The sequence below is a fragment of the Ptychodera flava genome (assembly GCF_041260155.1).
Source record: "Ptychodera flava strain L36383 chromosome 3 unlocalized genomic scaffold, AS_Pfla_20210202 Scaffold_27__1_contigs__length_13241970_pilon, whole genome shotgun sequence".
In the NCBI taxonomy this organism is placed as follows: Eukaryota; Metazoa; Hemichordata; class Enteropneusta; family Ptychoderidae; genus Ptychodera; species Ptychodera flava.
In genome coordinates this window covers 7,661,323-7,733,411 of record NW_027248281.1, presented here as the reverse complement: position 1 = coordinate 7,733,411, position 72,089 = coordinate 7,661,323, and the positions used below count along the sequence as shown (strand labels likewise).

The 72,089-nt window shown below is 37.6% G+C and overlaps 2 protein-coding genes and 1 long non-coding RNA gene across 3 annotated transcripts; 1 reads left to right on the top strand and 2 right to left on the bottom strand.

The window, feature by feature from the left end:
- Positions 1 to 36,801: 36,801 nt before the first annotated feature.
- LOC139126219 (uncharacterized) lies at positions 36,802 to 37,167 on the bottom strand. Its single transcript, XM_070692267.1, has one exon. The coding sequence runs from the start codon at positions 37,165 to 37,167 to the stop codon at positions 36,802 to 36,804; it is 366 nt and encodes a 121-aa protein (XP_070548368.1).
- A 70-nt stretch (positions 37,168 to 37,237) lies between these two features.
- Positions 37,238 to 37,768, bottom strand: LOC139126218 (uncharacterized). Its single transcript, XM_070692266.1, has one exon. It carries the CDS (start codon positions 37,766 to 37,768, stop codon positions 37,238 to 37,240), a length of 531 nt encoding a protein of 176 aa, XP_070548367.1.
- A 12,568-nt stretch (positions 37,769 to 50,336) lies between these two features.
- Positions 50,337 to 59,080, top strand: LOC139126496 (uncharacterized). The gene is made up of 3 exons (XR_011550598.1): positions 50,337 to 50,740; positions 55,248 to 55,350; positions 56,901 to 59,080. It is a non-coding gene; the product is annotated as an uncharacterized lncRNA (long non-coding RNA).
- Positions 59,081 to 72,089: the final 13,009 nt, after the last annotated feature.

Genomic DNA, 72,089 nt, shown 5'->3' with positions numbered 1-72,089 from the left:
CTTGATGGGTAAGATCAGCGAGAACTATGTTTTCTCCCTCTGCATCTGCGAGAAGTTGTGAATATTTTGTGAAATGCTTACACAGAAGAATACAATTTCTCGCAGATGCAGAGCGAGAAAACAAATTTCTCGCTGAGTGATTGCGAGAATTCAGTTTCTCGCAGATGCTGATCGAGAAAACACAGTTCTCTCCAGCTGATTGCGAGAAAATTAAATTCCCGTCAATTATTGCGAGAAAGTTATGTATTCTCGCTTACTTCTCGCAAAAAGCGAGAAAGTGTCCATTTCTCGCAAATTTCTCACAAATTTCTGTACTAGTGATGCAATTTCACTTCACTTTCATTATAAAGGGATGAAATAAAGATTTCTACCTAAAATGGTTGACTTTGAGAACATGACACGTGACAGTTGTTTTACCATGAAAAGGTGGCCGGCGGATGTACATCTGGGAGACATACGGGTCGCATGGGATGGTTCTAACTTGTCGCTGATGTAAATAGAACTGGCGTCATTACCCGGCGAACTAACTCACACAACATATATCAACAAACGATTACTATACTCAGACATCAGTATTTTTAATGTCGAAGATCAGAATGCTGCAAATATTATGATAAACTCTCAATGATTAAATATCAATCACTATGTCGCTTCTGGTTGCTCGATTGACTTTCACTAAACAGCAAATTTAGAAAACTTGGAGCAGGAAGCAGTATGTAGCGTAAAATGCACAGAAACAAAAAACGCATGCACGAAATGCAAAATATACTCAGTCGTCAATTACTCAATTGCACACATTTAGAGACGAAAAAGCTCAACTTACAAACACAGACAAGTATGTGTTAAACATACATGTTACCTTAAATGCATGTTGTTATAACCACAATAGTTGCAACAACTTGTGTATAGCGTAGTTGAATAAATCCTTTCTTCGTGTTGTGATTCAGATCTCCATCATGATTGCCATCCTGAAGTTACTACATATATGCATGTACGTGAGGTATGGATGCTACCGAACCTTGCCTTTTAGGTGTGGGCCGAGTGGCGCCATCGCAAATGATGCACCTTTGTCGGTCTTACAAAGCAACCGTAAATTAATGAAAAGAGACAACGCCCTTTACTGAACACAATGTCGGTAGAGTAAGATTGGAAAATGTAATTTCAATTGAAAGCGATAGTTAAGAGTTCATCGTTGGGATTTGATTAAAATATTTTGAAGATACTCTTTTTCGTCACACTTTTGATAGCTCGCTGAAGCCGGGTTCCCAGCTTACTTTGAACCAGGACAGTACCCTTTACACAAGTCTTGACGGCCGACTGCTGTCGAACGGTGTCATAGTTTTCAGCACCAACGGAAATATACTAACGCCTTTTAATTCGTTTTCAGATGTTAAATTTATCTTCATCGACTTCAAATCTTATCCGAAGTGTAACATATATTGAAGCTTGGGTCGTGAAGTACAATGGCGCATTACAGCATTGTTGGATTCTAATGGCCCAGAAGTTACGAAGGCTCAGCAGTTACACGCAGTCGGCAAAAATATTCAACTGACAGTTCCATGGCATCCCCAACAGCTCGCTAAACTGGGGCAATTCGTAACTTTATTCTACTGCAGTCATATTGCCGTACAATGAGGTGATTAGCGCTTTTGATGGTGATCGATGTGATACAGTTATGTTAATTCTTAATACATATTCAAAGATGGAAACACGTAAATTAAGAATTCCTAATGAGTGTCAGGTCGTACTGTATGTACCTTTGAAAATGAGAAGAACATTGCATTATGGACATCCTGGAAACTATTGCAAGATCAACGTTAAATTAAATCGTACCCGGCCCTTTGTCAAATATGACCCCCTTTTCTCCAAAATGACATTATATCAGGGCTGTTAAGGGGTTCTGTTTATCAAATACGTTTGGGTCATGCTGTAACATAGTCTCCAACCTGAACAGAAAGATGCAAGGCATGGTACATTTTGTGCTCTACCTGTTATACGATTGTTTTTACATAAACGTTGTATACATGATATGTCTTTGCTAGATTACGGAGTGTCTTACTTGTTGAGTTAGAATCGGATTGAGAATCTATTGATTCAGAATTAAACATTACCAATAGGTGCATCACGATAACATAAGTTTTTTTTGCCAGTTTTCTGTTACTGCTGATAATATGTTTTGCATCACAACAAGCTATAAAGTTATTAAGTTACATTTGTCGGCAGAGAAGCATGTATAGAATCGCAAGCCCTGAATAATTCTCCCGCACAGTAGAGGTCATGCAAACTTAATCGAACAAATGCTCGCCAACATCAAGGCAAAAAGGTGAAGTTATATCTGGATTCCACCCAGCCTTTAGGTCTTCCTATCTGGATTCCACCCAGCCTTTAGGCCTTCCTTTCTATTCGGCGTCTTGGCAACTAGAAAACTGGTCATGACGAGCGGGTGGACTGAATTTGTTATTATAAATAAGTCTAGCAGATATTGTATAATATATTAACCGTCAAAGATAAACTACCTATAATATCACTTTCACTCCCCGATTTAAACATCCAAGTCAGATTTAAAATTCGGAATCACGCAGGGAAATGACTTTGGACGAAGTTTAATTTCTTTAAAATTAGAAGCATTGCACAAGAGAGATATGTTCAAAGGTTCAGCAGCCGATATTGATCTCTAAACACGATTGGAACTAATTTGGGATAATTTGATTTTCATAATTTGCAAAGTTCTCAAAAGTGTTAGGTGCCATATAGCTGAATGTTGCAATAATACAAACAACTCATAAAACAAGTGTGTAATGTAAAAAGAAAAGCAGATGAGATTACATTTGTGGATTAAATCGACATTACTGCACGATCCAATCATCCAAAATTAGTTCCAATCGTGTTCCTATATTATGTTCTACGTAAATGCTACAATTAAGTAAATGTGCAGCTTAATCTTAATATGGTAATGTCTTTTTAGTGCAGATGAATTTAAAAATTGTGTTATTAGTTAGTACACATAACTTAAAGTCAAAGGGAACCAATATTTCATAATCAGAGAATTACAATTAAGTGTCATATGAATGGACGAATAAATACTCTCCAGATCTACACATACCTGAAAAAATGAACGTTCAGCTTAATTTATGCTAAACATCTACAATTTCAATAAAATCCCTATTTAAAGACAATTAAAAGACTGAGTAAGGTACTTTGCAAAAGTTTAACGTGAGCTATATTTTTAGCATGAGCGTTCGTCGAACACAATGTTACCAGAGAAAAGTAAGCTTGATAATGGATACAGAATTATATCAACCAGTACAAATTTGTCTTTTACACTCAAACGCTGTCCTGGCATTGTTTTAACGTCGACCTAACAAGTATTTTCTCTTATCATAAAGAATAATAGTAGTGTCCTGATACGACGACACCTATGGTAGAAAATAAAAGACAAAAGCTTCACTACAGTGCAGTCATTAATTTGTCAGATTGCGCCGTTCAGATTTCAGCTGGTAATGCTACAGTCTGAATATTAGTCTGTAAGGGGATATTGTGAGTGTGTCTTTTATTTAATTAAAGTGCTCCTGTCGCCTACATTATCTTACCATAACGGCATAAAATCACTCCGTATTTTGATATAAAATGAAATTAGTGAAGAGGCCAAACTTTGTACGACCCAGGCAGTGTGGATGTGCAGAATATTGTTATTCTCTCGAGATGGTTTCCATACCAATGAAATCGTCAAAGGTGCAATTTTGTGATCTCGTATAATGAAAAAATGTGCTCTTCAGTGAACGACAAAGTCTAAATATTGTCAAAAGTGTCATCTGAGTGACCTCTGCCAAGGTTGAGTTTTACACAACTATGTAAACATGATGAACAGATTGCCTATATTCCATTAAATAAACGTACACAATATTTCATAATCGTTTAAACCAGCAAGACTCATAATGAAATATCTCAGGCGTTCGACGGAAAGCATCTCAGATGATAACATTTATTTTTTAATTGGGTCACAGCATATTTTGTTGACCTCGCTCTTTCAAACAATTAAAAATAAAAAAAATATTGGAAAAATCGTATGTTTTTCTTTCACGAGTACAACCTTTGTACGGGTAGTTACATTATTTACTCTTTTAGATTATTGTGTATTGCCATCAGTCTGAAAGATCCCCAGTGTTACATGTTGACCACACGTTTTGTATTTCTACTGATTCTCTTAAAATATATATTAAATGCATAATTGTAAAATATATTTCAAGTGGTAACATTGCGCCGTGCCTCGAGTACGCAAGGGCGTCGTTGTACCAACGAGAAAGCTGCACGGTTGTGTCCTACTCATTCAAACAGAAAGGAAACACGAATTTACACGGAAATGCAACGTTAATAACAAGTAAGACGAGTAGCGATTTTTCAGTACATGATTAAGTGAACATAAGCTGAATCTGGTCTTCGAAAGAAACAAGGGGAAGATATTTAAAAAGCAATTGCTCATAGAAAAAAAAGTAGGGGAAGTGAGAGATTTTGAATCGATAGTATAATATTCAAAACAATGGCAGCGACTCTTCAAAACAATGAATGTGCCATCGTTATAAACAAGATTATAAATTGTATTTTTATTGAAGCACAGACTTTTATATTTTTGCCTATTTCCAGACACAGTACGCAGTACATATAGAATAACCAAAATGTATGTCGAGTTGTAACGATTGTTATTGTATATTACAGGCCTCATATTCTCTCGAATCCGGACAGAGAGAAAGACAACATTCCACTCAACATACAGATAAATGACAAAGGCAACAACGTTAATAATATCAGTGCGCAAAGGAAGGGTCATGATATGCGCTTAGCATATTTACGTATATTGACGTATATGGAACACAATATTAATTGCATACTTAACGTATATCTTTGTATTGAACATTCCAATACGTTGATATGCATAGCGTATTTCTATGTAGATCAAGAATATAAGTAATGCAGATCTTTTCACACTTAGTGTACACTGTAGTTTTGCATTTTATTAGTATACGTACGTGTATACTTAACGTATTTGACACATGTACAGAATCAGTATATGTGTATATATTGTTGCATATCAAGCATTTTGCCCAGTGGGAATTTAATAATTCGTTTTGAGTTTTAAGGATAATCCAGGCAATTTGATGGAGATGCGAGAAGCTTTTATGAGCCATAATTACCGAACAATAACTTTGTTGGTCTGAAGTTAACATAATGTCAAACTCGGCATACCCAATGTTGCCTTTCGTATCACTCCAATTCATAGACTGTCGCCCATGTTCATTTATTAAAATAAGTTTTTGTGTATTTCCCAACGAAATGTATGAAATATTATGGTCGGAGAATTTTTAATCGTTAATTTACAGACTTGATCAAAGGAGGATATCGTAAAGGTTCAATTTGTTGCAAATGCAAGTTCAGTCTGAGGGTAATGTGATATTCTGTAAATGTTTTTACATTCGCCTTCTGATAAATGTTATAACCATATTCATTCAACTTTACTGTAGTATGTCGAATGCTGGAGTGCAGACTGACAATTTGACTTTCAAATTTGAGAATGAATGCGTTGAAACATGCCACACATTGCTTAATCGTGATCAAAAAGGCATCGGAGTCATTTACAAATTTTTATTAATATCGATAAGTTGAATTGTAACCTTGGTCATTGCCTACTTGTTTGAACGATTACACACATGAACGTCAAAACAATGAATGCACGGCAACAATCGATCCCATCTCAACGTCCGATTTTAGTAGAACTAATTGATCATAAGTAACACATCACTGAAATGGCAACCTTCAAAATGTCTGAATAATAATAGATATAGATTTTTTTCCTGTTATTATGTTGAGGCCATTAATTCGTTTTCTGATGAAAAGCTTTATCTAAAGCTTTATCTAAAGCCTTCGTCGTCTGTCGTGTATTATAACAATTAACATTTTTCTTCTTTGATTAAAAACACTATTTATTTTGGAATATTTCACACGTTTTATATTGACTTAAGCTTTTATTATGTAGCTGTTGCCAATCTTGTTCAGGTGAAAATCAAATATACAAGCATCAGGCGAGCAAGTGTTTTTTTTCTGTGAATACAGTAATCTCATGTATCAAATGTGACGAGCAAAATAGCTTTCGAAAGGCGTATTGCAATAATATTTGAAAATGTAGTACGAATCAAAGATTCGATAGAAAAGGTCAGGTTTTCTTCACGTCGCGCAAAAGATATAAACAGGCGCATGTTTAAGAAATTCCATCAATGATCGCTCTATTAGAAATAACATTCTTATCCTAATGATTAAAAATGTGAGAAAAGATCAAAAGAAACACCAAATGTCCGATCAGAAGTGCGACAACGATGCCAATTATTACCATTACCGCATTGTTTATTCCATTACCTGTCGAGAAATGAAATTGGTGTAAGACATACGGCTAATATGCGTCTCCTTTGCCAGAAAAGTGGACTGTTGTACGTACAATGCCATAAAGAAAGTTTAGCATGTTTTTAGTTAGGGTAAGTGGAATCTTATGTTAAAGGACCACCTGATTCAAGACGCATTGTAAATTAATGCTTCATCCTTCCAAACGGATAATCCTTATGAAGTTGTTGTTATTGAACGACAAAAGTATCGATTCCTCGCCAATTTGGAATTACAAAAAGTGTCCGGCTACTTTAAAACATTAAATTTTATGTCAACAGACGTTGCAAAACCCAATGTTTCCATTGAAAATAAGGTTGACGTAACAATATTCTTTCTAGCATATTTTCTCTGTAATGGCAAACTATGGGAAACTAAAAATTGTTTACTTTAGTTCATCTTCCAGTCGTTATAAAGGTAAATGAATACGTAAAAAAACCAGAAAATAGACCTAGTAATCTGAGGTATTTGTTTACAAAACCCTAACATTCGTAAGAACTAAGCATGACACGAAATTCCACGTACAATAACATCACATAAATATACCACAAAATCAGTACAGAACTAACAACAGCGTGATCGGATGTAGAACTTTAAGAAGTGTTATATTCATCGGGATGCTGTGACTTTTATAATTTGCCTCGTAAGTAATACTTTTTCATTTATTTGAATTTTTCATGAAGCAGAACCAGGAAAATAAATTGCAAATTAGCTCTGATGGCTATGTAATGATAGGTTTCACTATAAAACTCAAAGCCAAATACTGTTCGTTGACTTGCAGCAGAAACCCGGGAAAGCTTAAGATGACGTTATATTTCCTTGTGCTTAACTACTTTTTTCAACATATACTTTTCAGGACAGCTTGTGGTTTCAAAGTACTGTCTAATAGATTTGTTAACCTAATAAGCAGCAGGAAGTGCTAACTTTCTTTTTCTATTAATTAAACATGTTTGCTAATAACGAAGGTTACTCACATTCATCCACGCGTCGTGAGAAAAACATTCCCATGTAAATCTTACTGCCATACACATTGACGGAATCGCTACTTCCTGTATTTAATTCTGTAATGGTTTCATTATTAGTCAAAGTGACATTGACAGTGTCATCCTCCTCCATCCTTGTTGTTTTCTCGTAGAGTCTTTCATCTTTTCGGGCTGTTGAATTCCAATGGACATATAGGAGAGGCTCTGCTTCGCTAACTTCAACCTTACTTCCTGATGGATAAATTTCGTTTTCAGTAATAACATCAGATACAACCTTATTTGTTCCAAGTGGAAATGATTCATTGTTTTCACTGTCGGATGTAAGTGATTCGCTTGTAACATTATCGCTAGATGAGGTCTTTGTCGCATCTTCCCAAATTGTTATCTGCCGTGCCCTTTCAGAAGTAAAAATCTCATTTGTGACATTCTTAACTGATAATTCTTGGGTGACATTCTCCAGGTATGTTGTATACTTTACTCTACCTACGGTTGACTTAATCTGGTTAGTGACAGCGTCACTTGATACAACACTTATCAATGGTGACGTCGATAAGGATGTTGTTTGTTCATTTCGTCTACATTCAGGAGTGTCTGCGTAGTACACTTCATCAAATATAGCTGGACTAACAGACGGCATTTCAGGTTTGTAGGAGACGTCTGAAATATAAATTCCAGGCATGCTTGATCAGGATTGGAAAACCAACATATGCATGCATAATACCAAATTGTTTTTGAGGGTCAAACTGTAGTGTAGCCATAGCGATATGTTACCTTATTATTACAGTGTCATTCAATTATCAAATGCACCTTTCCAAGGCCATACACACTTGAAGATGCTCTTGCAGACATCGGTTTCGAAGGCCTGAGGTAATAGTCATTGTAATTGTGATATTTTATATATAAAGGGACAAGAGCATAACGCTTTGCAATACTAAATTTTGATCGAAAACCCCAGATCTATCATTTATGCCATTTATGGAAGACCTTTTGATCGTCAAACATGCCAGACATTATGAAGAGGATGCATGATATTTTAACTATTAGATATAGTTGTAATGTTAATAGGGGCAGTGATGTGAGGGTAAAAACTCAAAAGCATATATTGACAGCAAAAATAATACTCAGCCAAAGTCATGATAACATTACCTATGATAGCTAACATCAAGTCTGCAATTTCTACTTATACCTGTATTACACTAAAATCGCATGAGTCATGGAAATCTCAATGTAGCCTGGTCTTGCAAGGTTACAATTCTAACTAGGTATGTAAGACAACCGTAAACAGGGCATATCGGCCTTAATAGTTTGGACCAGTTGTGGCTCAAAGCTTCAAAAATAAAACGAACACATTAGTCCTACAATTTATCCTTTGTAAGTGTAAAAATAATAATGAGTGCGTGTTATCATAAGATTACCAAAAATAGGAAAGATGGAGTTCGTTAAACGTACTGTATTGGCATACAAACTTGAAGTGGTAACCACAATAGGTATCCAAGAATCCATGCGGGCTGTAGCTGAAAGATATATTAAATATTAAGAACTTCAATACATTGCAAAACAAGAATTTTCTTGATACAATATGCTTTTCGATATGTGATGGTAAGTGCGATAGTTTTACAGCTAAGTGAAAATCAAACTGCTATTAATAAATTTTGAAGACGTACACGACAGGGGGTGTTAATGATCCATTCTATGAGAATGCAATTTTAACCTAGGCAATGTTGAATCATCAGCTAGTGAGAAGATTTCGAACGTTTAAGGTTAATTATCACATGTTACTTACGTTGAAGCTCTGATGCAACGTTGATGCATAGGTGACGATGGGCTTCCAGTCAATCCTGGTAAGTATCTCAATGGTGTACCGTCATAGGTTGTCCAAACTCGTCCTGGATACAGCCCAACCCCATCAATCCATATTGTCGATAGCTTTTTCCCTTTTTGTTTGCATGACATAAGAGAGATTTGTTTTGAAAATTAGTATCCCTTTGAATTATAACTGGCTATCAGAGCATGCAACAAAACATTTTTGAAAGTTTTTGTCTTTGGAGAAAAAACATATTTGAGATACCCGAGTATCTTGTACACACGTTCTGAAACCAGTCACATCGTTTAAGTTTTAAAAGGCGCCTACAACGACGGGAGATGTTTTCAGATAACTTTCTACCTCGCCTCGCCGTTGTGGGCAGATTAATACTTACAACTTGCGTCTTTGAATGCCGGATCATGGACAGCCATTAGCCTTGATATTTCCACCATTGTTTGATAGTCAGATATTCTCAATAAAGCCCCTCCGTCATTCAAGCAGTACTCGTATGCATATTGTGAGGTTGCAAAATACAATGAAACCTTCAAGTTATCGCTAAGGTTGACCATTATATCTGTCAGACGAAACGGGAAGAAAGTGAACCTATCTATAACATCTGCATATGCCTGGCGTTACTTAACTAGATAATCTTATTATACCGGTTACTGCTGAAGTTAGGTGTACACTTAACAAATGATCAGACCTTTAATACTATCCTCATTTTATACAGCTGCAACTCTGATGATGTTCCAAGTTTTAAAAATCTGTTTTCACTTTTAACAATTTTTTTCAAGTACATTTAAATCTCCCATAAAAGGAGATATTTAGCTTAACTTTTGACTTTGCTGTAGTTTTAGTTATTTCCTTATGTGGTATAGATGGGCTTCCTACTTTGTGCTAATTCATAAGAGATGTTAAATTAAAAAAGTTAGCTAAACACCAATCACTTCAAATGTTTTACAAGCGTTTTCGAATATTGAATTTGTATCGGGTGAAACACATAGCTTGTGAGTGTATAACATAGAATCATCAGCTAGTGAGAAGATTTCGAACGTTTAAGGTTAATTATAATTTACATCGGTCTCAGTTTAGGTTACTTCCTATCATTTGTCAATTCGTTTTGTTATCTTATACGCTGTTTATATAGTACTTTGATACTTGCTTCGTCACACATAGTCTGAATGTAAATGGTTCGTGTTTGATTCCTTTAAAGTTTAGAGGATTAACTTAGATACCCATGCACCATTCATAAACTATTCCGGTGATAAGGGTCGAGAACATTGAGAACATCAGATTAATAGAACATGAAATCTGAAACTTTGTTTGGAGGGGGAATAAATATTGGCGGTGAGGGGGTACTGGAAAATAAATGAATGTTCATATCAATGTCTAAAGCTTTGCAGGAACTCTCCTTATGCAGAAGAGAATCATAATATTAAATAGGGCTCAGCCCTTGGTGTCGCACCAGAGGTTAAGATTAGAAATGTTATTTGTATTGATTCGTGGTAAGTAACAGTAAAGGATAAAAATATGATTAATTGTTACGTGCTATATACGTTTGTACGACAACTATGCCCAGTTTACCCTCTGATGAAAACAGTTCACGTACACGATGTCGGACCCTGCAGGTTTATAGATTTTCTGTAATGTGTAAAAAATGTTGGACCAAAATCGGCAATTTATACCATGATAACCACCTATTGCGTTTAACAAGGGACTGTTTGTCAGGGCTCGAAATTTACTTTTTTTCCTGTTAGTACACTTGGGCTACCATTTTCTGAAGTTTGTAGCTCAGTGACAATGGCTGGTAGCCAAAGGACATTTTAGTTCAGGGATATCGTTTTTCGTTAACCAGACAAGAAAAGGCTATTTTTCCAGATTCTGCCGATTAAGTGAATTTTGTAGTCATGAATTTGAATTTGCACACCTTTAATACTCAGAGTTGTATGCAAGTTTTGATAGTCACCATGGCAACGACAAGACCTTCTCAGCCCTGAGACATGCTGTAGCAGGGCTAAAAGTAGACCATGGACTTTCTGTAGGGAGGAGGCATAATTTCCGTGTAATTGTGGTGGATACATTATGATCAAAATGCAACGAAAATGTGTTTTCATTGGCCATTATTTCCTGTGCCAGTCATTCAAGTCCGTTAGTTCAGATATTGAAACTTTGTTGCAAAGTTCCACCGCATAGCCGGTCGTCTTCGTAATTTGCTTAACAAAGTCATAGTATAGACTTTCTCTTTCCAGCTGGGTTTTACTGCATAGATGCCATATTTTGTTTGTTCGTACCCGATTGAAAACTAGCTGTATTTTAGCTCGTCGTAAAGTGACGGACCGGACATGGATACACTTCCAGTTATTCGCATAGTATATTATGAATCTGCGCATGCGTAGTCAGTAAGCCGCTGGCGCAACTCTAGCGTTACGAAGTAACAACTGTGTTATTATCGCGATCGACATAAACAAGCAAAGTAACAAAGTCAATTTTTCTTGAATTTTGTTTGATACAACACAGTAATTATATTGTTTGACATTTTGAAAGATACTAAAGGAATGGGTGACCATGTATATATTCAACCCCAGTTGTAGGCTAGATACATGAAACCATCGCGAAAATGAATTAATGGTCATGACCATTAATTCATTTCCGCCATGGTTTCATTTAATTTGTCTAACACGGGGGTCGAATATATGCATGGTCACCTAGTCATTCAGTATCTTTCAACATGTCAAACAATATATAAAGTAGTACCTCGTATCAAACAAAATTCATGAAAAATGTCCGACTTTGTCCCTTTAACTCGTTCGGTGGCAAAATAAAAAGCCCAATACAACTGAAAAAACGGAAATCCTCGACTTAAACTTTGGATATTAAGAGTTTTTGTGTGACATAAACTTCAGCCAATGGACTGCATATTTCACAGTCTGCAGTAATCTGACATGATGAGAAAGTGGGTAAAAATAATACTTTATGTTATTAACACATGAAAATATTATAAATAATGAACACACTGCATTTACTTGGAGTTAATAAACACCTAAGACGTTATATGCTAAGAGACGCATCATGACAACGTTAATCAAATAAAATGAAGTTCTTTCAATAATTTTGAAATAATTTAAACCAACAATTAAACTGTAAATAAGTGCAAACATACGGAGTGTTGTTTTCAAAAAAAGAGAACAAATCATTAAACAAGGTACCTATCTTGCATATGATTCCAGATGTCATTAAGTGGCAATTTAGAAAAGTAGCATCACACTTGATAGTATTTACCGACTATTTCTTAAGTGATACACCCGTGGCCACTTTAGTGTTGATTAAGCCCACTTGATGCAGTCAGAAATTCTGTTTGTACAAAGGCAAAACTAGCTCTATCTGGGGTTGTAAATGAGAGTTTACGATTTGCACCCTGTGTTCAAGATTGAGATACAATGTAACATTACCATGCACTGGTCCATGTACAAGTCTTGTTTATTTCAGTTTCCCCAGACACACTGTCTGCATGGGACATACAATTTTACTTGATGCTATAGCAGTGAGCTCATAAAAGTGTGTTGCCTCAATAAACTAATTATCGCGTAGAGGCTTTAATGAATGGAAGTGGTATCTTGTGTCTCAATTTTTAACACGGGGTGCCAATCGTTAGCTCTCATTTACAACCCTTGGCAGGGTCTGTTTTGTCTTTATACAAGCAGAATTTCTGTCTGTATCAAGTAGCCTTGATCAACACTAAAGTGGCCACGGGTGTAATATATACACTCAGTTCTATATCTACTTAACGGCGTCTTTTCAGTTTCGAGAGTGCCGACACCAAAAGTTCCTGTGCACCAAGCATTATCATTGTGAAAATGCTCAATGTTTGACTAGTTAGTCATGCCCTTAATATTACTTCTACATGCATCAGTACATGTTCGTCATGTGCGTTCAGAAACAAATTTTATTCTAAATGCTAAAGTCAAATGTCATCTATAACAGTAACAATATATATGGCCACTTCAAAAACCCAGAAGATTAACATTAAACATAAGGGAGCATGCATCTCCTGGATTAAGGTGTAAATCATGTTCTTATATTTTGCTCAATATCACTTTATATTGTTCTTGCCTTTGCTTTGCACAATATTGAATCTGACACATTGGCCCCAAAATATACGCAAAACAGAACAGTAATTTCTCTGCATTGTTTCTCATTTTGAAAAGATTTTATAAAGCTTTGATATGGTGTTAACTTTTGAGACAAGGAGTAGACCCAGAAGCTGTAGTTGACAAACGAAATTGAAAAATTAACAGTAGCAGAATCGTAGAAAAAGTACAATTTATATTTTCTTGTCTTCCATATGATTTCTATCGTTTACCTTTGAAATCATCATACACAAGCACACAAAGATTTGGCAAATTCTCTGTTGATAGGCACTCAGATTATGGTTAAACGGCTTTGCTATAATAAAATGACACAGCTTTGACTTTGAAGCACTTCTTGAATAAAAATTTAAAAGTCGATTTTTAGCAATGAAACAGTTACAAACTATTAGCATTTTACCTGGTTATGGCCGGTTTTACGTACTTCGCTGTGCACATACAATGCTACAATTTAGGCAGTTTTAAAATTGCCTTGGCCCTATTATAGGTAAATTTCGAAACATCATAATGATGAGTGGGAAGCAAGCTACACAGGAAGGCTCAGGAAATATAGAATAAAAATCAGTCGCTTTTTACAAATTGGCTAGTTTCTTAAAGAGGTGTTAATGACGTTGCCTATAACCTTATATGATGTCGGATTATATTAATGGCTCTTGAGTTAACTTTGTATTCTAGCATATTTCACCATTCCTGAATTTTCTGCAGAATATTTCAATGTTCATTTTCAGTTCCAACTTTAAAACACCGACTCGGCGTATACATGATGACTTAGCCTACTTTCTGCCGGTTATGTAGCCCAAGGTTAAAGGCACAGGTCAGGCGTCAAATTATCTTGGCAGGAAATTTACTTACTAGATTACAATTTCAATGGAAAACATAAGGCTACGACACCTTCATTAGCCTCTTAAAGACTGAACAAACTCAATCCATAGGATCGATTCCCCTGCCTTTAAGGAAGAATGTCTAAGCTGTGTAAGCTGTAAATCAGAATAGCACCATTTCAAAACGATAATACTGATTAAAACTTAAGTTCAGTTGCATAGGCTTAGTAAAAGAGGAAAACAACGTGAAGAGTTACAAGTAGCAACGGTTTCTATGAAAACAACTCCAGTCCTCGAGATCTCAACACTTACAGTCTGCATACGTACATTTCACTAAAATGTCAAGTTGCCCAGAAAACGAAATTTACAAACCTTGATCAGCAGTGCTGTCGACGTACTGACACATGAACATAACTCGAGCGTTACAATTATAGTCATTCAAAAGGTACGACGAATGCCTGGTGTACATGAGAAGAAAATAAATTCAGAGGTTGTCCCAAGTAAGCGTACTTTGATCTTACCGAATATGCGTTAACGGTTTATTTATAACTTATTAATTTATCGATATGCCTCATGTCAATTAACCTCTTCTAAACAGCAGAGTTTACAATTGAAAATATGATACAGTAACCTGAATACACTTGGGATGATACCACAGAATGCACTAGCCCTGAGATTGAAAGATGTCTTACTCCAGATTAACAATACATAAATATACCATCGTTCAAACTTCAAGCATGAATGCATCTGACATATTGCCGTTAAGCACCCCCATCTTTGTAGAGCGAAGCAATGAAATGGGTCAATACATTATGCAATACCGATGGTGTCTCTAGGTACAATTCCTTGTCAAAGATTCGTAATTACAAATACATGTACTTTTACATTACCATATTATGACACAATCTTCGTCACCACTATTGTTTGGCTCCCCCAAGGTCCAAGCTAATAGACACATTTCTGTACCATCGGAATGTTTGAAATGACCTTCAGATTGTCTGTCATTTGCATCGATCCATAAGTATGCTGATATTTTAGAAAACAAGGGGGGAGCACATGAACATCCTTTAAATTATCAATGTTTGTCAAGGTAAATTGAATAAAATCGGAGCTTAATTAACATAAAGTTTATTTGTCTCTATTGATGAAAATCGTCTTTACGATTTCACAGTTTGATGCAACCACATGCAATTACCACCACATATGTCAATATTTGTCTATATACAGCAGTTGATTACTGAATAAAACATTAATGCGTGAGGAGAAGTGACTTTGCACTCTGGTTGCAGTAGTTCACTACAACCCCTAAAAAGGATACATAATCAAAGACTTTTTCAGCTGTCCTAAACATTCATTGCCGATACGATTGACAAGTAATTGTTCGATGATCTTTGAAACAATAGTCCTGAATCATAAGGACTCTGCTGATTTCAAGTCTGTGAGTACATCGCCAGTCTACTACTTGATTAGGTATATTTCTGTTTCCAGAAACATTAACAATCAAGAAAAATGTCGACTTCTTGTGCGACATTATTTTTGTTGTGTTGAGCATCCTTTATGCCATTTAGCTGGGTTCAAAGAAAAACTGATAATTGTCACTGAAAATCGTCACTGCTATGATTATAAATTTAGAAGCAGCCTTACTTGACATTTCTTCATTGCCATACAATTTAGGATGACATGACCTTTGCAATCAGCTTTTTAATGCAGTGGCCAAAAAACGCACTTGCACACTTAAATAATGGAAGTAAACGCAAATGTAGTAATTCGTCGACATATTGTGCCAATGTTTTGTGCGTAACATTTCTATGATATTCGCACATTTCTTTCACGTTTTAATCATTTGCTTTTCAATGTTTCATTTTATCATGTTTTGCAGTGATTATCTTTCTTTATGTTATGTTGATGATAATAAAAAATTACATTAATGGCTGATTGTTAATTCTCGATCGGATTCGAGCATTCACCTTACAGCACCCATAGTCTCATGTCCAGGATATCTCGATCAAAATCAAATCCTTGGGTTTTATGTTAAATTAAGATTTCAACAGGATTACTGAGTGACTAAATATATGTTGATGAGTTTACCTCGGTCATACTGCGTAAGTGCAAGTGAAGCAAACATCATGAAAGTCTCTGGGTCATGAAATCTTGGTAAGTGACCATTATCGTTTTCACATATTTGTTTTGCTTCTATCCAAGTAACTCTTGTCGAAAAAGTCTTGAAGAGTGGAGATGTGCTACCTGCGACACCATCGTAAGCTGGAAAACATTCTGACTTTCAAATTAGGAAAAGGTCTATGAAGCCAGTGAATACCATTATAAGTGAAAACAATATTGTTAATGATATCGATAAAAACAAACAAACAAATAACTGTGATATTAATATAAGTGACACGCTAGTAAAACATACATACATACACACACACATTGGATGCGGTTTATTCGGGTTTAAATAAATCATATTAACCTATTCATGTCTGGATTAACTAATATGATTTATTCGGGTTTAAATAAATCATATTAATGTATTCATGCCTGGATTAAATAAAATGTGACTTATATATTCAATGCACTTACAGGTGAACCTCAAACTCGGAAATGGTTTCATGAACCCCACTCAAGGTTTAACGTAGGCGATTTGTTGTTCTACGTATAGAGTGGGGTAACTATAGTTATTTGGAACTTATTAATTGCAAGGAGTGTATATTTCGCGGGATTTTCATTCAAATTGTACACATATGTCCCTTAACAAAGAAATAAAAACATTGCACATTGATAATATCAATACCGCGAGCCAACTTCAGCCTATACTTATGAAGCTCAATATAATTCACTAGCACACAATGACCTTTAAATGATTGATTTAGCCTTTGCCCAGTTTAAAAACGACAGGTATTGACAACTAAAACTACAAGTTTAGCTGTTTAATAATCGCACTCATGCCCATCCATAATCCGATAACACCAGGTCAAAATTCGTAATACAATAGTAATAAACATGGACACGAAACAGCACAGAACAGGCAGTAAATCACCGGTACCGACAACGAAGTCAAATTCATGAAAGGAAAAGATATGGACCTCTGGCCAAAAGACCAAGAAGTGATGTCAGGTGTTTCGAAAATAGTAAGCGCATCCTGCCCCACACGTGGCCCCCGCCATATATCAATCTGAAAGTCAAATACGTAGTGGTCACCAACTAACTAACCAACTCTAAGAAGGCGATTGAACCACTAGCTAAGTATATTTATAACAGCAAATTTGATCACAAATCCTCAAAGCATGTTATTTTGAATTGACACACCTTACACTGTCTATTTAGAAGACTCTCGTCTCCTGGTAAACAACCTTACAACACGTATATTATTCAAGCCATGAAGTGGTGAACTTTAAATTCAGCTTGTCAATGTAATGTAACAGCATGTTACTAAACACGTTTTTTCAGTAATACATGATTTCGCTTAGTAACAAATATTTGAATTTTGTACTTTGGTATGGTTGATAGGCATGGTATCTCCAAATGAAAGCGATTCTAATCAAACTCAAACCCAAAACCATTGACAAGCAGCTCTGTCATTTTATGTGCAGCTAATGCAATCATGTTCCCCTGAACTTGAAATGTCGCCATTACTGCGAAGGATTACACTTACCATTAAGGCATTCAAAAAATAAAAAAACTAACATACAAATAAGTAATTGTGTGGTACATTACCGTTCATGAGTGTTTTTGTAATCATTATGACTGCAATATACTGCATACAGGAACAGAAACGGAGTGGACTCCAAACATACATCTTGCAATCACCAATAAGACCACAGAAATGAGTTTTACTTCATACCATATGGACACACTGGCCATGAACTTGATGGGAACAGCATACCCGGGGTCTCTCACCTACATCAAAGGTTACGTGTATTTGGCACCAGAAGCACTTTTAAATGTTCACATTACAGATGTGAACAATTTCATAGAGAAACAAGTATATTAATATTCTTCACAATGGTTTTAGATGGTAATGTATTAACTTTTAAAAAGCGATGCATGTGTGTGACCTTCTGCAAAACAATAACATTAATAGGATGTGAACAGAAGCACAATGCGGTGAAAATAGTGTTCAATCACTTTTGTTCATACCAAATCTATCGCAACACATTATAAACGTTTAATTAAGAGGCCAGTTTTGCTGAATATTATATCGACTATGCTTCATAAACTTAATAGTGCGTGTACACATCAAAATGACTTCAACGTATTTCAGCTTAATGCTGATTAATTATTCAAACAACCTCTCAAATGTACAATAATTCCCTGGTGAAGAAGTGCGTGACAAATTATCTTAACAGTGGAGGCCACTCGCCGATGGATGCACCCAAACGTGAACAGATGGTGATCTGCCTTTCTCGTATAGTACGGTAAATACATAGAGTTCAAAATTTTCATTCGAAATCCACCTTGGCTTTAGGCTTCAAAGTTTCAGCATCTTAAGAACGCGAATATCGGCCATAATTATGGGATTGAATTACGACGCACGGTTTACCGATTGCATAGGCGAGATAATTAAGTTTGTCAGAAACAGTATTATGTCAGAAATATACATGTCTGTCGGAAATAACAGTGCATTGGTTAATATTGATCAGTAAAAGACATTTTCCAGTCTGCGATAAAACCATCAAATTTCTGCAGAAAGATAAAACATTTTCAAAGCATATTCTCAGTTAAATCAGCAACATTATTTGGATATATTGATACCATTCTAGAGGATAGTTAGCTATTGAAAACAGTATCAATGGATTTTTGTCATTAAGAATTCGGACACCATTGTGCACGTAATATAGTCGATAGGAGTCATTACATAGGTCGTTTAATTTTTGCATAGTACATCAATCAGAGATACTAAGAAAATAACTTAGCAAGACTCGTACGCTTACTCATCATCCCGAATAAATTGACTCACCTGGCTCTCAGTGTATTTCGTAGATTTCAGTTTTGACAGATTTTTTCTGCATTATTCTCCAATCTCTCTCTCTCTCTCTCTCTCTCTCTCTCTCTCTCTCTTACCAAAGTACATAATCCAAGAACTTTCTGCAGAAAATTTTCAACAAGTATTGGCAACATAAGATCTCAAGAATTGACTTTGTCGGCCATTCTTTTATCTGTCTGTCGTGGCTTTTGTAGGTTCGGCTCTCAAGTGTTCGATTGTCAAAGACATAAATCGCATACACACTTCGCGGGATAAGGGCTTTCTATCAAGTGAAGACATTGCAGCTTTTCTACAAGGAAATAAAATATTTTGAGTTTAATCAAAATGTTTTCACCTAATACTTGTGCGAACCATTATTAGGAAATATAATTCTTGCGTTCTCTAGGATTTAAGATAATATATTCATTGATGATGTCACGTGCTCAGATGTTCAAACAGACTTCGTATATTCTATGACCTGCCTACATTAATAGTTGTTTCAAGGTACAATACGCCTAGGGGACAGATAGTCTGACTCTCAATTTTTTCAATATTTATCTGGTCTACCACTTGTAGGGGTCATTTTGTAGCTCTTCGAGTTAGAAAAGTTTTCACTCTCTTAGTTTCTCTAAAATCGAGAAACATATTCCTACATAATTAACACGGTGATAGCGGCTATTTTGTATTTCAAATATTGTTTAATGTTAGGAAATTTGTTTCTCTTGTACCAAAGTTTGCACGGTGAGACCTTACTTTATTCTTGATTTTGTAAGAAAATGGTGGTAAATTTCATTTACGAAACATTGAGCAAAAGTTTAAGTCTCTTACTTTCGAGCAGCACGAGCCCAAATTTTGTCTTTAATAGAGATTCTTCAACGAGATGGGAACAGGTTTATGGAAGGGTCGACAGTTCCTTCTGTACAGTACCCTAGGGTATCATATATTAGTCCAAATACAGTCCAATGTCAACGCTACATTCGATTGTTAACAAATTGCGTTGTAGTTGAAGTACACATATAACTGTTGGACCGTTTATGCTAATGTGAGTCTGCATGTCACGTCCTCCTCGCTCCGCAAAAAGCCAAGATTTTGCTCAAAGCGTATCAGCTTTTGTCGTTCTACCTGACAAATTGGTTTGTGAATGGTCAGTGCTTGTTCTGCTGTGATCAAAAGCGGGTATTTTAGGGTTTTTATGAAGCAATTTGTCCAAATTTGGTCTGAGTTCTGCCGTGGAGGGCCCGGGAACTTCTGAGGAGTGTGTTACGTAATTTGTGTAGGAACGTACACGTGGTGGCGCATCCACCTGTGATCAGTATGACTCTGTCCTGCGAAGACTGTGGTGAGAGTACTCGTCCCGAGTTCGTCTATGCCAAGGAGACATGCATCTGTGCAATGGTTGCAATAAGAAACGATTTGGTGGCAGTAAGGAAGACGGAGGAAGTGAACGAAGTAGGATAACCAACAGTGGTGTGGTAATTAACGAACTTTTATGTTTTATTGTGAATAAGATGGATGTCCTAACAACTGACATGCTGGTGAAGTTATGTTGCGACCAATTTAGTGATGGCGAAGTAGAATATGCCAAGCGGACTGTCTTTGAGCTATGCTGTAATGACCCAGGGAGGTTGATAAAACGTCAGGGACAGAATAAATGATTTAATAATATGATGGATATGGTGAATTGCTCCATGAAGTTGACAACGAAGACCTGCCATGCTTTGTAGCTAAAGATTTGGCAAAACTACCGCCAATTGATACTACCCACATTGACGTCTCCACTCTGATGGTAGAACTGAAGTCTTTAAGGCGAGAAGTGGCACAAATGAAGACATTGCTGTGCGGCCTGAGGTGACTGATTTGGCAAATGAACTAGGTTTGTTACGGAAAGAAATTTCTGAAGTGAAAAGTTGCGTTGATGGTTTGAAGGAGCCTGAGAAGGGACATGTTGAAAGTGATGTGATTTCACAGGTGGCACGATATGAATTGCCAGCAGTTTGTGAGCCGTTGGACTTCCATTGTTCCTTGAACAAAGATCCTCATACGAGCTCGTATGCAGATGTGGTTCAATCTCGTGCACCTGCTGTCAAAGCTAAACGTCCATCACAATCTGATCGACTACCGACAAAGGCATCCGAAAATCTGTCCGTGAATAGAGAAGGGGAGTTCACTGTGGTATCGCGTCGTTCTAAACGTCGCCCTCCGCCTGTTATTGGTACTGCGAAATTTAGTGAAGAATCCACAATCAAAGCTGTTCGCTCTCATCCTCCTTTCAAATTTTTTATCACTCGATTCGCGCCTACAACGACTCCAGAAGCGGTTATTTCTTTCATCAAAAATCGCTGCCAAGTTATAGTCAAATGTGAACAATTAAAAACCAAATATGACACATATGCATCATTTTTGATTGAAACAACTCGTGAGTTTGCCGACAAAATACGTGACCCGGCAATATGGCCAACTGGAATTCTCGTCCGCAGATATTATTAATTTATGACATTACGTCTTTCATCCTATAACTGCCGTGGAATAAAGTCATCCATTGACGCGATTAGGACCCTTTGTAAAGATCATGATATTATTCTTGTGCAAGAACACTGGCTGACGGAAGCGGAACTGCCTCTTCTTTCGAGAATTCACAAGGACTTTAACGCATGTGGTGTTTCTGCTATCAATGAATACTGTGGAATTCGCGTCGGGCGGCCGTTCGGTGGTGTTGCCTTCATATGGCGTAAGTCCTTGGGACAAATTTTCACGATTAAATACCTCAACGATACGAGACTTTTAGGTGCTGAAATAGTTACATCCTCCAGAAAGCTATTTATTGTTTGTGCGTATCTTCCGACCTGTTCTAGAGAAAACTATGATAGTTATATGAGTTATTTGGCAAAAATCAAAAGTATTATTGATGAGGTTGACACGACGAATGTTATCATTCTTGGCGATTTTAATGCCAATTTCGGTACGTTTTTTGCGAGTGAGCTTGATACTTTTTGTATTGAAAATAATTTGCATATCTCTGATGCTGAAAAGCTTGGTAGATTCGATGAAAACTTTACATTTATTAGTGAGGCGCATGGTATTACTGGTTGGTTGGATCATATTCTGAGCACCCATGCAGTGCATAATGCTATTTCTGACATTGGTATAATGTATGATTGTATGTCATCCGATCATTTTCCTCTTTGTGTAAATATTGATATTATTGAGCTTGTTCATACTGACCCAATTCGACAGAACGTGACCAATTCTCATGCAAAACCTAATTGGAGTAAAGCAACGCCTAGGAATCTGTCTGCCTATGAATATATAACCGATTGCTTACTCCGTAGAGTGGAAATCCCCAGCAATTCTCTCGTGTGTCGAGATCCTAATTGTAAGAACGTTGAGCACCTTCGCAATCTGAACTCATTGTATTTGAATATTGTTATTTGTCTTAAATCAGCTGCTCAGAACTGTATCCCTATTTCGAAAGCAGACGGTCATGGGTTTAAAGCTATTCCAGGGTGGAATGAACATGTGCGCGAGTTCCACAGTGCCGCTCGTGATGCATTTAAGTTATGGGCCTCCAATGGTAAGCCTAGGCATGGTCCGCTTTTTGATCTTATGCGCAAAACGCGTGCAAAATTTAAATCTGCTTTACGGGCGTGTAAAAGAGATGAAAATCAAGCCAAAGCCGATGCTTTGGCTAACAACTTGACGCAGGGGGGCTCACGTAAGTTTTGGCATTCTGTTCACACCACTCGTGGTTGTCTATCTTCGCTTCCGACTAGTGTAGGTGGGTGCACTGGTCACGAGAATGTTGCTGATATGTGGAAACAACATTATGAAAAATTGCTTAATTCTGTTTCGAACTGTCGTGATAAAAATTTTGTATTATCAACATTAAATGATACTGGTTTCCACAATGCGATGGTGGTTACTGCAAATGAAGTAAAAGGGTGTATAAATAAGCTAGAAAAGGGAAAGGCATTGGGTAATGATGGTATTGCAGCTGAACATCTTATTTATGCTAGTTCAATCCTTAGCGTTTTATTGAGTCTATGCTTTACTGGATTTTTTACACATGGATATTTACCCGAGACTTTAATGCATGCGATCATTTGTCCCGTCGTGAAGGACAAATCTAAGGATGTTACTTCTGTGGATAATTATAGACCCATTGCAATTGTGACGGCCATTTCAAAGGTATTTGAGCTCTGTGTTCTTTCGCGTATTGATTCACTTTTAGATACCAGCAATTTACAATTTGGTTTTAAAAGTAACCACTCTACTGATATGTGTATTTTCGTGCTCAAAGAAATTGTAGATTTTTATAAAAGGCATAACTCGCCAGTGTATCTGTGTTTCATGGACGCAACGAAAGCTTTTGACAGGGTAACCACTGGACTTTGTTTAGAAAATTGATCAACAGTAAGGTACCTCTTTTCATTATTCGTATTTTACAATACTGGTACAGTAACCAATGTTTTTTTGTTCGCTGGGCATCTGCAGTTTCTAATTCTTTTGGGGTAACTAACGGTGTTCGTCAAGGTAGTATCCTTTCGCCCAAGCTGTTTGCCATGTATGTAGATGGTTTAAGTAGTAAGCTTAAGTCAGCCGGTGTGGGTTGTCACCTGGCAAATACCATTGTTAACCATTTGTTCTATGCCGATGATTTAGTCTTGATTTGTCCGTCGGTTAAAGCATTACAGAAACTAAGTAACGTTTGTGAACATTATGGGAATCAGCACGACATTATCTTTCATACTGCAAAGACAGAATGTATGGCAATTTTCCCAAAGTCCTGGAAAGCTCACAGTATGAGAATACCCTGTGTACTACTGTATGGTAAACCTCTTAAGTTTGTGTGTACAAAAAAGTATCTTGGCTATATTATGTCTTCTTCAGGTACAGATGATGCTGATGTGCAACGGCAGCTGCGGTGTTTTTATGCTAGAGCTAATTTTATTTTACGTAATTTTGGCAATTGCTCACATAAAGTGAAGTGTACTCTTTACAAGAGTTTTTTATATAGCGTTTATTGTCTTAATGTTTGGTGTAATTACAGTGTCAAACAAATGTCTTCACTGAAAGTAACCTACAATAATGCATTGAGATTGATATTTAATCTGAAGCGTGATACAAGTATAAGTTTAAACTTTGTTAGCAGAAATATTCTGAATTTTACCTCGCTTCACCGTAAATTGTTGTTTGCATTTTGTGAACGGTTGTGGAAAAGCGAAAACCCTGTTATTCGCAGCTGTGTTAATTCCAACTCTTATTTTCAGTCCAGTTTCTGGAAACATTGTAAGAGTATTCTTTATTAAGTTTTTTCTAGCTTTATTTTTTAGATGTAATGTTGTATTTTTTGTACATTTTACTGTATGGGTTTATGGCCTGAATAAAGAATAATAATAATAATAACTGTTCGCTCTACAAGCAGTTACGAGAAACAAACATTCAGTATCAAAACAAAACATTCTGTGCAATGTTCTATTTGAATGTTGCAGTTCATTTCAAATCGTGCGTGGAAAGATAGTGAGCAATATATTGCGTGAAAAATGGGATTTGAAAAAAGTTGCCCTAGAATGCATTTAAATTTAATGTATTTGACGCATGCAAAATGGTAATATAGAAATGGTTCGTACGCGAATAGTTATAAAAAGTACAATTATCGTTCTATGAAAACCTGAAATAAGATAAATACCTCAGCTACATACAATGGATTACAGTGAGAATGTGATATGCGACCTATGTGTCTTTTATAAGGGACAGTTCGCCTTCGGACGCACATCGGGCAGGCAGACGTGTTTCATTGGTTGGTTCCAACTTGTCGCTGATGCAAAATAAACTGGTGTCATTAATCGGCAGACCAACTCACACAACATATGTCCGAAAACGATTACTATTCGCAAATTTCAGTGTTTTTGATTTGCAAAATCAGAAGAACTGTAACTGTTTTGATAAACTGTCGGTCACAAATTAGCAGTCAGAATGATTCTTGTTGCCCGTTGACTTTCTCGATTGGCTTTCAGTTAACATGAAATTTAGAAAATTTGATACAGAAAAGTCTCATGTATATAGCCTGAAATGCGCAGAAAGAAAAGAACGCATGCATTAAATACAGGGTATACAGAGTCGCAAATAACTCTATTGCGCAAATTTTGGAGACGACCAAACCCACGCATATATATATATATATATATGTGATATCACAAAATTACTTCAAGTACAAAGTAATGATATCTGTTACTTAAGTTTCATGCATCCTGCAATCATCAAACAGGAGAAGTGGAAGGATACTTAGTACCATTCTATTTGTAGGTGGTGTTAAAATTTGATAAATAACATTTGTTTTGGTTGCGACATTTTGAAACCAACTCCGAGCGTTTGTTTAATAGCGTATATTTGTCAGCGTTGATAATGTGTAGTTTTTCTGATATTAAAAGATTACATCGCTTGCGTATGTTAAAGTAATTTGTTGCTTTGTCAATGATTGACCACGGAATGCAAAGACCTGGTTCTTTTGTCTCAAGGACCAACTGTACTTGGGCAACTCCGTGCAGTGAAGATATCTTTCGTTACGGAACGATTGTATGTGATTAGCGAAGTGCGTCATGAAGGTGTTATCAGTGAGTCCGATGTAGACCTTCTCCGTGTTATCCCCCGTTGATACCTTGGCCTTGTAAACCACACCTATGACTTGACAGTTCCCCTTCAAGGGGAATGTAGACTTGTCCAGACAATAACAATCAGCTGGTTGATCTTGACGTTGGTCTCCGGTGATTATATTCTTATTATGTCATTTGATTATACTAGCTTTATTCTTCATACAACTGTTAACTCACTTTAATTGTGTTTCTATTGAAGATCTTATGAAGCTTAGATCCCTTTGATAAGGGTTTGTCAACAAGTTCAAGGAATTTCTTGCCGATATTAGTTCTTGCTTAAAGGGGGTTGAACCACGTGATGTTACGTTCCTGTGATTGTTTCTCCTCGTTGATTGGTTGTGCACCCGCTTGACTTTAACGCTGCGTCATAGTGACCTTTTTGTTTGTCAAAGATGCCTTATCACTGGAGATCTTTGAGATGCGTTTGCTTATTGCGTCAGGTATGTGTTTAATTACAGTTGGTTGGTGATTGGACTGTTTATGGACATACATTGTTTGGTCATTTGTTTTACGGTACGTATAGAACTTGCCGTCATTTGGTTAAGTGTCACGCTATTAAACAAACGCTCGGAGTTGGTTTCAAAATGTCGCCACCAAAACAAATATTATATTTATCAATTTCAACACCACCTGCAAATAGAATGGTTAGATCCGATAATACATAGAAGACTGTCAAGCTAATAATTTCTGAGCGAATAAGGCTTGTGACATTCCCAAATGTCATTGTGATTATGGCCAAAATTTGTTGTTTGCAGTCAGTTCACGGTCATTGCACTTAGGTACAAGTACAGTGATACCAAAATCATACAAACAAACGCATTGAAAATTTGTATGTTTTGCCGACATCTGTTGGGATCGTTCACGGCTGGTCCCATACGGTGCACTTTTTTCATGTCGTCTACGCTGCTGAAGATTACGGTCCCAGCTGACAGTGCATCATGAAAGAACCGCTATACGACAAGTTTCCTGTTGACGAGTTTAAGTATCTAGGTGGTGAAATACATCGTTTACAGCCATAAAGGAGCCACAAAAATCTAACCGTACTGAAAATACTCGCGACAGACAAGGTGAACATATTATAGTTTCAATTTGTACCTGTCAGTGAGATTCACAGGGCATGATCGTGTCCGGTGCGGGTTTCGGATACAATGTAAGATACTAGGGAAAGTCATCTACCATCTTTACTGAAATATTTCACACATAGTTATTATATTGACTTATATCATGTAACTGATGTCATATATTGTTCATATGAAAATCACATATATGAGCATTAGGACTTGTAGTTCTATGAATACAATAATCTTAAATATGCAATGATTTGAGAAACACTGCTTTATAAAGTGTATTGCAATACTATGTATGTATTATCGCTCACAAGTTTTTAGCAAAAGTCAAGTTTTTGAGACATTGCTCAAAAGATATAAGCATGCCGTCGCAGTAACAGGCCTATGTTTAGGAAATTCCATAAATGATAGATCTAAGTGTCATTATTCGAGGAGAAATTCTTATCCTTACGATTAAAAATGTAAGAAAAGATGAAAAGAAACCCCAAGTGTCCAACCAGAAGTGCGACACCAATGCTGATTGTTACCATTGCTGCATCGTTGCTTCCATTACCTGTCGAGAAATGAAATCGACGACGTAAGAAATACAGTAAATAAGTGTCTTCTTTTCAGAAAGATTGGACTGCTCTATGTACACGGCCATAAGGAAAGTTATAGGATGTGTATTTAGGATCAGTGAAAATTCAGTTAAAGAGATCACCTGATTCCAGACGAACTGCAAACCACTTTCTTCATATATAATCCTAATGAAATTTTCGTTGTTGTGTGACAAAAGTATGGAATTCCTTGACAAATTGCAACGAGTAAGCTGCTACAGACTTTGTCATAACCAACGTACATTTTAAAATAAACTTGGTATCAATATGATTTCTTTCTAGCATTTGTTTTACAATGACAGTGTTTTTTCTGTGCTATATGAAAGCCCAAAAATATTGTCACGCTCGCAATTAAGGGGATACGAGTTGATGTACCAGTCTGGATCGTAATGCTTTCAGTAAGAGAAGCTGACACATTAAGATGTTGATTTTATAACATGCCTCGATGTGAGTGCAAATAAGTGCATTGATTTGAATAGGAACATCCGGGATGTTAGCGGGCGGGTGAACCATGTACTGACCGATTCCCATGGCTATCCGGTCCAGTGAAACCTCTCGACGTTTTCGACGTCAAAGTAGACGCTTAACGCTAGATGTTAAATATCCATGCGCGCACTGCTATTTTGACCTTCGTTAAAATATGTTTGATGCTGGTCGATAATGGTAAAATTATTTGAAAATGCCCTGCATGTAACTTAATATCATATAGCAAAACTGTGAAGAGTCATGTAATAAAATATTATTGCCTGAATACATGGCGTCGGGAAAATTGTCACACCTGCTCTCGGGCACATGAGACATAGTAATCTGCGGTGATTGTTTACAAACTTATTGCACGGTAGAACTAAGCATGACACAAAATTTAAGCAGCCAGAATGCACACAAAGACACAAATAACTCAGTACAGACGTGACGACAGTTTTATCAGAAGTAAGATTTTTAAGATGTGTTAGATCAGTCAGGTTCCTTGAAACAGTCGGTGACTTTTATAATTTGCCTGAAGGTAGTATACTCTTTCATTTGTTTTGTAATTTTTTCTTAAGGTAGAATCACGGCAAAACAAATAACAAATTCGCTATGTTGACAATGTAAAGCTTCAATATTACACCCGTGGCCACTTTAGTGTTGATCAAGCCTACTTGATACAGACAGAAAATCTGCTTGTATAAAGGCAAAACAGACCCTGCCAAGGGTTGTTAATGAGAGCTAACGATTGACACTCTGTGTTAAAAATTGAGACATACCGGTAATATACCTCTTCCATTCATTAAAGCCTCTAAGTGATAATTAGTTTATTGAGGCAACATACTTGTATGAGATCACTGCTATAGCATCAGGCAAATTTGTGTGTCCCATGCAGACAGTGTGTCTGGGGAAACTGAAATAAGCAAGACTTGTACATGGACCAGTGCATGGTAATGTTACATTGTATCTCAATCTTGAACACAGGGTGCCAACCGTACACTCTCATTTACAAGCCTAGATAGAGCTAGTTTTGCCTTCGTACAAACATAATTACTATTGCAACACATTGTAAGGTTTTAATTAAGACGTCAATTTCACTGAATATTATATCGACTTTACTTCATAAACTTTACGTGCGTGTACACATCAAGATTACTTGAACCGCGCACTGGTTATTTACCTCTCATCTAATCATGTACACCATGGTTCGCATGCCATACAAACATTAAACTTCAAACATCGTAAAATTCGGCAATATAAGGGCTTCAACGTATTTTTGCCTACTGCTGATATTCAAACACACTCTCAAAGGTAGATTAATTCACTGGTGAAGAAGTGAGTGACAAATTTCCCGAATAAATAGCGTATTCTTCCTTGCGGCCGAGGACATTCGCCAATAAATGCACCCTAAGGTTAACAGATGTTTATCTGCTTCTCTCACACAGCAACGCAAACAAATACAGTTCTAAGTATAATTGGGAATCCACCTTGACTTCAGCTTCACAGTTTTTAGAGTCTTTGCAAAGCGAATATTGGCCATAATTATGGGATTGAATTACGACGTGTAATTTATCGATAGCATAGGTTAGATAATATAGTTTGTAAGAAATACTATGTTATAAATATACATATCTGTCAGAAATGACAGTGCATTGGTTAATATTGATCAGTAAACGACGCTTTCCAGTCTGCGATAAGAAAGTGCCACAGGGGACCAAATATTAGTCCAAATGCGGTCTTATTTCAAACCTACATTCAACTGTTAAACAAACTGCATTGTACTTCACAAAAAAAGATTCTGTGCAATGTTCTATTGGCATATCGCAGTTTATTTCAAATGGTACGTGGAAAGATAGTTAGTTGGTACATGACAGATGTGTTTTTATCAGGTAAAGGTGGCCGTCGGACGTACATCGTGCAGGCATACGGGTCGCATTGGTTGGTTCCAACTTGTCGCTGATGTAAGCTGAAGTGGCGTCACAACCGGCGGACCAACTCACACAACAGAAACAATTACTACTCGCAGATTTCTGTGTTTTTTATGTTGAAGAATCAGAATGATGCAAATGTTTTGATAAACTCTCGGTTATAAAATAGCAGTCACGATGTTGATTCTCGTTGCTCGATTGGCTTTCATTTAACATGAAATTTAGAAAGGAAGTCTCAAGTATGTAGCCTAAAATGCGCAGAAAGAAAAGAACGCATACACAAAATGCAGAGTATACTAAGTCGTCAATTACTCAATTGCGCATATTTGGAGACGAACAAACCCAACTTAGAAAACAGACAAACATGGCTTAAAACATACATGTTACCTTAAATGGATTTTGTTACAGCAACAAAAATTGCAACAATTTGTGAACAGATGGCAGTGCAAGCGTGGTTGACTCCAGTTTTTCGTCATTTTTTGTTGTGATTTAGATTATGGTTGCTATCCGGAAGTTACTAAATATACGCATGTACATTATGTATCGATGCTACCGAACCTTGAACTAGCGCCATCGCAAATGATGCACCTTGATCGGTCTTACAAAGTAAGACAAGGTAACACTGTAAATTAATGAAAAGAGACAACGCCCTTTACTGAACACAATGTCGGTAGAGTTAGATTGGAAATTAGTCCAGTCAATCTACAATATTTTGGCACCCAACCCACCACAAATTGCAACAGAATTTTTTTTCTTCAGAATGCATTTTGGAGAGGTACCCAGAACAACATATAAAAAGTTTACTCGAATCTACTTTGGGGAAATATGTCTAATTTGCATAAATCAAATATGGCTGCCAGCCGCCCTCCAAAATAACACAATTGCCCATATATCACATGTTGAACAAGCTATTTCAGTGATTTCAAAGTCTGGCACCACTTATTTGGCACGGGGAATCGCTTTGGAGATACAATTTTGTATATAGGTAGTTCGTTATTTTGCATAATTTTGCGATGGAGCCAGTTCAAGGTTCGGTAGTATCGATACATAATATACATGCGTATATTTAATAACTTCCGGATAGCAACCATAATCTAAATCACAACAAAATATGAAGAAAAACTGGAGTCAACCACGCTTGCACTGCCATCTGTTCACAAATTGTTGCAATTGTTGTTGTTGTAACAAAATCCATTTAAGGTAACATGTATGTTTTAAGCCATGTTTGTCTGTTTCTAGCTATGTTTGTCTGTTTTTGTAAGTTGGGTTTGTTCGTCTCCAAATATGCGCAATTGAGTAATTGACGACTTAGCATACTTTGCATTTTGTGCATGCGTTTTTTTTCTTTCTGCGCATTTTAGGCTACATACTTGGGACTTCCTGCTCCAAGTTTTCTAAATTTCATGTTAAATGAAAGCCAATCGAGCAACCAGAATCAACATCGTGACTGCTATTTTATAACCGAGAGTTTATCAAAACATTTGCATCATTCTGATTCTTCAACATAAAAAACACAGAAATCTGCGAGTAGTAATTGTTTCTGACATATGTTGTGTGAGTTGGTCCGCCGGTTGTGACGCCACTTCAATTTACATCTGCGACAAGTTGGAACCAACCAATGCGACCCGTATGCCTGCACGATGTACGTCCGACGGCCACCTTTACCTGAAAAAAAAACCACATCTGTCATGTACCAGCTCACTATCTTTCCATGTACCATTTCAAATAAACTGCGATATGCCAATAGAACATTGCACAGAATCTTTTTTTGTGAAGTACAATGCAGTTTGTTTAACAGTTGAATGTAGGTTTGATATAAGACCGCATTTGGACTAATATTTGGTCCCCTATGGCACTTTCTTATCGCAGACTGGAAAGTGTCGTTTACTGATCAATATCAACCAATGCACTGTCATTTCTGACAGATATGTATATTTATGACATGACTATTTCTTACAAACTATATTATCTAACCTATGCTATCGATAAATTGCACGGCGTAAATCAATCCCATAATTATGGCCAATATTCGCTTTGCAAAGATTCTAAAAACTGTGAAGCTGAAGTCAAGGTGGATTCCCAATTATACTTAGAACTGTATTTGTTTGCGTTGCTGTGTGAGAGAAGCAGATAAACATCTGTTAACCTTAGGGTGCATTTATTGGCGAATGGCCTCGGCCGCAAGGAGGAATACGCTATTTATTCGGGAAATTTGTCACTCACTTCTTCACCAGTGAATTAATCTACCTTTGAGAGTGTGTTTGAATATCAGCAGTAGGCAGAAATACGTTGACGCCCTTGTATTGCCGAATTTTACGATGTTTGAAGATTAATGTTTGTATGGCATGCGAACCATGGTGTACATGATTAGATGAGAGGTATGCTGCAAAATAACCAGTGCACGGTTTAAGTAATCTTGATGTGTACACGCACGTAAAAGTTATGAAGTAAAGTCGATATAATATTCAGTGAAATTGACATCTTAATTAAAACCTTACAATGTGTTGCAATAGTTTGAGTATGTACAAAAGTGATTGAATATAATTTTCACTACTCACATCGAATTAATACATGTTATACATAGAATAATTGATTTGCAGGAGGCCACAGAAATGCATTGCTTTGTACACTTTAATACATTACGACCTAAAGCCATCATAGAGAATGTTAATTTACCTGTTTCTCTCTGACATCGTTCACATCTGTAATGTGAACATTTTTCCTTCTAACGAAGGTCACGAAGAGTGGGAGTGATGTGATCACTTTTTCTCTTTCTTGTAACAAGTCGAGTTGCGAATTTTGAATTGTTTGCAGCTTGCGTATTTCAAATAAAGGGCGGCTGAAAAGTAAACTGCGGCGATAATCGAAGCGATATTCGATGAAAGCATGCAAGGGTATCTCAGTATATTGCGAATTTTACAGAACCTATAGGGGAACACCAAAATCGAGAGATTGTGCCTCAGACCGGGCCTCAGACACGACTGATTTAACACACATAGACTGCGTTCGCCCAGGCAACTGAAATTTAAACCAATCCGACTGTATCCCCTGATTCCAAACCGATAACACAACGTGTGTCATAAAATATCGTGATCAATCGTGTCGAAGGCAGCAGATAGATCGAGTACATCAATATAACATCTTTGCGTCTATCAGGAGCACCTAGTATATCGTTCTGGACTCTAAAAAGAGCAGTTTTGTATTATTATAGCTCTCTCCATATACTGATCGAGATTTTCAAATTATGTTTAGTATTTTCCTACCTTTATGTACTACAAATGTTCGTCAAAGTAAAACATATTGAAGTTTAGGTCATGAAGTTTAATAGCGCATCACAAGCACGGTTACATTGAAATGGTTATGACTTTATCTTTATGCCTGAGAAGTTATAAAGGCTCAGCAGTTATACATAGTCGGCAAAAACCATAAACAAGAAACAACAATAAAACCCGCTAAACCGACAATTCGTGGCATCCTCAGTAGCTGGCTAAATTATGTCATTCAGTAACATTATTCCATTGCAATCATAGGCAAATAACTTAAAGTGAATTGAATCATGGGCGAGAAAGAGATACCGACGACGTCAATATTGCTGCGTTTTCTTGGAAGCTTTGTGCTCGACAACAAGATATACCCCTGCATAACGTTGGGGATAAGACGCCCTTTTATTCCCCGCAAACGCTGCTAACTTCAGATGAGGCCCAGCTGCCAAAATCGCAGTCTTGCCTGAGGACCGTCTCATGGCGAAAGAGGATAGAACAAGCCTACACGATGACCTCTTGACCCTCGCCACAGTTGGCGCTGTATGAACGTTTGCAGGAGATAACTTTCCTTACTTTTGCAACTTCTTATTTCCTTGACACAAAATCATATTCTGAAACATTGATTCCTGTTACGAAATAATAATCTGTGAGCTTTTGTTATTCAGAAGGTAAAGGTCAATAGACGTCACATAAAAATTAAAATTCTTGAAGATTCCCAGTTCCTTATTCGATCCAACGCGAATGAGAAGTTGGGAACTTGGAACTGGCTCCTAGTTCCTAGTTCCTTATTCGCGTGTGATCGAAAAAGAACTGGCAACTAGGAACAGGGAACTGACATCACACATCTGCCAAAGGATGCTTTGTTTGCACATATCGACACAATGACAACTGCCTTGAACCGAAAAGCGCCACCTTCGTTGAATCTGTGCAATCAATCTGTAGTAAATGCTGTGTAAGTAAGCATTGGTTATGGATGGATGGATGGATGGATGGATGGACGGATGGATGGGTGGGTGTATGGAGGTAGGGAGAGAGTGAGGGTATGTATGTATGTATGTATGTATGTATGTATGTATGTATGTATGTATGTATGTATGTATACATTTATCTATGCATTTATTCATAGCGTACGACTTCTATTGATTTTTTTTATCTACAGAAAAACTTAAATAGTGGGTGAGGAGAAAACAACGCTATTTTCTATACCTGTATTCAAAGCTGAGTTATATGGATAACCAGGTCACTGAGGTCATCAGGGAATGTAATCCTGTATGTACAGCGAATGATGGCACGTAAGTCTATTTTTATTTGTCAAATCTATAGGCGTATAATACCTGACAGACAATGAAATCTATGCTGGGTAAACTATAGATTTACATGTGTTTATATATGGTCTTCATCGTCGCATTGCAAGTCTCCATTACAGACTTGAACTCCTTCAATATCATTGTTCGGATTTGAGGGAAGGACACAAAGTCGTTAGTCAAGCACATATAGAATTCTTGTGACAGTCATGGTTTGCCATAAATGTACCAACGTCAAGAGTACTAACTTTAAGAGTACTAACTATAGGGTACCAGTAGAATTCATCGCCTTCTCCTTCGATGGCAAAGATATTTCTACAGGTGAAGTAATCTGATCACTATGTTAGAGAGCCATTTTCCTACTAAAAGGCTAAGATTTCGCAAGACATAAAATCTCTCTCTCTCTCTCTCTCTCTCTCTCTCTCTCTCTCTCTCTCCTTAATCGCAGGCCGATGATTACGAAGGTGATGCCGATCATGTGATCGCTTTGTCATTGTCATGGCAACCTCTATTGTACCCTCCGTCCTGTTTTCGAATCCATAAACGTGTCTGCAATACATATACAATGCTATATTGTTGTCGACGTCTTGCCAAGCGCTATTGAGACAAAACTGACATGAGAATTTCTGCAATGTGAGACTTTGCCTTTTCTTCATAATGTTAGGTATTTTGTCACGAACTGTCAGTTCGAATATAACAATCCCAAATGATGTACAAAGCGAAAAATTGGTGTACGCTGTGTGAGTCTTCCAAAGTTTTTGTTCGAAGGGAAGCCAAATATCAAGTTTGAGTTATCGATAACATGGGGTGTTTTTTGGACCGCCCGTTAGATCTATAAGACACTGTAGAATTCCTCTGACACGGTTTGTGTGCCCGCAATCATGTAATGTTTACACAACGTGGTCAACGTGGTCAATATAGCCTATAGACCACATCATAGCACAGAAACGGCCCTCCTTAGAATTGTTAACGATCTCCTCACTGCACTAGACAGGGGTGAAATTAGCATTTTGACTTTGTTAGACCTCTCTGCTGCGTTCGACACTTTAGATCACGAAATTCTCCTTAATCGACTTGAACACTATTTTGACATAGTGCTCTTTCAGTTGATTTTGTGTTTCCTCTGGACAATCAGATTCAAGAGGAGTCAGTATCATTGTTTTTGGCATTGGTGGCAATGGGAAGCCAAATCTACAGACACATTTTCCCTTCTTTTTGCAGGTTTTGGCATGTCTATGTAGTTGCAGGTTGATCAGATTTTGCAGTGTCTCATCATCAGAATTCATTAAATTTTGACAAGAGATGTATCTGTCAATGAAGTCAGTGACTGTATCATTATCATCTTTATCATACTGTGGAGCATCTTTGATCCATACCAGCATATGAATATGTGGTGATCCTCTCTGTTGAAACTCAACTCGATAAAAGCTATCTGCTATTTCACCAATAGGATGAAGAGAACTCTCTAAGAAATCATGAAGAAATCATTGTACAGAATAGTCAAAATGTCTTGCACAAGTCACAGGATCAGACTGAATCAATTCACATTTGTCTTTCCAAGTCATTTGACTAATCTCTTCATCAGTGTATAATTTGTGATGCACAGTTTGTCCAAGTATTCGTAGTAAATGATGCCATCGAGTTTCTGAAGCAGAAAATGAGAGGAAAAATGTGGGTAGTTCTAGCTGACGAATCATTGCAAATAAATCTCTTTTTGCTTTTTCCCAATATGGTGGTTATCCTCGGACAGTTCTCAAAATTTTGTAACCTTCATCAAGATGCAACACATTTGTACTTGCTCATGAGATTGGAAAGAAGCAGCTTTCATTGTTTGCCTTCAAATTTACATTTACGTAGAGATAATGTAGCTTTGTCTTGTATTTGCTTTACTTGTAATTTCTTAAGTTTGAAGAAAATGTTCGGCACTGATTTAGCAACTCTCCTGTCTGAATGTCTTAGTTCCCATTTACATAGTGTACTGTAATGTACAGGTACTTTTGTCTTTGGTCTAGGTTGGCCAGCAAATATTGTAGGAAATGACAACTCTTCAGAATATTTATCTTGAAACAAACCCATCGGTTTATTGCGTTCTCCTGGAGCATAGCAGTATGCACCATCATTGTCAATATCAGTTGTTTCAGGTGTAAGTAATGTATCAAGATTTCCTGTAGCACGGTCATCTATGTTTATCACTTCTGTCCACTCATCATCAGATTCTGTGTCAGATGTTACATTTGTTTGCTCTGGCAAATTAGGACAGTCTTTTGTGTTACTTGTTTTATTTGTGTCATTTTCGGTATTTGTTGTTACATGTAATAGATTCTGGTGGTTCTGATCCCGATTACTTGTAATTTGTGCTTTGTTTATGTTCAGTTCACTGTCAGCATTATCTGTCTTTCTGTTGTTCTTTTGTTTTATATCCTTTATCTAAACGCACTGCTCTCTTTCGAATCACATCTTTCTGTTGTTCTGTTGCTTTGTATCGTTTATCTGTACGCACTGCTTTCTTTCGAATTACATCTTTCTGTTGTTCTGTTGCTTTATATTGTTCATCCAAACGCACTGCTTTCTTTCGAATTACATCTCTCTGTTGTTCTGTTGCTTTGTATTGTTTATCTGTACGTACTGCTTTCTTTCGAATTAAATCTTTCTGTTGTTCTGTTGCGTTGTATTGTTCATCCAAACGTACTGCTTTCTTTCGAATGACATCTTTCTGTTGTTCTTTTGCTTTGTATTGTTTATCCAAACGCATTGTTATCTTGTACATGGCCTGATTCTGTTGTTCTGTTATTTTATATTTTTTATCTAAGCGCACAGTTTTCTTACGAATTACATCTCTGTTGTTCTGTTGCTTTGTATTGTTTATCTGTACGCACTGCTTTCTTTCGAGTTACATCTTTCCGTTGTTCTGTTGCTTTGTATTGTTTATCCAAACGCACGGCTTTCTTTCGAATAACATCTTTCTGTTGTTCTTTTGCTTTATATTGTTTATCCAAACGCATTGCTTTCTTGTAAATGGCCTGATTTTGTTGTTCTTTTGCTTTATATTGTTTATATCTGCGAATTGTTTTCTTTCGAATTAAGTCTTTCTGTTGTTCATTAGCTTTGTAAGTTTCATCTATCCGCTTGGCTCTTTTTCGAAATAAATCTGCCTGTTGCTCTTGTGCTTTGTTTTCTTCATCACATCGTTTTCTTTTCTTTCTAATTAAATCGGTTTCTTTCTCATTTTGTTTGAAATTTGGATCAGCCCTCTTTTTTTGAATCCATTCTCTCTTGCACTGCTGTCTACATGTAGGAACTGTGATGGAACTTGAAATGGGTTTCAGAAAATCATAATGTCCACTGTCTGGCATGGCATTTCTATAAACAAGATGGATAATTAATGGTCCATTGATATTGCCAACAGTGTCTATGGGGTTATTTGCAGGGTCAAGATGTACTTGGATACATACATTATACACAATAGCAGCTGCAGTTAACTCAATATGACCTGCATATGTAGCTAAACCTGGTTCATGTCTGCTCATATAATGTGCATATTCCTCTTTCGTTTGGATATGCCACCTTGCATATTCAACTTTGATTACATCTTTATAATCATCCCAATGTGTAGTTAAATAATCAATAACACCAAGTCTGATTTGTATGTGGTAATCTTCAGTATTGTAGATCCCATAACTTATAGCACGATATAGACAATTGCCATCACCTCTGATTGAGACAATCTCATATTGGCTTTTTGGGGAAGACCTTCGGCTCTCCATGTATAATATCTTTGCAAGGTTTGATGCTTTTTGACTTTTCTTTTCTGTGTCATATTTGTCAGTGTATTTCTAAAATGTCAAGTTCAATTAAATATATAAGGCTGTGTTAGCGCTGGGTTTGGAAAGCTGTTAGCCACTGTGGCGAATAGTTTCAAATTTTATTAGCCACAGACAAATTTTATTAGCCACACATTTTTTACGAAAACAAAGCTTTCTATAATGCTATAATCTCTAATGTCGTTGCATGCACAAGAATAAACTATCAACACATCAACTGTATCCAATTGTCTTCATTTTAACACTGGAAATTGCTTGATTCTGGACCCCGATGTAGCCCTGCGTACGATGCTGTGTATTCCGCTACAGCTAATCGCCCGTGAGCGGGGCGATTAGCTGTAGCGGAACACACAGCATCGTACGCAGGGCTAGACCCCGATGCAAATCGAAAGCAGCACGCAACGTTGAGACCACGATTGAAATGAATTGCAACACGGAAGGTTGGGACCGCGATGCAAATCAACAGCATGACAGCAACACTGAACGTTCGGACTGCGATTAAAATAGAAGTTTGGTTACACGTAATTACGTTCCATCAGTACACGTAGCATCTTTGTCACGTCATACAAGACGTCGCGTAAATGTGGCACAGACGTTCGGAACGTCATCAAACGACACTTCCACATGTAGTCTTAATTCCGTGTAGTAATTTTTAGATTTTCATGGTGATTTGCGGGAATTTAGACAGGAAATCTCGTTAAGTACTAGTATGAGTATCATTGTAAATTAGCAAACATCTTTGATATCAGAAAATTCCGTAGAGTTCACCTGCACAAGACGTACGCGCTAAGATTTCCTGACAGAGATGAAATGTTCTCCAATTCACCTTTTTACCTGAAGCTGTCACAAAAATTTCCGTAAACCACATAAATAACTGTATTACAGAAAATCGGTAAATTTAATGCGAGGATACAACGAGCTTGAATAGTCCTCGCCTAGAGAAATTAATTGTTTCTTAAAACTTAGACGAATTTCGTATGTTTCTGAAAAAACAATACGGCAAAATCAACCAAAAAAATTACAACTGAGCATGGATACGCGGAACACAGGCGTGATGTTTCTGGGTAGTTTCTATAAGTGTAGGTTATTCTACGTTTCGACGTTCTCTTCCGTAGCCTAATCACGGAAGAGAACGTCGAAACGTAGAACTACACTTATAGAAACTACCCAGAAAACATCACGCCTGTGCGCGGAACGTCGAGAACGGAACGGAACGTCGAGACCGCGATGCAAATCGACAACAACACGGAATGCGTCGCTGGGATGGCGATTTAATAACATCAATAGGGGACCATGAGGACCGCGATGCAAATCGACCACCATTAAAATAAGACCTCGATTAAAATGCGCAACATGGAACGTCTAGACCACGATGCAAATAAATTTCAACACCGAACTTTGTGACCACGATTAAAATGCGTGTGTCTGCTGTAGCAAAAGTTTCAATTCTCGCGAGTGTTCGCTTTGCTTGCTGTACACTAGACAAAATGACGTCAAATTTATCGCGAGACTAGGGCTCGATTGCGTCTGCCTGCATTTTCAATTCTCGCGATAGTCATTTATGTGCATGCTGTACACTATACAAATTGACGTCAAATCTCTCGCGAGACTTGGCTCGATTGCAATTGCGTACGTCGGAGAGAACAATACGGAAGTGGATATAGTTTTTTTGGCGAAACGCCGAAAGAGAAGCGCAGATCAACAAAAGACTAAAAACCCCACGTTTTTGCTTATTTTGCGGAATTTTTTCAACAAAAATCATCTTCGCCACTGTGGCGAATTAGGATAGATTTTTCTTCGCCACTGCTGATTTCAATTCGCATTTGCGAACGTGGCGATGGGCAGCGCGAACACAGATAATGCACGTAAATATTAAATGTTTATTGTCAATGCCTTCACTATCAATGATAGTTCAAAATACGTGCATAGGTGAACTATGAAAAGCTCAGTATTTCTAGAAAGTATTCAGAAGGTACTGTTATTGGATATTTCAGAAGAGTACTTTCAGAATGTTCTTTGGAAGACAATTCAGAATAACATTCAGACACTCACCATGTGAGATAATATTCTGTATATTCCAGAAGAGTACTTTCAGAATGTGCTTTGGAATACAATTCAGAATAATATTCAGACACTCACTATGTGAGATAATATTCTGTATATTCTAGAACTAACAGGCTCTGCTTGTTAGTATGTATTGTCAATGTCACTGTTGGATTTGTTGTCAAATGTCTGTGTACTAAAATATAAGTGTGTGTATTCTGATTTATTTTGGCTCTTTTTTTAATTAGCAGCAGCAGTAAAGACACAGTGAATACCAGTACTGCAAAAGAAAGAAAAATATGTCAGAGATAGGTTGTCTAGCTATGATTCACTAAAATGATTTATATTTCATATTAAATTTTTGATTTTACATTCAAAGCACATTATGCATTTCCTCTGCGAACAACATTCTCCCAATAGCCACTGTAAAACTGAAATCAGATGCGATTCTTGATCAGTGTCATTATTCTAATTCAGCACAGATTTGTGCAATTCTGACATATAAATCCAATAGGAAACTAATACACCATTATCAGTTGATGTTTCAATTGTAGCTGGACTGCACAAAATTCACTATCTTTGTACAAAGTACCAACTATGTTATCATCACCACAAATATATGCATCTGAAATATCATCAGAATAATTTGCAAATTGTTCAAAAATTTTAGAACACTGCTAAACAAATATGGACTAAAGAAATAAAAAAATACACACTAAAGATGGCTAAATTATTGAAATGAAATAACATACCAGTAATAAATATGCATATGTTGAAACAAACTGTGGACTACACTTCATTTTTCAACATTTTAAACAGAAATGTTTAGCCATAATTTGAACGCCACACTATGACACAGAGGGGTAATTTTAAAATTCGTTTTACAACCGAATGAAATTCATCGATTCGACCGTCATATCTTGAACACAGAAATGCCTTGCTATATTGTGAATATTTCCGGTAGCGATAGCCCACTGTCCGTGCACCGCCGTACAATGGTCGGAGAGAAAAATGCGCCAGTTACATTTTGCAACACATGGGTTATAAACGTTTGATAATTGTTGTTTATTTAGAAGCGTTAAATGTCTTTACATATTCTTTGCCCCACTTCCGCACGCTCGTATTTCTCTTGATATTGCGTTTACTGAGAAAATTTACCTCATGGCCCCTATCGACATGCCGAAGGGCATGAAAACGCTTCCGCCAATCATAGCAACGATTACGTCTTACGATATCTTGTACTATGTAATGTCGAATGTATTGGAAAGCGTGCGGAAGAACGCTCAATCTGATCGGGCATAACAAACGCCATTGTGTTTAACGAGAAAAAAGCGTGGTCTACAAGTTCTATCGAGACATTTTGGCAAGTTTCACGATATCAGTGAAAATACAAGATATAGTAATTTACTAAAGTGAAACCAGGAGGGTCATTTGTTTTCAGACTCGGTATGTTAAAATGAAAATATATCCTAGTTTGAACCATGTAAACACCACATTTCGCTTACTCCGCTATGTCCGTGACCGCACAACAGGGGCCCCCGACTCGTACTCCACAAAAGTTACGATGCCCAAAAACAACCAAAAATTCTCGCAAATCGGGGTTGAACTTTCAGTTTCCACTATAAGAATCATTTCAATCGAAGTGTGGTAGAAATCAGGGGAACGGTTGTTTTTAATGCACGCCCAAGCCCTAATTGTAAAACAATGGCGTCGTCATCACGCGACTAACATTTTTCGAATGAACTCCGTGAATATTGAAAACACTATTACAGTCGATCCCTCGTAAATTTAGATACTCTTTTTAAACTAGACCATAATTACGGCCCATACTGTATACTCGATGTGTGGTGATATGTTGCCACACGTTTTAACACGACTTATCAGTTTTAACACGATTTATCAGTGACGTGCTTTGGATAACCTTCGAGGCAGTTTCTTTCCGCACACAGCTTCTCACAATCTCACCTCTCATTCACTCACAGATATTATCGGTACACGCAAAGTTAACACATGCTCTAAATACGGATACAAAAATAAACCTCTTACCGAATGTCGTACTGACTCCACTGGTGTGACTGTAGATAGACGTAGCAGGAACTGAATCTCGTAGTGACACACAGAAAGTATGGCAGCTCGATGCACGAGGTTGAAAGGCCAACGATGTTGAAGTTGGACTCAGTTTCGGATTCGGTTTCGGATTCGGTTTCGGATTCGAATAACTGAGAATAGTTTTATATTTCCAGCTTATGTTATTATTTTTTCGAAGAATATAATAACTACTGATACACAAGGAGATATTTAAACTAGATGAAATTACTGCACAAATAGCATGTATTTTATCACATAAATGTAGCATGTATTTCATGACATAAATGTTTCATATATAATCATAATTTATAAAGTTTAAAAAATCAAAACACTTTTGGCAGTAGAGCAAGGAACTGTAATGCATGACTACACAAGACAAAACTGCTGAAAAATCAGTCAAAAGTTACAACTTATGAGCTGTCCATCTCAATTATGGGCATTATGCAGTTCAGACTATTCAAGCTAACAGTACTACGCACAATTCAAAGAAATGCATTCAATGCTATCTTTATTACGCAACATATTAACTGATAGTTTAGTCCGAGAGTTTAGTATGGTACATTCCAAATGAAATCTACACTGTGCCAAATGTTCCGTATCTATCAAAATCCACTAGAATATAGTTCAGTGGATTCTACCAGTATACAGCGGAATCCATAAGGGAATCCATTGCTATCCAGTTTAGAGAATATAGTTGTAGAATACACAATGGATTCTATTAGTATCCAGTTAAACACTCTCTGGAGTTGATTTTGGGAATACATCTTGTAATCCTCTATGGATATTGCTGGATTCCCTAACCATAATGCATTGCAGATCTGCTGGGGGTGTAAGAAGTGCAGGTATAGAAAATACACCTCTATATCCATTATGGATACTGTTGAATTATATTGCAATGATTAATGCATTGCATATAAAATATGTTAGCGGGTCCCCGAACTTGATAAACTGAGATAAGGTATTGTTAAAGCCTGGAACTGCGACAATCGGAGCTTGAAAACAAGCATACAGTTGTTCTATTATAACTACGAGTGTGCACTCTGTAAACAATGCAATAAATGCTACTGACTAGGTTACGCCTCATGACATCGGTTCCCACTAAATACTCTCTGTACATACCCGGGGACTCCGGGGAGCCGCCAAGTGCAGAAATTGGCCTAACTGCAACTATTTCAGCCCAAATCTACTCGATCCACCTGAAGTCAAGCACCACTGGAAAAAAATTGTAACATGTTTCATGAGCTAAAACAAACAGCTGTTTGTTATCAAATGTGGGAGAAAGTGCCAGATCAAGATAAAAATGAGTTGTCAAAGACTAGGTCAGGGCGCAGATCATTCAGCTATATCATGGCCGTGAGGTAATCGGCCTAATGGCTTCCTCAAATGTCCGAGAGAATTTCTGAAAATCGCCTTTTGTGAAACTTTCCTTTGAAATCAAAACGATGCGATCAGAATTCGTCCGACCTTCGCGACGTCAGAACTACGAGTGAAAAACAAATGATAGAAAGATAACTTTTTTCCAAAATGCAGAAAAGCCACTGACATGAACAATTATGCAACAAATGTAGATCGTGTGAAACGGGTACGCTTCTCCCGCAGAAGAAGTCCTTCAAACGGTGTTTTCTTGTTTGTACAAAACGTGTCAATTACCATTGCGCCAGTAAACTCTCTAAACAATCATGAAAAAAATATTTCAGCCGACAAACATTGAAGCCAAGTCAGTTCAATTTAGTACAAAAATGAGATAAAAGTTCACAGGTCCGCATTTCATAGCCAATATATTCCCCGGAGAAATAACCCATTTTAGAGGTTGTCGGACAAGTGTGTCGAGGTATCGAAAGAACGGACAAGCAAGCTTGTCGAAGAGAATGTTGCATCGGACATCAGAGGTATCGAAGATAACATCTGACAAGTGTGTCACGGGTGTCGATCGACTAGATGGCTTTCAATTCTACTGGTGGACTCATAAGAAAAAAATCAAAGAAAAATTAGTCAGAGGAAAGCATGAACGAAATCAAGAAAATCAGTGTGTCTCATTGTACTTGTCCGCGCACAGTCCCTCCACCAAGGGACCGTGGTCCGCGTAAGCTCATTTTTAACCTCAGGCTTCGTTACTGTATATGGTTTTACTGTTGGACAAAAACACCGCAATGCTAGGCTAAAATTATAGAATTGATTTCCTTCCCAGAGAACTTTCTCATATTATGATACGCAGATCGATGGGGAAATAGTTTAATGTTACTACTACCTCCATGAATATTCTTATAAGTCGGCTGTCCTTTGTTTGATCATGGAGGTAGGAAGAGACCCCCTACCTCCATGGTTTGATATAATGATTGGCAACTGCACCCTTCGTTCATTTGCATCTAAATGAAGCCGGCTTGGCTTTGGATTTGCACATATGCATGTGAAATGAGATTTCAACCTGTCGTTTTCACGGGTTGAAGCGATGTTGTAATCACCGTCCCTACACCCACCTGGGTGGAGGGACGGTGTTGTAATTAATGGTTCACTGTGTATGCACAAGGGGCAGATGAAAGTCCCCTGGGGTGGGAGGAGGTTTTTTTTGTGCAACGGTTTACCTTATTTGATTTTATTAATTTTGACTGTGATATTTCAAATAAAGCTTTCGACTCCAAGCTGTCTGACTGTGTTTCCAACTTCCTTATTTCCTCTTCAACCAGTACACATACCACTCTAATTGCTGCGCAAACAACATTGCCAACTTGTATCAGCGTATCAGCGGATTGGCTTATTAAGTGAACACCACATCCGTCCCACACGTAGTTAATGCGTGTGGGACGGCTGTGGTGTTGACTCAATCACTTAATCCACTGATACCGACAGCGGATTAGCAAATTGGCAATGTTTTCGGAGCAATTACAATGGTGTATACACACGTACGAGATAAGGACTTGTCGGTAATATATAAAACAGTCAGACGGTGTGGAGTCGAAATCTTTATTTGAAATACTACAGTCAAAATTAATAAAAGTAATTTCATTAATTTTGACTGTGGTATTTCAAATAAAGATTTCGATGATAAAGAAAGCAGTCAGTAGAGTTGAGTAGAGTTGAACTTTATTTGAAATATCACAGTCAAAATTAATAAAATAAAATAAGGTAAACCGTTGCACAAAAAACCCTCCCTCCCCACCCCAGGGGACTGATTTCTTTCCCCTATGGTGTATGGTGCGAGTACTATCAGTGTCAAAGAGGTGAAACGATAATGGTGGTGACATTTCGGGCATTCTCCAAAACAGTCGGTTTTCACTGAAAAAAACAGCCTTTAATTTTAGGAGCGGTGAAGATCGCCCAGGTCCCCTGCTTCAAGCCATCGTTCACTGAGCACTGTTGATCGCCACGATTTAGCTCCGCACCGAAAACTGACGCATCAGCAATACAGTATTTGCATCAAAGCACATGTTTGCATGACTTTGCGGTCCCATGGCATGCGCCGATAGCATATTTAAGGTATTGTTGTCTGAAAAGGATCAACAAAACATAAGGCGAAACTAGATTCTAACGCCCCCCCTCCCCTTGATGATAAACATATAAATGAACAATATCTGATTGGTAAGACAAGAGACGTTACATGACCGCAAAATCTTCTCAGCAGTCAAAGACTAATTCTCAGAAGCAGTGGTCACACGTCTCTAAGTCTCATCCTACGGATGAGCTTGTCAGTATCTGCTCAAAAGTTTTAAAACCTCAGTTGTCTGCCTCGGAATCCAAAGTTACGCAATTTGTGTGATTTGTTAATTCATGGCACTCCATTTTGTGGGGTGACGGCGATTAGTCGGGTAAAATTCCATGGCCTGAGGTCCCCCAGGCCGAAGAACCAGACCCATGGACAGTTGAAAGAACGCTAAATTTTCAGGTACAGGTAGCCAACGGAGCTGTTCATCGAAAAGGGGCAGGGGAATCGTTTTATTTTTTTAATGACAGTGGATATTTTAAGGGCAGTGAAACAATATTTTAACTGGATGTGTGGCAGATTTTGTTTGTTTGCTGGGTGGGTAAAATCACATGATTGGCGTTTGGAACGGGTTATTAACGACTGGCGAGAGGAAATTGCTCGTAAACTTGTACAGAACAAGAACATTTACGATATACAGCGGAAACGCAGTCAGATGTGTCTCGCGGTAGCTACATGTAAAGAGTACACCAACAATCGCACACTATCCAAAATACAGTCAAAATGTAATAAAGTTGAGGAGAGCTGATGTACATCGGCTTTCATCTGTTTATAATACGAATAAAATCAATTATGAAGTATGAAGCTTTTTTATTTTGTTCTTCCCCAGAAGTGTATAGAAAATATACCGTATGGCGACATGTCGGAACTTTTCGTATTGTTTTCCCAGGCATAGCACTCAAATTGCAAAGAGTTAGCGAGTAGAGATGGAGCGTTTTACAAGATGGTCTATACCAGACTGCCTGATGAAGTAAAAAAATCCTGCGTGAGAGATTTAGAATTGACGGACCTCCGAATTCTACTGTCCAGTTTATTGTGAATCATTGTACGACGTAAGCGATCAAGACTTCCAAAGAATTCTATAGATAGGCACGTTTTATAACAACTTTATAATCTTATAATCCGCGGACGACTAAGATCATAATATTTAGCAAAATGCTCTCGTTTCAATTTGTTAGGGTTGCCATCGCAAATGTCGCTCATTTAGATGACAAATATGTGCAGTCAGCAGACGACACTCTCTTGTGAGTTCAACTTTGTTAAAATTGATGTGACTTGCGACGAAAATTGATTATTTGACACATAACTAGGAGAGCTACATTACATTTTGTACCGATTTGTTTTCGAATGTTACCAATACACTCTCATTAACATTCAAAAGGGGCATCAACGACATCAAAAATCGGCTCGGAGGTGAGTCAAGGTTGTTTAGCGACATGGCTTAGCAACGCAGCTCGAAAACTTATTCTCGGAAACAGGACGGCAGCATAAGTCAGGGCCGGATTGAGCACAGTACAAATGTACCTATGGAAACCGGTGGTTATTTCTTACAAAATATGTGATTCGACTGCGTACTTCTTCTTTTGGCCTTGGACTTTCGCCGCCTTGCCCCAAACGTCATGATCAGCAAACAAATCATTAGATAGTTCAGTCACATTAATCTGTACATTTTGATGCATAAATCTTTAGTGATTAATTGTTATTCTGACTACCTATAACTCATATACCGGTACCTCCAAGCTCCATCAAATCCCACATCAAGTTGTGGTGAACACTGAACTCAGTTCCGCATGTGAAATCGCGACCGTGATGATGAATTGCTTAAAAAAGTGCTTATATTTCGCTTTTCCCGTCATGGGGGAGGGGGGGGGGGTGCCTACAGGTTGATAGTTATTATACCAGGCTGATTCCAAAGCTTATTCAGAAATTGAAACAGATACGATATCCAAAAACCGTGTTTTATACAACTGATTCGTTATCTTTTCGCCTAGACCTTGTTGTGAGATCCTTACTTCTGGAGCAACCTGGTTGAGCACGGCCGAACTACAATAGTTCCTCAATGTCTCAAAACATATTGAATCGCGTTGGCGCATTGGACACGTCCTTGTATTTTCTTCAGAAACTAAATACAGTAGGTTTGAATATGACATCGGTTATAAATGATGGAATATTAAAGATTAAAATACTTTTATCGATCGACAAAAAGAAAGAAAGAGAGAGGGGTATGTTGAATCGAAGTCGGGAGACACGATACTTTCCACGAATTAATCAACAGTGAGCAACGACCATGAATATTTTATTCAACTTTTAAAATTTAGTTATCGACTTTCTTTGACACCCCCGTTTTTTGGTTCGGAAATACTGTCTTCAGTCGTTTTGGTACCTCTGTAGTATGACTGACACACGATTGCAGGCCTTACCCAAAGTTTTAAATAGGCCTAATTGCTGCTATTTTTTACTATTTTGAAAAAGACCTCGCCAAATATCCGGTTCAGCCAGGTGCAGCCAACGAACAATTCACTTTTAAAGGGGTCCTTACTAATGATAAGATATATTGTGCACGGCAAGCAATGTGAACTGACTAATTTTCAGTCAAGAGGGTAATTAATTCATAATTTGCCCTCCCACTAACACTTTTTCGACCTACCCTCCCGCACTCAAACTTCGTTTTTACCCACTCCCCACTTATTTTTGCCCGTTTCCCCTCCCTACTATGAATTTTTGAAGCTGCCCTATGGCGAAAAAGCTTGCCAATTTCCCCTGCCCTGGAAAAAATCCCCTCAAAATGTTGTCATTCCTTTTCCCCTGCAGTCTTGAAAAGTTATAAGTACTAGCCCTGTGTCCCAATCCCCGGAAACACCATGGCCCAACTTCCCCTGTCCCCATTTTAAAAGTAGCTTTCTCTCTCCTCGTTTTTCGCCGAGCCCTGTTCCCAGGAAAATCAACCGATATCTGCCCTGCCCTACAAAACAAACACTAAAATTTGCTCCCCTGCCACTTAAAAACATGTTCCCTGCCTGAGCAAAATTAAAATTTCCCCTGCCCTCAAAAATCGCCTTGGAACAGCTTTTTTCGATGTTCCTTTTCTGTGCACGGGTTTGGCACGTCTGTGTGCGTAACACAGAATATTCATGAGGATAACAAATTGCGTAAATAGATTAAGCTTTACAAGCCGCAGTCTGATAGCACAGCAAAACTTGACCCTCTAGCCTGCTGCCCTTGAGTTTGTACATTTATCTGGCGTAAGACGAAGATAGGGCCAAGTTAGCAATATTCTTGTCTAACAAGAGCGAAAAAATAACATTTTCTTTAAAATGGAGTGAAAAATGATAGTTATCATCAAGTTCTTCGCAGTTCGTTTCGTGAATATTTGAAAACCTAAGGAGCCGTAAGCCATATCGGTCAAAGGTCAATCAGAAGACCCAGTGTGGTGCGACCGGTGCTGGTGTGGCGCATAGGCGCACGACGAATTTTAAAATCACTTGTCTGTATTTGAATGGTGAAACTTGCATTTTATTAACAACTGTGCAAACAGAAATCATGCGGACAGCTTTTGAGACATACTGTGAGCAGCGCCCAGAACACGGCTGTGGCCGCTCGGCTAGCTTGTACACTTTACTCTAAAGGTACGAAACTATTGGGAAAATAATTTAAATAAAATCCGTAAAATAAAACGTTGCTGGCAACCTTGGGGATTCAAACTTCTCTGTGTCGTCGCATGCGTGGTACTAAATCGATCGACTGGGTTCTTGAAACACAAAAACTGCACCGGGCCATGTAATTGCTGGTAAGTCGCTAAATTTTACCTCCGGACAACTCCCGTGACACTGCCATTTTGAAGGCTCCCATATAAGTACGAATAACAATGATGTATTGGTTTAAAAGGAAAGTATGCGCATGCGTCAACTTCAAGCTGCACACTTTGAAAATGGCGCTGGCATGGGACTTGTCCGTAAAAAAACATTGCGCTAATTATCAGCCGTAGATAGGGCCGATGTTGACTTTACAAGTTAGGAAGCCGATCGATCGATTTGTGTAAGTATTCCCTTGATTAAATTGAAGTTTGAATCTCGAGGATGGCCAATAACCGTTAATTTTGTCTAATTTAAAAATTATTTTCCAAATACTTTCGTACCTTTAGAGTAATGTGTACAAGACAGCCGAGCGGCCACAGCCGTGTTTTAGGCGCTGCTCACTGTATGTCTCAAAAGCTGCTTGCATGATTTCCGTTCGTACAGTTATCAATAAAATGCATGTTTCAACATTAAAATTGTAGACAAGTGATTTTAAAATTCGCCGTTTCTATAAAGTTAGTAGCGTTAACAGTAGAGCTGAGCGGCCACAGCCGTGCACGGGGCACTGTTCACTGTATGTCTCAATAGCTGCCCGCATGCCGCAAGATTTCCGTTTGCACAGATTTTAATAAAATACATGTTTCAACATTAAAATTACAGACAAGTGATTTCAAAAGACGTCATGCGCCTGTGGTGTGGCGTTGCTTACCGCCAACAACGATCAAAATCTCCAGTCGTTCATCTTTTAGCGTTTACTGACATGTCCCGTCCGTGTTTAGGAATGTCTAAAGTCTACCCTTGAAATCCTGGACCATCTCGACGACTACGCTGTACGTTTTAATTAGTACAACTGGTGAGTCGTCCAATCGTGTCATGAACTTAGTTACGTTGTCCAGATAGAGCTACTACCAGAAGCTCGTTGGTTCCACAAGCAGCACGTTTTATTCTCCGTTCAATCGGGAAACTCGACAACCCATTTTAGCAATTTGGACGGAAGAGGGCAACTCTTATCGCACTAGCGAAAGGTCGACACGCACTTTAAGGCCTCGATCGCTGCTGAGTCCTGCATCAGCTTGACGGCGGTCGTGTACAGTATACCAGGTACAGGTATGTCCTCTTATTCTTAACCAGCCATATGTAACCAGCCCAAGTGTCTTTTCTTACATACGTCTACTCCTTCTCGTATAAACGTGTTTAGCAATGTCTTTATTATCTTGCAAAAATGTCTAACGTTTGTGTTGTTTATCTTATCGATATTGCTGATAATTTCAAATGAACAATGAACATCTAATTCCCAGGCAACTTTATGCTAATGTGACCTTTTCGCGGCGAGGGACTGTACAGAAATTACGGGGGGGGGGGTAGGGTTGGGGTGTTGGTTGGTGTTTCGGAAATGTAGAATAATCACCCTTCAAAAGTGTTTTCAAGAAAAAGATTGCCCCCAACTTTCATTTGTCCTTTGTGTCACAGTCTGATTTGATGTTTTATTAATAATTGGCGTAAAATTTCTTATTTGACCTCTGAACTTTCAAAGAATACCATAAACCTTTAGAAATATATGTAACCACTTGGATGAAAGTCCAAGCATATTTGTTGTTCACATCTGCTTTTAAACGCTATTCTCATCATCCGGTAATATTCGAAAAACCAAATTTCTCGCACAAACATTCACTAGTAACCAGCTCAGTCTAATTAAGTACATTAATATCAATAATCAAGCATCTATAAATACACAGATGTGGCTAGTTCTGTATTGAAAAGATTTAATGGTTTCCTCATAGATACAATGTGTACAGTAGTGAATCACCGTCCCTCCACCCACCGGTCTGGAAACAGCTCCTGTTTCTTTGCTCCGAGCCGCGTTGCTGGTAAGTATATCAATTACAAAAAATCTCTGAATCTCTGACACCTTAAATGTGACAAGTACGTGAATTTGCATTAAAAATATGCTAATTTTATCCAAAATGACCAGAATGCATGACGATATTCACCACAGCGATTTTGCTGGATAAACTTGTCAAGACCAAAATATATTGTAACATAAACGTTTTGATATAGAGGTTGGAGCCTCAAGGTTCTTTCACATTTTTATACATAAAAATTCATTTCTTTTCAAAGCTGTCGCGTACTCTTTTGGCCTCCAAAATAGAGCTTGCAAGGAATTGCTGCTAGACAACTGTATGCGACAGTATCCCTAAGTTTGAAATGGATAAACAAAGACACAAACAAAATCACTATTCCAAAAATCATCGTTTCGGAAGAAAAAAACATCAAATTAAGTGTCTCACCATTCGTAAAGTACCGTAAATTTAATGTTGAATGACTGAAATATGCTGAGTTGGATAAGATTCAAACATGAAAGGGAGGAAAAAACTTGGTGACCGAAGAACCAACCTGTGCGATCAAAGTTTCAAAATGGCATCGCGGCAAACTCCACAGCATTCCGAAACATCAAAAGCATTAACTTTGAGTAATGTTAGAATGAAAATCGATTCTAGAAAATAAACTTTTAGGAAAATACACCTCGCAATTCCCCATCTTCAAAAATAGGTAATATTACTAAGGACATAGAACATACAATGTCTAAGTTGAAAACATTCAGCGCTCTGCATTATACATTAGACTACTCTGTGCAGTTTATGTAAAGATTTCAGTGCAGGTATGCACAGTATCCTCAGTGTTTGCATGTTTGGGCAAATATTTAATCACAGCACAATCTTTACCTTGTGCAAAATTGCACATACTCTCCCAGCTGGTGTACACACACACACACACCAAAATTACTGTATTTTCACAAACTTATTTCAGCTCTGAAGGATATTGGCTTTTACTGCAGTAGGAAACTATACATTTGTGAAACATATGATGAGTAAATTCAAATTTTAACAGTCATTTTGATTTTGGTAATATACAGAACATGCAACGTCACAGCTGAAAAAATTCACCTCTGTCAGTGTTCAATCTAGGATGTCAAAACAGGGGGTCACTGTAAACCCCTACTCCTGTCCCAAGGGACCATTTTAGAAAATCGGGGGGGGGGGGGGGGCTATCGACACACATGTAAAACCCTTGAATTTTCTGTGGAAAATACTATATTCTGTCAACGTGGGATTTAACCCTTTCACCACCATGGTTCCACCCAAACCCATTGTTATCAATGGTGATCTTGGACCTGTATACAGGGAACTGGGGGTGAAAGGGTTAAAGAGACATAAGCTGTAACTTGTTGCAAGTTTTCAGTATTCTGCTTCTGTATATCAACTACCGTGTCTGACCGTAATCAGTTTGTCATGCTGAAATTTTGAGTATTCTTTTTGTCAACATAGCTTGTATCATTGTTTATTGTTTACAAATGAATTGTAGTCCAGACTTTAATGTAATTTTCAACAATAATTTCGTAGATTATTCTCATTTAGGTTGTGTTGATATGCTAAATACTTGGCATCGAATTACAGTTTAGGGATTCAATTGCAGAAAGTGTAGGAAGACCACAAAACAAAAGTTCTGAAAAATAGTTAAAAGATACAGCTTATGGAGCTTTAAATAAAGTAACTCTTAAACATACTGTTAACTTGTATGTATTTGGAAATTAATGATCATTGGTTCTGACCTAAGGGTTTTACATAGCGCTGTTTCTCTGGAAAATCAGATATGTCCGACCTAAAATATTGCTGTTCAAAACGATCATAGCTGGCCCTACATGGATGCTTGCCTTGTAGTGTTCAACCTTTGTATGGGTGGTAGACGTTGCAGATGCTTCAATTCGAGGGCATGCCCCATCATCTTTGTCTAAAACAGGGGTGCATCAACTACTGGCATTAAAAATCCAAGTCGCAACTAGCCTATCGCCATTTTGCACAGTCTATTTTGTGTTGTTTACATTCATTGGCCATGTCACATGCACAAAGCTCTACCCTATATCAGTCCTTTCTACCCAGCTTCTTACGCACCATCTTATACATTCTCACAAACTTATTTCAAATTGAAAGTTAACCCTTTTCCTGCCAGACAGTATTTTAAGACTATTACTTCCCAATCAGCCAAGTCAGTAAAAAGCGGTATTGAGCCCAAACATGACATTTTTTCACCCGCTTGGCTTGGCCTGTTATAGCATCTTTAGTCCAAAAAAATCAAGCTTACAGTATTTGTTTTCAACAGCCTTAAAATGTACATTATTATGTTAAAATACACCATATGGAATATGTTGTGTTTCATTAATTTTAACCATCTTGACCTGATGGTGAAATATGGACTTGGCAGGAAAAGGGTTAAGGCATAAAATAATGCTTAAAGATACTGCTAGTGGGGGTTTAAGGTAGAACGCATCTCGGGGACAGACATTCGGACTCTCAAACTTTTACAGTTGTCTTCTGATATACCACATGTGGGGGTTCATTTTAAAGCTCTTGGTGAAAGAAAACTTTTCAGCGGCTTAGTTTTTTGAAATTCGAAAATTTTTATTTTTCGCCATAGAGTTAACACAGGGATGGCGGCCATTTTGAATTTCTAATATCAGTAAATCTTGGGTTATTTGTTTCTCTAGTACCAAAATTTGTACGGTGACCCCTATTTTTATTCTTGATTTTGAAAGAGAATGATTGAAAGATTCCTTGGGGAAAGTTAGAGCAAAAGTTTAAGTCTTTTACTTTCGAGGTGCATATTACCTTAAAAGGCCGTGAGCTGCAACTTTGTGAAATTTGTCCAACCTCAAAGTACCTTCAATTTCTTCAGATATTCATTGCAATCTACAAATTGAACGATATAGTCATTAACTGTGCCTCAACAGCATTTGCTTGTGGCAGAATAGACAAGAAATTGAGCACATCTTTGTTAATTTTAAATTTCCCGTCATTTTCAAAATCTTGCCATAAAAGGTGAAAACAAGAATTTTTGTCTAAGTGGAGTCAATCCTTTTTCCTGTCCTTTTAGTGGATCCCACCATGTTGTATCTGTAAAGATTCAAATGTGTACATGCACCATTTACGCTGTTTATCATGTAGTTGCATGTAGGCGGCCATATTTGGGTGCGGCACCCATTTATTATTTGTCTTACGAAAATTTCCCCATGCAGTCCAATTCTGTGGATAATTACACTAGAGTAAACATCTCTGAGTTATGTAGAACTTTGCTATGAACTGATTTTAATCTAAATATAAAAATCATAAAAATAATGTCAAAAGTTGCAACTCATCTGCCTTTAAGTAAACATGAGAATAATTCTGATCGTACCTAAACATGGTATGTCATTTTATTTTGCATCACTTCATTTCCAACTTTCTAAATTAATTCAATTTCTGTTGCAAATGAAATGTGGTCTTATTTTCAATACGAACATTTTGGATTATTGTATAACCACGGATGTAAAAAGAGTCAATCTTTCATCCATGCTTAGTACAGTGGGAATCCAATGATGTCAAGCCTTTGTAGGCCATGGGAATGCTATTGTCTGATTCAAATGTGAATACCAATTGATTGTCAGATTAATATATGATTATTCATTGTCATTATTGTCACATGAAATATGATGATTCATCATCTGTGTGACAGATATTTTGATTTTTCACAGTAAGATTTTTAACTCTTTTATTTATATCCTTGCAAGTTGCAGGCCCCTTGGAGATATTTATTAGGCACTGAAAAAGTAGGGAAAGGGTAGTGTCCCAAGGAAAGACAGAGTAAAAAGGCATGCCAACAACAGGAGAATAAGAGAGGTATGTACTACTACACTGATAATTTTTTAGTCTAAACCAGTGAACTTTGAAGGACAAGGTAACCAAAGCACCAGTGTTGGTGAATTATAGTACATGGTAGAACCATCATGACACAAGTAAAATCAATTTTACTTAGTTGAGCTTTGATATTTGGTAATACATTTGCAGAGCACCTAACAGCTTTAAGCGACAAAATCTGCCTTTTTAACCTTCCCTTGAAGATACAGATGTAATCGATAGTTATGCAGCTAATTCAATGTCAAATTTTGAGATCACAATGAAATGTGTAAACCCTGCAAATTATTTTAGAGAAACATAGTGTTGAAACAACTTAAGGGGCTCTTAGATTGAGTTCAAAACACAAATGTACATAACATAACATACAATAATAGCATAGTCAAACTTAGGATGAGCTTTTAACACTTTTAACAGCTTTTAACTGGCCAGAATATTGTTGAAGGAATCCATGAAGTGTATTTTATGAACCTTGTCTGGGAACACAACTTTGAAACAATATCACAAGACAAACTCATGTCCAAGAGTTTGTTGCAAATTTAATATTGAAAGATGAAACAAGCTAATGCTCTGATAACATGTTCCAGATTACACGATGTGCTAAAAAACCATAGTTTTATCTTTTATTAACATTATACGAAACTGTTTTTGGAACAACCAACTGTGTGCAAGAAAACTCTTGCCTTATTTCACAAAATGTAACTTAATATACATTTTTTCATAAAAACATTTTGCATAGTCAAAACAGCTTCAGTGTTGCACCCAATGAGAAACTGCTGGGAACAAGGATATAGTTCTTAACTAGTATTTACTTGATGGCTGGACTGACAGTTATTGAACAGTATTCAACAACAGTCAGTCCATGCTTCAAGTATCTCTATTATACTTCAAACTTTTCTGTATGGCTGTCTATATAATTTCTTGAAAATTATATAAATGTATATGTACTCTAAATAATGCATGATATTGAAAAATCATTTGAAATGGTAATTGACAATGAGTGTCCTTCAAAGCATGTTTTCAAAATTTTTATTTAGTAGTCTACAGTTTTCTGTGAGCTATGCCTGGCTTGACTAGGAATCTCTGTTGGTACAAATCAGAATGAATCATGGGATATTTGTAGTATGGGTTGGGGTCTTTGCATAGTTAGCACTATTAGATACACAGAGTCAACAATTTTGTCACGATAATTGTACAAATGTACTAATGGGTTCAAATAAAATTTAACAAAGCAAAACTTACTTAATTTGAGGGTAATGTAAATTGACAGTTCCATTCTGATGTGCTCAAAGGTCTTTGGACAAGGATGCCAATGTTAAAATGATACATGAATTTCCTTATGTTCCTAAGCATAGGTGGAATGGAAGGCAATATAATGATGTTCTAATCAGTAATAAGTCATGAAACCAGAGCTGATCTTAAAATATCAAATGTACCATATTGTTAGTTATGACAGTGACTTTAAGTATTATGCCATCATTTATCTCACTCTTTGCATTATTTAAATAACCATCATTTATCATTACTACCTACAGATTTTAAAGAGGAGAAGTGCAGTGATCAATGCAGATGAGAAGGGTTTCTGGAATGATGTAACTGCAGACCTGATGTCTGATGAGGAGGTCCCACCAGATGGAAGGATAATTGCCTCCAGGCCTTCTTGGCGATCTGACAAACTAAACGATTTGATAGGATAGACACACTCAATCAGCGAATGCTTAATGACTCTAATTCAAGACACTACATACTGCAGAGGAAGTATGGCAAAGCCAGTGAGAGACCACCTAATAAAAACAGTTCAGTGACAATTGTGTGAGACAGAACAGTGATGCATAGCTTTTCTGAGTAATTATTCATCATCCCTCTGTTGGTCAACAACTGATTTGTTCTCAATTTTAATTGCTTTACTTGAAAAGTAGTACACAGAGCTGGTGTTGTAAGTTCAATGAAATATAAAGTCATTAGCTGGCACAGGTCAGTTGACACCAAGAAAAGTTTAGTATAACCAAGGCATAACTTACAAATACTTCACAAGTACATCTTTGAAGTACTGCTGAAATTTGTCACTTTGACGTATCTGGATTTTGTGTCCTCAAGAATTTATCAAGGTTGAGTTACAGTGTTTAAACATGCTGAAACAAATGTGAGCCACACCGTGTTACTGATGGTATCTTTCTATTTCTTGTCCGAAAATTTCTCTGAAATTGCTTTTCAGATTGCTTTGAAATTTTAAATGCAGGTCTCCTAGGATAATATAATTGAAGCATTAATCAATTTGTCCTGATATATGCAAGATTGTGTTTTTCAGAGCAATTTTTCCTAGTTTTTGAGATTTTGATGAACTGAACAAAAGCTACAATTTAACAGTGCACATACATGTACAGTATGTGATAAGTAAGAGTTAATTAAACATACACTACAAAAAAAATTCACCCCCGTGACAGTTCCTGCACAGGCCCTGATACAAACTGTGTTACAGGTCTGTGTCAGCAAATACAGAAGGAGTTCTATCAGGGGTAGATGCACATGTCTGTATCCAGTACTGTAAACACATGGCTGTATTTCTACCTGTTACAGCACTTGTTCACAGTGCTGTGAACACAGATCTCTAACAGGGTCTGAAATTTTTCAGTGTTCAAACAATAACACTTCTTTCTGCTTCTATCATCAAAATTTGCCAATTTTTACAACAAATTTACACCCTGAAATCCATCCAAATTTTCAGGCCCTGTAGCTGACACACCACTGTACACACACCAGTGGTTCAGTGCTGCAATTATAGGTCTTGATACAGTCAGAATTTACAGCATTGTTTACAATCCTGTACCACCATGAATCAGAATGTACACAACCCTAAAATCTGACAGGTTTTTACTGGTCTTGCAAAAAAGGTTATTTCTCTTGGCCTGTTACAGGTAATGATTATCCTCTGTTACAGGCATGTGTCTGCATTTTCTTGCTGTGTAGATAGCTTGAGTGCTTCATTTTCAATCAAGAAACTCTTGAAATGATTTTTTATTCCTATATTTAAAGGTACACATAGTTGATCTTGTAATTTGGTGAATTACACAGTCATTAGCTGGCACATCTCAATTGACACAAAGTAAAATGTACATAATTTAGGAATACTAAACATGTATATCTTTTAACGTATGCCAAAATTTACAGCATACTGTAAAGAGCATTAATTTTCACCAGGATTTAATTTCACTATTTTGCTGTTTGGGACACATGATTCACTGGGTTTTATTTTCACAGATCAGGCCGTGAAACAATGAATTCTATTATAATTTAAAATTGTCATAGGGGTTTAATTAAGCAGATTTTTAGTTGCTTGTTGTATTTTGGGTTATTTTCCCGTTTTTGTTTAAAATAATTTCTTTGAAACAGGTCAGCTTCAAAATTTTGTATACAGGTCAATAGGAATGATAGTGGTAAGATATCAAATTGTTGTGATGAACCATATTTCTCCCTGTTAGGCCCAGGCATATTTAAAAGTGACTGCATTGATTGATATTAGAGTTATCAAGGTTATGGAAATTCTTTTTTGACAGTATTGAAGATAACTTTTAATGTGTCTCAGGAAAATTTTTCTGAATGTTTTTTGTCTGTATTTTTTAATCAGTGTAGTTTACTTAATGCTTTATATTGCCTTTTATTTATTTTACTAACATTTACACATTCCTTTGGAATAAAGAAGAATCATTTACAGTGATCTTGGATTTGTGTATCTAAATTGCAGTATAGTTTTCAGATGCAATCTGTACTCTATTTTGCTGTAGAAAGCATCATTACATTGGTGTCTTCACTTGTAAAAAGAGTACTCATTGCGTACACACACACACACACACACACACACACACACACATATATATATATATATATATATATATATATATATATATATATAGTGTATGTGATGCCTGTATGAGTAGAAATACATGAGTCAAAAGCTTCAAAGCATTACTGTTATTTGAGGACGACCCACCCTTAGACCCCAGTTCCCCTGAAGCCAGTGTTGGATAATTATGTAAAAATTGGTGAATAATAAGTATGGATATATGCGGCAACTGACCCTCCCATTATTATGTAATCAATCAAGCTAAAAGTACTGGTCCCTTGATTCTCTATAAATTAGAGAATCCAGCAGTATCCTGAAATATATACAGTGGATTACACATGAGAATCCAGCAGTATCCTGAAATATATATATAATGGATTACATGTGAATCCAGCAGAATCCTGCAATGGATTAAACAATGGATTATGTTCCGTATCAGACAGAATCCATTGCTTGATTGCCAGTGGATTCCGGTGGAATACATAATGTATATTGTAGTATTCTGGTGGATTCTTGAAGTATCCAGAACAAAATACAGAAGAATCCTCAATGGATTCTCCACTTTTGGCACAGCGCTATGGAGAACAACATCAATCAAAACATCAAATTAATACAACATATTAACATTAAACCATGTGACACACATTGTGACATTTAAATGATTAAAGTATGTTTTTGTAAATATTGTTTTCCTTGCTCGACACTTCCTTTAAATTTTAAATTAGAGTGCTTTGAAGCTTTCTGTAATTTCTATATTTTAACCATTTTACTTGTGAATATATGCACACAATTTATGCCATGAAATATATGCATTGTTTTATTGTGATCTTATTTTCACTTTGTCTAGTGTGATTATATATTATTTTAGCTGAAAAAAGATCCAGGGAAAGTAAGGAAAATCCAGTGTTCCACAGTGTAACAATTGGCTGAAAATATAAAATTTCTTTCAGTCTCTCGAATCCGAAACCGAATCCGAAACCGAATCCGAAACCGTGTCTAACTTCAGCATCGTGAGTGGCCTTACTGGTTCTGACCACGAGATGGCGCCGCAAACACAACTTTACGAACCCCTTACTGCTAACGTACACTCCTATGAGAAAACCCACTGAACACATTTTTTATTTTATTAAAAAAAATAATCACACATAAAACAGTATTCATGGTGTAGCATTATTTTAAAAATAATTGTTTCTTAACTATGATGTTTCTACAAGCTGATAAAAGTATGGCCATCACATTTGCTTCAGAAGTTCTTGAGTATACTGGTAGTCTTATTACGAAAATTCATTAAACATGCAAATTAGAATTAATTAACCAAACTTACTAAACTTTTACCATAGTTATGCTATAGGGTAATTAAGTATGTGTACAGTCACATCAAATTTGGTTCAATATTTCTTGAGATATAGCCCTATGGCAAAAAAGTCATAAAATATGCAAATGAGCAATTAATTAATAAGCCACACCCACCAAAATCTAATCAGATCTAAGTCTCATCATGATAATACCAAATACCAAATTGCATGACATTAGACCTAAGGGTTCTTAAGTTATGAGTGGAACAAAATCTGTCTACGGACAGACGGACGGACGGACGGACAGACGGACACACACACAGACATTGTGGCGACAAAGGACACCTTTGTTGCTTAGCACCATGGTGTCCAAAAATATAGATCTAAACATTTTATTTGCATTTTCAAAGAAAAGATTGACTGAATTCTCTAAATCTTACCGTATTCTATAGGTCTCCCCAATAAAAGCAAAACATAAATTAAAATGCTTTGGACCGTCACAGTTTTATTTCGAAAACAAAATATTATATTTTTATCATAGTGTTAAAGGGTGGCAGCCATTTTAAATATAACGAAATCAAATATTGATAAATGTCAGAAAATTTGTTTCTCTTGTACCTAAACTTGCATGGTTACAGCTGCTTTTTATTTTTAGTTTAGTAAGAAAATAGTTGAGATATCATTCAGGAAAATTTTGAGCAAAAGTTTCAGTCCTTCACATTCGAGGCGTGTACTACCGTATCAAAAATCAGATACATTTAGATGGAAATCTCCTAGATACTTTAATACAACGTGATTGAGCAATATGTTTTTTCGTTATATTTCTCATGGAAAAAACCGCAATTTTTTTTAGGCTCGGAGGGATACCGCCGCTACACGGGGAATCACTCGTCCGCGACCGTGACGCAGCCACACTCTTTCGGAATACGGGGGATTATATATAAGTATCTAATGGATATGGCATGTTAATGAACCACTGACTGTGATGGAGGTGCGTCAATTGTCTTAGCTACCATCTTCATAGCGAAGACAGATCCTACCTTGATTTCAAAGGTAACGTTGATATGGTTCACCTAAAAGAGTGAGGACAAACTGTTCACTTGCTTGTTTTAGTTGCAATAGTCTCTATTGTCGCCAATATATATATCCAGTTTTTAATGACTACATTTCTTTAAACTTGCAGAGTAATCGAAATGATCATCAGCTATCTGCCGCTTCTTATGAAGAACTAATGGTTCACTTTGCCTGTCTTTCAATGCTGATGACACAAAAGCTTTTTCGATACACATATTCAAAAGGGAAGGTTTATGTAAACCAAGCAATCCATGTGACACCATGGAGCTTATCGAGGCGGCATCCAACATCAAGTTGCCGCCACACACATAGAGGCGACGGTGATTAAGAATCGGCAACGACAGTAATTGGAATATCAACGCCAAGGAATGACACATATGCCATAAGGCTCTTGAAATCATCATCTGAGAGTACCTCAGGTCCACTCGGTCAATGTAGAAATGCCAACGGTAGCGCCATGGGAGACAACAAAGTGGCTTCAATTCGTAAAGCTACCGAAGCCACAGCCATTGATGATAGAGTCTGCACCAACATGGTGAGCAAAGAAGACACATTTCAACCAATTCAAAATCACGACAAGTAAATGCATACAGTATCCCAAGTCAACTGCTGTCCCCGTCGAAAACGACGAGTCTGTTTTTCTTCAATAAAAAATAAGTATCTGTCTTCTCGCGGGCACTGGCAGACGATGAACCTCCGTTGCTGTCAGAAGACGATGAGTGAAGATATTTTCAATTTGTTCGTCTGCAATTCCAGTTTATCGTCTCTGTATTTCAATAAAGAAAAACATCTATAAATAAACATTTCGCCTCACAGACTAATAAAGTCACAAATTAACGTCGCTTTCAGATCATAACTGTGGTGTCGGTGCCTGCTTCGTGACAATGTACACAAGATCTTGTAGTGTATATCCTTACATCAAGACGTTGAAACACTGAATATACATATGTCAATTACAAACATACACTCATTAATACGAAAAGCATTGTTAAACTCAGTCTCCAATATTTAACTGAAAAAAAAAACCAAACAAACAAAAAGTGAGAGTGCCATACAGGAAATTTGTCACTTTTACAATATTAAATCAAATTTATCATACAAAACAATATTTTAAAACTTCATCAACAACTTGGCTTTACTCTTCGTTGATATCTCATAATCCGCTTTGACATCCTCTACAACATCTTTGTAGACTGGATTTGGAAACAGAATAATCCGCTAAATTCACTTTCTTTCCGTCAAAATTGAAATCAAATAAGTCCAGATACCGCAGGGAGCAAACACATCAGCATCACTTACCTTTTCAACTTGATTTGACATAAGTTTGGAGACTGAAAACACTAGAACCGTGGGTTGGTCCGGGCTTAAAGCCCGGTCCCAGATATTTGATGGGCGCCACCAGCGTCAAGGCTGCGCAAGTGACTTCCATCTTCAAACGGACGGCCTAGTAAAAGCGTTTGTGAATCTACAAGCTCTTCTTTTACACTGAAAGTGAAAAAATTAAGAAATCTTGATTCCGTGAAACCATGTTTTTGTTGCTTTTGACAATAGGAATTAAAGATCTGGAGTTTTAATTCTTTGCCAACTGACAAAACATCTTACAGATCGAGTTCAAGAGCTGTTTAATGTACAAGTCAATGTCAATGTGTGTCTTCTTTCTTCTACGTCAATGTAGTATAATTAATGACCTCAGTCTACGCAGCAAGGCTGAAATATTGACAAGTTCTACAAAAGGGATGTACAATCTTACGAATAGCTGTCAACAACCGAAGTTTTTAATGGAAAACTATCAACGACGTCAATCTTTAAGGAGCTTTCAAATAGTTATCAGAGCTATCGGAAAGTCGCAGTAAGATTACTATCATCTTGAAACAAATGGCGTCGTCTTGTAATGATTTCACGCCGACGGACCAATTAGATCTGAGTAAGGGGTCTGAAATAACGATGACAATATCACTGAAAGACAGACCTATTTGCAATGGCAAATATATGGAAGTTGCTGAGATAACGGAAACACATATTCGGGCTTTCATTTGTGTCAGTGTTTTCCTGGTATACCACTCACGGGGCTCATTTGAAAACTGGTGTAAGAAAACATTTACCGTTTTTAGCGTTTCGAAAATCGAAGATGTTATTTTCCCCGTAGTGTTCAAACAGGCAGCCATTTTGAATTTCAAGTGTCGGAGAAGGTTCAGTAATATGTTTCTCTAGTATCAAGTTTTTCACGGTGGCTGCAGATTTTCATTCTTAGTTTGGTAAGAGAATAGTTATAAAATTTCACTGAGGAAAGGTGGAGTGAAAATTTAAAGTCTTTCACTTTCGGGAATCGAACTACCTGAACTTAGTCTTTTCTGGAAAGTGCTTCTCTTGCGTTTGCTACACAAAATACAACAGTATAGGATATGGAACTTGGTTGAGTTACTTTTGTCCAGTAGAGTAAATAGAAGTGTGCAGAAGATGCAAATACGCAGTTCATTGAAGGATGCATGTATAATACATTTAATCAATGTTGAAAATATCAGTATGATTTATTTTCTTCAAGTCTTTTCAGATCTTTCTCACGGTATCTCTTTGTAATTTGTACAACATAAATCGCATTATTCTACTTTCACGCCGAGACCGGGGGGGGGGGGGGGAAATAATTTTTAGTAGATACAATTCAAAATGCACTGTAACATATGTGCTCGTTCTTTATGCAAAACTATTCTGAAATCACCGTGCTGATTGAACAGAAATTTGACATAATGGTGAAGCTTTTGGAACGGCTAGATCTAATTGGCCTTTGGTATTATATTTGTGGCTTGCATGATGACAAACATCAGGTGACCGAATGTTTGCCTAATAAATGCTGCAGAAGGACTGGTTTATGAGGGAAAATGCCAAGAGGATTTGACCGGTTAAGAAGGGCTTGACTACGCAGTTTCTGCGTAGTGAAGCATCATTACGTATTCATGGTGACCCCTGGCCAGCTGTCAATAACTTCGGGGGCTTTTGTCTTTTGGCCTGCTTTGCATATGCGTCGTTGGACACGACCTGCCAATCACCCAGGTAGTCAATTAAACTATTAAATGACTGTTTACCGACCCAATTAACACTATCCAGCAGTATCAGTTATATTTTAATCCCGTGGCCCGGGTGGGCACAACGTCGGAACGCGTGTATTTCTATGTGTACGTTCCACTTGTGGTGTTGTTTGTACCATCGTGCGTTTGATGTCCTTGTTTCACCTACAGCATTACCTTCAAGGTGACAGGCTTACTATTAATGTTCAGTATCATTGCACCGAGTTCTGCCCACGGTGAAAACCACCTGTTTTGCCTACTAATTACTGCCCGTAGCTGCCCGTCCTGAATGTAGCCAATCATAGCTACAGTAATCAGTCAATATATAATACCCTGCGCCTCATACTTTTTATATAAACTTGTAAAATCATAGTCCGAGCCGTAAAATTGTTGACTTTCGATCCGATATACAGGTTGATCGTTGAATCGCACCGGCGCATCCATGTTTACTTGCCCCATAAGCTTACTACTCTGCAAAGGGTGAGTAGATGGAATTCCAGGGCCAAAAATGAACACCGGGGCGAAACTTTTTGTGAATCCATGTGAAAACATAAATCATTTATCAGTTTTGATATATACTCCTCAATAGTAAGTTTTTATTGGGGTTTGGGATAAACAAGAATTTTTACACCCATTTTATTCATTTATCTAAAGGGAGCGAAGGAAAAATTAACCATCCATGTAACTAAAGTATGACCCTGACCTATATATGAACTCATTCACGCGCAGCAGCTTGCGCAGTAGTGCATTGGCCTGTACTCAGCAGGGAAATTCCCTGCTGAGTCATTCACATTCCAAATGGAACTTGCGCAATACACTAGCTATGACTCACTATCAGTACATCTGTCGGATCATTTGTTAGATAGATTCCGACTGTACAGCTCCTTAAGGGGTTCCAGTGCTGATTTTTGTCTTCTGGATGTAAGTATATACTCGTTTTCTGGTTGTGTGAATTTGTTTTTCCTACGCCTATCGGAGCGAGATTTTCACCTATTTTAATTCTCCAATACCCGTTCCGATCTTGAACACTGTTGCCTTAATACCCCTATCGGGACCTTTTCAGGCAGGGAATTTCGCAATACCGCTTTCGCAATACCCTTCCAGTTGCTTAGCAACTTGTCACGTGGTTTCAGAGGTCTGAAAGTCTACAGTTTTCAGAAACATTTTCTGTGGAATTTTTCCTGAATCTAACTTTCATATCCATTCAATCCATAATGTCTTAGGTATCTTTCCAGAGGTGGACTAAATCCTTCTTGTTTTTGAATTTCTAGCGCCTGATGAAATATGTCCTGAATAAGTTCTGACCCGTTTTCTGTTGTTGCACCTTTTTCTTGTATTTGTGTAAGCAGCTGTTTATATTGCACATAATAATGTTTATACTTCTCTCGTCTCTTTGCTACACCCGTTTTCCCTTGTATTACATCAATAATAACACCTGGTATAGGAGTTAAAGCTAAAAGAACTGGAACTGTCGGAATTGCCGCTATTACAGCAGAACTTACAAGAATTCCCTTAGTAATATTGAGAGCCATATCAATTCGACCCATTAATTTATAACTTCGTCGATATGCAGCACTTGTTCTTTCTATGTAATCAGCCAATTGTTCAACGCTTTCAACAACTGAGATGTGCATTTTTTACTGTATATGTAAGGGGGGATAAAAAATAATTGTAGTAATATAGAAAGACAATATGGCAGAAGGAGGAGAAGAAAATATACCACTCCAGGATTTCGATGATGCAAATTTAAATGATGATGACGCTACTGCTGAAACATTCTTTATAGAAGATGATAATGCCCTTGCAGAAGCTGATCCTTTCCTGGCTAGTCCACAGGTTGATCGTTTGTTTGGACAGAGAAGAGAACTTACACAAGATATGGCTGAAGGACTCTTAGACAAATATAGAATTACTAATCCGCATGCACGAAACGAATTGATTTTAAATGCTAATATTATTGGTGGTGAACTGTATTATAAAGAAATCAGAGTTACAACAGATAAAGGAAGTAGATTTTTAGAGAAATCCTCAATAAAAAGGTTAAAAGGAGGTTCTGAATTTGTAAACAAAGTATATAAATATAGTGAGCCCGAAAATGTGAGTCGTGAATTGCATTCTGAAGATGTGATAACCGATAAAATACCGGTTGAGAAGATGACGCCAGAAGACATGGGTGTATACAAAGATGAACTGACATTCTTACGACAAGATGCTTCTGGTAATGCAGATAAAATACAAGCTTTTGAAAATAAAATCGAACAATGGAACAATCTAAACCCAGAATATAGAGCTATTAATGATGAATTAAGGATTGCGAATATGCGTCTTGGCGAGCTTAACAATGAAAAAGTTAAAATAAGGCTAGAGAAAAGAGAAGTTGAAAAACAGTTAGAGGAAATTCCTGAAGATCACACCCAAGGAAAAGAAAAAGCCAAGAAACTACTAGCTGAACTCATAACAAGAGAAGCTAAAATTGACAATCGAATTGAATATGAAAATGGTAAGATTAGCGGGGCACGTGAAAGTCTTGCTACGACTAGGTCTCTTCGTGATGTAATTTCCGATCCAGAATTGTCACTCAGGCTGAAGCTGACAGAATTATTTAAACGAAATGGTATTACAATCGCTGCAATACTGACTGCCCTTGGAATGACAATATCAACAATTGCCCTGGCTGTGACTAGAGGAGGAGGAGGAGGAGCGGGAGCAGGGGGAGGAGGAGCAAACGCAGGAGGTTCAGGTCCACCCAAAGTATATACAAAAGCGAAAGAAATTGTAAAGCAATTTGGCGAATGGTTAAAAACATTGGCTGCAAAAAGTGCTGCTGCAATACCAGGTTTAATCGGCTCCCTTGTCAGTTTTCTATTAAAAACAGCAGGATCGGTGGTCGGATTTGTTGGAGAACAGCTATGGATATTTTTAACTGGATTAACATTAGTCATTATAAATAAAATTATGTATTAATATATCACCCCCTACGGAATCGGCATGTTTGGTGAAAAGAATATTGCAAAGTTTCTTTCTAAAAATAAAGACCTGTTGGTTTCTCTGTCGAATTGGAATGGTGCAAACTTCGGCGTGTAAATCGCCATATCCTTCGAGCAAATCCAGGTGTCCGACTCAAAGATGATAATCTATATCATAACATTTTAGCTTTCGTGAAGGAATGTCAAAAGACTAACTTCTTTAAGCGACTAGAATTCATAGCTGTATTCCAGGATACTGAGGATGACCAAGAGGCTCATCATCTCCAAGAATATTGGGTTCTTCGATTGATTCGCGACACAGGCAATCGATTTATCTTTCAGGCAGACGGAAATATTTACGTAAAGATGTGATTAATTTTCTTTTTTTCTTCTACTATATACATTACACGAAAAATGGGGTACGATAGAACATTATTACCGACTTTCAGCAACCGAATACCGAAGGGAACGAAGTCAGAAAGAACTCATCATGTGATTGCTCATAATCCAACTGTGGCAGATCCAGGCCAGACACTTAACATACGATGTCCAAAGTTAGAAAGCGGAGTAGTACTAGTTCCAGATACTTTCGACCTAGTTTTTGATCTCGAAGTAACGGGAGATGAAGATAACCGAGTAGTTCAAAATGTTGCAAAAAATTTGGTGGAGCGTATGGTTCTCAAATTTGAGGGTCAGCCACTTTTCAATTTGAACAAATATAACCTTATGAATGTTATCGCGATCTCTTCAAACATAAAAGGAGAGATCGAACATGACACTGTACGGAATTCAGAACGAAATCTAAGAAAATTAAGAAGTGGCGCGGCCGATGCAAATGCTGACAGGCTTTCAAAATGGGACGATCTTTTACTTTTCGACACATATAAAACAAAATATGCTATTCGTCTCACTCATCCCCTCATAACAGGCCATGGAGTTGCATATCCATCAGCGTTAGGGAGTCATATCGAATGGGAAATTACGCTTGCACCCGCCTCCAAATTACTTGTCAGTAATCAGGTTGTTACAGCCAATTATAAATTAAAAAACATTCAAATGGAATACGAAACAATTTCTGATTCCGTACTCGCGAGAGATACTGCTGGTTATTACAACAATGGGAAAAGTTTTCTCTACGAGCATATACATTATTCTAGAACAATACCATTCAAAGAATCGGACACGGTTATCAATGAAAATGTGAATGTACCACGACGTAGCATTAGAGGTATCTTATTACTCTTCACTAAAAATCAGAATCAGACAGAACTGAACAGTGAACTTTTCTTTAACCCCTCCATTGAATCTGTGTCTGTATCAATCGAAGGCATTGCAAATAAAGTGTACGCTCAGAAGATGATACCAAGACAATTTTGGAAAGAAACACGACGGTATTTTGCTGAGATAAAGATTGGTGTGAAATTGATATAGATGAGGTCGATTATTTGAAGAATAAATTCTGTCTGTTTATCGATCTGCGTAGTTTTAAAGATATTGAGTTTCATGGAAATGGTCTTAGAGTAATGAACACAAAGGACGGAATTCAACTTGAAATTCTGAAGAAAGACACCTCAGTTAAGGGTGTCGACGACGCTCGCGATGACAATATATTTGCCTACGTTTATGTTATTAGCGATGCCCAGGTCACTGTTGAAAATAGTAGATTAAAGTCTTTTCAATTTTAACCATGACCCGTCATTCCTATCGGGCGTGTTTCTGCCAGCCATTCGCCCGTGTCCAGATCGTATAACTGCACACGTTTGATATCATTTGGTGCCATCATGATTTTACTGCGCCTTTCACTACGAATTTCACCAGCCTTTTCCGTACAAACTGTACAAATTGTGCCTGCTCGGGCTCCTTCCTAGTTTTAAACAGAACCTTATAGTCTTCAAAGTTCAAATGTTTTCTAACACAAACATCTTTCACCCCTTTATTTTTTTTCGTCTCCGAAGTTGGAGTTCGAAAAGCATACACTTTCGAGCGTATGCCGACAAAATCAAGAATAGGTACACCATTCAACTCATCTTTAAATTTACCTATCACTTTTTTATTAATCTTCGGAACTCCCATCTCATCCCGAAGGCCACTAGTATCGTAGATCGACTCCTTACCATTCTTTTCCACATCTTCCCGAACTATATCATTGAAAGTTACGTCCGGGGAGGGAAGTGGCACACTGTAAACAAAACTATCAGTATCCATGTAGGCTAATCGTATTCCAGGGAACCGCTTTCGAAAGTAATTGTAATGCGTCTCATACATAAGCAGCTTAGAAAGTTCGAGTACTGCAGCGCCGATGAAAACTGGTTTTACATATCTATGCTCATCCGTTTTCAGTTCCAGTAGGGCACTGTCGCAGGAATCACCATCCTCTTCGGAAGTTATGAGAGTTATATGTTTCGTCTTTGGATTATACTTCTGAATCTTTTTACGGCCGCTATCCGTACCGTTCCAGTCCGAAACAAATTTAAAGTCTCTGTACTTTCGAACATCCTCTATTGTCTTACCGAACATTGCATTATTCATCAGCTTATAGAAATTCTTTTCGAAATCTGTCCCCCCCTTTGCCCTCATTTTAGTGTTAAAGTCAATATATTCTGCAAGACATGGTGCCTCATCGAAAGCAAGCACCCGATAAATCTTTTTCAATCTCATTCCCATCCGAAGATAGAATTCCAGCAACTTGTAGTGTAAGACGTATCTCTCTCTGTCCAACACACTTGTAATCAATCGAGTGCCCTGCCTCGGAAATTCATAGTGATGTGGCGCTAATGGCAAATCGCTGTGTTCTTCATGTAATTCGACCGGATATTCTAAGTCTACTTCTAGAAAACTTGGTGGAAAGGTGGAACCGGGTCCCCACCCTCCCAAGCCTGCTCCGCATTCTAACCATTCTTCCATCGTCATCCAATGAAGTCCGCCCGTGGGCATTGGTTGACTCATTGCCCAGCCGTAGAGATTGTTTGCATCGAGATATTTTATTTCAGTTAACGGTTTCTCAGGGTCGTAATTCCCACCAGTGGCGCCGGCCGCTGGATGATTTGTCTGTAAGTAATGAATATTACACTGGCTGATACCGCCTCGAATCCCCCTCTGTACGAAATTCATCTGCTCAGCATCTTGAATGAGCCCAAACTTATTACCTGTATAAAGTAACATAGCATCCCATGTTAGACCGGGCGCCGACATATAGTGGGCTGGATCTAACTTGTAAGCTTCTAAACATGTGTCGCGGAAATTTTCGAATATATTTGCAAGAAGGAGAACGTCCGTCTCACAATAGAATTCCATATAATCTTTAATCGTCTTACATCCCACTTCATCCCACACCTTCAATGCATGCTCATAATCAGATTCTGAAATCCCCTCTTCCGTCAATTCGCTATAAAATTCCCCCCTCTCCGGGAGCTCCTCCTCTCCCAGTCTGTCAACCGAGTCTAAATATTCAGTACGGGAAGAAACCTTTCGCCCTTTGAATGTCCGGGTACGTAAGTGGTACCGTCCATCCGTGGTCCGGCACAGTTTTTGCCAACTTTGCCAATGACCCCATCATCAACTGAGCACTATCCATAAACTTTATAGAAAAGAAACGTTCTTTATCTCCCTCTTCCGGTTCGGCCACTCTCCACCGACAACAACTGAGGCGCTAAAGATAAATGTTTTCGAGAGACCCATAATTCCTCCATTGCTCGTCTTAGCTATGATATTTGGCTCTTGTCCGGGACCATCATCTATTTCATGTAATTCTTTCAAAATAAAAGAACCATCGTATCCCTTGAGGTTGTGAAAGTAGATAGGAATAGTTCTCGACGGGCGACATCCCTCGCAATAAAAAGTCGCCTCCTCCTTCACTACTCGTATCCTGCCGGCTCTCCACATGCAATACAGACTGGATTACCGTAATTAGAAGGATCCCCCATTGGTTTTATTTTCCAATAATACGATTTCGAATAATTCTCAGCCCTCCCCTTCATATCTTTTAGAAATTCTGTAACCAGGAGAGACCTGTGAATGTTCTTTTACCATAAACGGTGGGCCGCCGTTCCGAAGGGCCCCGTTCCACCATAACATACGAAAGACAAATTGGAATGTGTCGGCCGGTCCCCTTCTCAATAATTGCCTCAGTATCTGCATAGACGACGTAGGGGGCGGGGACCTTCTTCCGATGTCCTTCGAATTGACATACTTCCTTAGGAAAAACTGGCTGGGCAGTGTCTGTTCCACAGTATACCTGATGTTCTTCTAATTCTTCTGTTGACTTAAAACCTCTTTTACAAACCGAGCAAATACACTTCCTTCTGTGCTCATTCTTGCGATTAGTATATGAATTAAGAAGACGATTTAATGAAGTATTGGCACGAAGTGACCCCCGCCCTCCCCTCCAACTATCAGTAATATATTTGCTACCCGATCCGCTCCGCCGTCAGGGACTCCGCTATATAACATAGTTATGTCTGACGGGTCGGGATCGGACTCATAGATC

Excerpts from the sequence above, each read along its gene's own strand:
- LOC139126219 (XM_070692267.1), bottom strand. The coding sequence starts at position 37,167 with ATGCGTTTGGATAAACAATACAAAGCAAAAGAACAACAGAAAGATGTC.
- LOC139126218 (XM_070692266.1), bottom strand. The coding sequence starts at position 37,768 with ATGCCAGACAGTGGACATTATGATTTTCTGAAACCCATTTCAAGTTCC.